This window comes from Pipra filicauda, unplaced genomic scaffold, assembly GCF_003945595.2.
Source record: "Pipra filicauda isolate LSUMZ 115617 unplaced genomic scaffold, ASM394559v2 scaffold492_size439525_pilon, whole genome shotgun sequence".
Lineage (NCBI taxonomy): Eukaryota > Metazoa > Chordata > Aves > Passeriformes > Pipridae > Pipra > Pipra filicauda.
This window is the reverse complement of record NW_024104634.1, coordinates 365,399-434,786: the sequence shown is the minus strand read 5'-3', so window position 1 is coordinate 434,786 and position 69,388 is coordinate 365,399. Positions and strand designations below refer to the sequence as shown.

At 43.7% G+C, this 69,388-nt stretch overlaps 5 protein-coding genes and 1 non-coding gene across 12 annotated transcripts in view; 1 reads left to right on the top strand and 5 right to left on the bottom strand.

Moving 5' to 3' along the window:
- Positions 1 to 5,714, bottom strand: part of POLR3F (RNA polymerase III subunit F) — a 10,050-nt gene extending 4,336 nt beyond the window's left edge. The window contains exons 1-5 of one of the 2 annotated variants that reach the window (XM_027723868.2): positions 5,625 to 5,714; positions 4,756 to 4,873; positions 2,588 to 2,655; positions 1,478 to 1,545; positions 583 to 695 (exon numbers count right to left, since the gene is read on the bottom strand). In XM_027723868.2, the coding sequence (XP_027579669.1) occupies positions 583 to 695; positions 1,478 to 1,545; positions 2,588 to 2,655; positions 4,756 to 4,873; positions 5,625 to 5,680 (423 nt within the window). In that variant the 5' untranslated portion in view covers positions 5,681 to 5,714. The remainder of the gene's footprint in view (positions 1 to 582; positions 696 to 1,477; positions 1,546 to 2,587; positions 2,656 to 4,755; positions 4,874 to 5,624) is intronic. The other variant, XM_027723871.2, reaches the window with a different exon arrangement.
- A 72-nt stretch (positions 5,715 to 5,786) lies between these two features.
- DZANK1 (double zinc ribbon and ankyrin repeat domains 1) lies at positions 5,787 to 29,083 on the top strand. Of its 3 annotated transcripts, none has more exons than XM_027723866.2 (18): positions 5,787 to 5,810; positions 6,483 to 6,607; positions 7,244 to 7,397; positions 8,413 to 8,530; positions 8,865 to 8,961; positions 9,685 to 9,797; positions 10,348 to 10,433; positions 11,125 to 11,242; positions 12,177 to 12,290; positions 16,471 to 16,699; positions 20,044 to 20,147; positions 22,140 to 22,214; positions 23,131 to 23,227; positions 24,410 to 24,498; positions 26,995 to 27,075; positions 27,635 to 27,762; positions 28,136 to 28,210; positions 28,459 to 29,083. In XM_027723866.2, exons 2-18 carry the CDS (start codon positions 6,499 to 6,501, stop codon positions 28,577 to 28,579), a joined length of 1,908 nt encoding a protein of 635 aa, XP_027579667.1. In that variant the 5' UTR covers positions 5,787 to 5,810; positions 6,483 to 6,498; the 3' UTR covers positions 28,580 to 29,083. The 3 variants fall into 3 exon arrangements, with proteins under 3 accessions (XP_027579667.1, XP_027579665.1, XP_039242499.1); XM_027723864.2 differs by lacking the exon at positions 5,787 to 5,810 and adding an exon at positions 5,953 to 6,082 and having other exon boundaries at positions 6,521 to 6,607; XM_039386565.1 differs by lacking the exon at positions 5,787 to 5,810 and adding an exon at positions 6,151 to 6,193 and having other exon boundaries at positions 6,521 to 6,607.
- Positions 28,422 to 30,691, bottom strand: LOC113989368 (baculoviral IAP repeat-containing protein 5-like). 2 transcript variants are annotated; one of them, XM_027723872.2, is made up of 4 exons: positions 30,538 to 30,691; positions 30,344 to 30,453; positions 30,045 to 30,162; positions 28,422 to 29,752 (listed from the first exon to the last, which is right to left on the bottom strand). In XM_027723872.2, exons 1-4 carry the CDS (start codon positions 30,658 to 30,660, stop codon positions 29,672 to 29,674), a joined length of 432 nt encoding a protein of 143 aa, XP_027579673.1. In that variant the 5' UTR covers positions 30,661 to 30,691; the 3' UTR covers positions 28,422 to 29,671. The 2 variants fall into 2 exon arrangements, with proteins under 2 accessions (XP_027579673.1, XP_039242500.1); XM_039386566.1 differs by having other exon boundaries at positions 30,344 to 30,691.
- Positions 30,692 to 41,036: 10,345 nt separating this feature from the next.
- Positions 41,037 to 58,928, bottom strand: KAT14 (lysine acetyltransferase 14). Of its 3 annotated transcripts, none has more exons than XM_027743183.2 (10): positions 58,428 to 58,928; positions 55,920 to 56,038; positions 53,747 to 53,868; positions 51,846 to 52,027; positions 50,874 to 51,290; positions 49,404 to 49,975; positions 48,727 to 48,863; positions 48,040 to 48,215; positions 44,509 to 44,699; positions 41,037 to 41,870 (listed from the first exon to the last, which is right to left on the bottom strand). In XM_027743183.2, exons 1-10 carry the CDS (start codon positions 58,681 to 58,683, stop codon positions 41,697 to 41,699), a joined length of 2,346 nt encoding a protein of 781 aa, XP_027598984.1. In that variant the 5' UTR covers positions 58,684 to 58,928; the 3' UTR covers positions 41,037 to 41,696. The 3 variants fall into 3 exon arrangements, with proteins under 3 accessions (XP_027598984.1, XP_027598983.1, XP_039242505.1); XM_027743182.2 differs by having other exon boundaries at positions 50,874 to 51,293; positions 58,428 to 58,927; XM_039386571.1 differs by lacking the exon at positions 44,509 to 44,699 and having other exon boundaries at positions 41,692 to 41,870; positions 50,874 to 51,293.
- On the bottom strand, positions 44,892 to 45,049 carry LOC113999609. Its single transcript, XR_003544910.1, has one exon. It is a non-coding gene; the product is annotated as a U1 spliceosomal RNA (small nuclear RNA).
- Positions 58,925 to 64,284, bottom strand: LOC113999607 (protein PET117 homolog, mitochondrial). The gene is made up of 2 exons (XM_027743185.2): positions 64,130 to 64,284; positions 58,925 to 59,088 (listed from the first exon to the last, which is right to left on the bottom strand). The coding sequence occupies exons 1-2, from the start codon at positions 64,223 to 64,225 to the stop codon at positions 58,939 to 58,941; spliced, it is 246 nt and encodes an 81-aa protein (XP_027598986.1). The 5' UTR covers positions 64,226 to 64,284; the 3' UTR covers positions 58,925 to 58,938.
- Positions 64,285 to 69,388: the final 5,104 nt, after the last annotated feature.

Sequence of the window (69,388 nt, the reverse complement as noted above, 5' to 3'; positions counted from 1 at the left end):
ACAAGAAGAGAATAAGGTGTAAAAGTCAGAACAAGAGAGGGCAGGATAAGCAGACAGCAGGACTGTGGATGCATACAGACAGCAGAGAAGCTGACCTGTGGACCCAAGCCCACTGGGATGCTGGGGGAAACCCAGCAGGCTCTGCCCTAGGTTTATGTCCTAAAGACCAGGTATGGGAGTGCAGGGAAAAACAGTGACAGAACTGCAGATTAGCAACAAGCAGTGCAAGGAGGTTTGTGAAGGGTAGCAGAACTGTAACAACAGTTGTGTGCAACAAAGAACTGAGAGAACTAAAACTCCAATTTGATTGTAATGGCATATAATTAATAGTGGGGAAGAGTGACAGAATTGTATATTAATAGTGATGTTTATTAATAGTATATTGGTTATTTAATAAACATTATAGCCTCTCATATCCGTTGCACCTCAAACCTGCACACTAAAGGCAGAGTCAAACACTGGTGCACAGTGAAAGAGCTGGAGGTAGGATGAGGTTTCTCTGCTCCCAGTCCTCTCTTAAAAGCATACAAAAGAATGCAGCAAGTGTTTGAAATTGTTTTTAAAAAGTCACAAAATACTCACTGCCACAGATTTAACTGCTTTAATTAGTTTCTTGCTTTCCAAATTTTTCAGTATCTTGTTGATCTCTGTTAAAGGCAAATTACTTTTGTATCTAATGTCCCTGCTCCAAATACCTGTTTAAAAACAGAGAAATGAACAGAAAATAAATAGACAGAACCATTTGTTTCTGTGCATACTCACAAACCAAAAGCCACAACACTGCTTAACTCACTTGCCTACCACAGGATGTATCCTTGATCCCTATCACTCCCAGCAGAAGGGAGGGAACTGACAGAGGGGATTTGGACAAAACAAACAAGTGAAAAAAGCAAGACATACATATCACAACCACCATACTGTCCTCTTGCCCTTTACCTCTCCTCCCAGAGCACTTACAAGCGGACTCCATTCACTGCCAACATGAATGCACCACAGAAACGCTCTTACTGACTAGTACTTCTTTGTAACTAACTAGTGTTTGCTTCAACAAAAATACAACAACTAGTTCTACCTTCTGACTCTCAACCACAGTGTGCAATGAACGCTAAGAAAGCCCTGTCATTAGCAGTGGTTTCTGCCAGCAGGACACCTGTTAAATCCTGGTTCTGCATTTTCTTTTAAGTAGGGAGTGTTCTGCAGATACTTTGGCTTGACAGTCCCACAGATAACTTGCAATTCTTATTCCAAGTCTTCTAAAAGAGCCCCTCCCAAAAGTCAACCAGGACAGGTTATTTTAACAGAGAAACATGTCACCTTCTCTTTCGTTTTTAAAAAAGCAGATATATGGAACATTAGCTACAGATCAGGTATGGGGACTCAAAGTTTTATATTTGTATTGTATGGGAAGAATTTACAAATTTGGATAGGAATGGTTCCATAAGCAAACAGTACCATTCACAATCATAATTTAAACTACCTTTGTTGCCTGCATCTTCTATAATTTGGTAAACCAGCTTCTCTTGATTGTCAGAGCCTTTCATTTTACTGTAAAAAAAGACATATCAAGATTTTTTAAAGGTCCAAAATTTGAAAGAAAATGGAGATTTTTTTAAAAACTACAAACAAGTACTATAAAACCCAAAAAACAATGCCCAAAAAAACCCTCTACACAGTAAGTCAGCCATTGGCAAATATAATACATGAACAGTAAACCTCTCTGGATCAAGTCAAGCTTGCCAGTGAGAAGCCACAGAAAAGAGAAAAGATAAAGAAAAATGAAAGAATATGGAAGAAAAAAAAGTGACTAAGCAGGAATCACTCGACTTGTCATAACAATGGGGAACTTGGTGTCACATACAAACACAACTTCAGAAAGTCAAACACAGCACGAAACAGAATTTAAGATAATCTGTCTCTAGGCAGAACATCTTCAGAAGGATAGTAGAATGCTCCTAACTCTAGAGCATGCCTTTTCACTGGTCCAAGAAAGCATAAACTCAGCAATCCTTTTCTAAAGCATTTGAAAGAAAGGATGATACACCTGCACTAAGGATAATTTTGAAGCATATTTCCTTTCAGAAGTATGTCTAGGCATCTTTTACTTAGGTTTACATAGCCATTGCAAGACATGGTTTGGAGGTACATTTTAATAAATCAAAGAGCATGAGTTCAAGTGGCCTCCTGGGACAGCTGTAAATATCAGTGCTGATCCTGTAACACGAGCAGTGAGGAAGTTCACAGAACCCCAGTTAGCAGAAGGTTTGGTCAGGCTTCAGCTGGGTTTCACCTGAGCATATACGTACATATGTCTGCAGAGATCACTTTGCTGTCATTTAGACCAGGAACTCTGCTAGGAAGTTAGAGCTATAGTCCCATGGCACCTTCTGCTCAGTAGAGAACACTACACCTAAAACAGATTTCAGGGTGAGCTCAGGGGAGTTAAATGCACCCTCCTGAAACAAGCAGTTATGTTCTGTGACATCCATGTGACAGAATCCACATTACACTGCTGACTGACTTCTCAGCTATGCTGCATGAGTTGCAGAATTGTGTTCCAAATATATTTATCCAGCAAACACAAGCTTACCTCGCATTTTGAGAATCTTTGATTCTATACAGGAGACCTGCATTGCTCCTGAGAAGGTCCAGTTGCCCCTAGGAGAGATGGGCACAACGCATTTACTTTTCTTCAAAGAGCTTGTTTCAGAAGGTGGCAAAGGATATTCTTAAATTCTAAAATAAAAAACTTATTTAATGTCAACTAAATAATAAAGAAAGAAAACTAACATTTCTAACTACTGGAAACAATAATAGCCCTGAGAATATTTTCTCCCTCCAAGTACAATAATACTCTTGAGGATCTTTTTTTTCCTTGACATGTATCCACTCATCATCAGCTATCAGAAATAACAAATAGTTCCTGACCCTTCCCACAACATTTATGCACTTCCTATTACTTCTCCTAACTTTCATATGGTAGGAGGGATATCAAGTTCTTGTGTACTTTACTCTCACTTTCCAACAAAACACTCATTTGCATGACAATCCAAAAATCACAGTGGAGTTCTACTGCATAAGCTTTGCTACTGGAACTTGGAATTGTTCAAAGTTCTACTTTTTACTAAGTGGACATCACTGGAAAGCTGCCAACTAGGATAGGCAGTGACTCTCAGAAGCAAGTTAAGGGCATCTCTCACACACAGAAAAATTCTTCTGCTCTGGACACTTGTGCCTAGGCCAGGAAAATCCTTATTTCCTATTTTGAAGAGGCAAGCAATTAGACAAGCCTAAGAGCGTAACCCTGTATAACAGCATTAATTAACATTTTCATTGCCAGCCGATCCTTTCCTACAGTTACAATCTTGTTTCTTAGAGATTTACATTACCTGGCTGACTGAAGCTTACACTTCAGTGCTCTGCTACAGATGAGGTACTTGAAGATTAAATCAAAGTACCAGATGCTTATTAAGGCTGAGCTCTCACTGCCATTTACCCCCACATCTGAAGTACTTTCTAGATCTTCCCACATACTCCCCACTTCTAAGCATCAATTTTAAACAAATTCCAAAGACTTAACTATCTTTGAAGCCTCATTATGAAATCTGGGCAGCCCTTTCAAAGTTATTGAACACACTTAGTAACATCTATAACAGAACTCATTTATAACAGAAAGACAAAAAAGAGAAAGATTACTTCCAGTGATACCTAGTATGGATCATAGGATCAAAGTTAAGAAGTTTCTTCAGCTAGTAAAAAAAACCAAACCCAAACAAAACAAAAAAAGCCAACCACCACACCTTGCTCAGTTTGGATACTTTCCACTATCCTTCTTTCTAAGAAGCAAGTTGCCCTCTTTTTCAAAGTGCTCTCTGGACTGCACCACTCCGACTGTTTTATTTCCTGACTCCACATGCTCAGGAAGCAGCTAGGTATGGAACCAAAAGGAACCTTGATCTTTTAAAGAGCCTGAACATTTAGCTGCTACTCAAGCTTACACCACACTGACCCAACAAGACTGAACAGCTACTCTCTATTCTTGAACACTTGGCCGGAGTAGCCGAGTGTGATCCTTGCTCCTATCTTAGGCTGACTCCTGATACAGTAAACAGAAATGCCCAGTGAGGCACGTGAAATTTACAGAAAATACAAAAAAATTCCTTGACATGTTTCACCTGCATGTTATCAGAGTAATCCACAACCTTGGGATTTTGTGAGGGGTTCAGAGAAGACATATAAGAGCATGGGCTAACATCCATCCTTTTCTCTCCAGCTAATTCATTCTCGATCATTAATGGGCCTTGTGGTTATCACCTGTGGCCATCTTTCCACCTGATGAATCCCTGCAACTATACTTGCACCCAACTGGTACTCTAGACCATTGTAACACATTTTGCTTTACAAAGTAACACATAGTGAAAAGATCAAAAAACTCTAAACACATCAAAAAACCCAAATGTCGTACTTCTCAGTGGTAGCTTCCTCACCCAGTGATCCACATCGATATACACCTCCATGTTAACTTTGTATTGCAGACTAGAAAGAGTCAGTTGAGGCACACCTTAATTAACTTTAGCAATCATTAGTGCTTATGGCTACCAAAAGTAAACTGTGGCAACTGTATATCATGGCAAATGCTGCTAAATCCAACGGGATCAATCTGCTAGCCCTGCCCAACATGCAGACTGTACGTACAGAGTATGTATGTACATGCTCTGGGTTGGCTGAGATAGAATGAGGAAGGTGAGATCCCCCTACCATGGAGAGCAGCCTGTTGATGGCCACAGCTCGCTGCTGGGCTTCCATGTGAGGCATGTCATTCTGGATCACCTGGTCTGTGATACCATGAGGGAATTGGTGGCATAGCTCAATAATCCTGCGGGAGGAGAAAAGCGAGTTTAAAGTCATGTTCTGTTGCACCTGAAACCAAATTCAAGTATTAGAGTCAGGATGGAAGAGAGTGACGAGAAAAACTCAGGGCAAAAGTATCCAGCGACTGTTTCTTGGTCATTTCTCTTGAGGGAACCCAGCATCTACTCCCTTGTGCTGACAAATACAAACCTGCCCCAGCTGCTGGACCAACTACCTCTGCTCTTGCTGACAACACTGAGTGTGGTGCTCTATTTTACTTTTGTGTTGTTTTCATTATTAACAACATGGATTTAAAGCTCCCTGTATGTTTTATTATACAAAAGGTTCCAATGGAAAGGAACTGGTGACTAGTCAGAGAAGGCAAATAGTGATGAAATACCTTTAAGAAAAAAAAAATCATGTAAAAAAACCACAATTCCCTTTTCCAAGACCAGAAAAAACACCAAGGCAGCCAAAGGTGACCTGACCTCGTCTCCCACTGCCACCTAAGCATCTCTCAGTACCTCAAACAACTGCAACCCTCTCCTTCAGCACCTATTTCCTGACCACACTCAGGCCTCGAACCACAGCCCCCAGGCCTTGAACAACACCCCTCAAGGCACCGGCACGCCCCACGCCTGTCTCCCCCACGCCAAAACAAGTCTCCCTGGCCCCTTGCGGGCCTTCACACACCCCTACTGCGTCTTGCCTCTCCTCTCGCCCGGCAGTCTCTCCATCTGCCACGAGAGAGCCCCCCAGGGCCGCCCGCCCCGCACCTGCTCTCGATATCCATGGGGTCGGGCACCTCCGGCTTTACCTTCACCTCCGCCATGGCGCGGCCGGCCTGGCGCGGCGAGATGACGTTTGAGACGGGCAACGGAGGGGGGCGCAACGACCAATGGGAGCCGGGAGAGACCGGCGCGCGGCGGCCGTGGAAACGGGACGGCGGCGGGGCCGGGCGGGTGAGCGGGGCCGGCACGGCGGGGAGGCAGCGGGGCTGGCACAGCAGGGATGGAGCGGGGCGGGGGACCAGGCTGGGCCGGAAGGGGACGGAAAGCGGGGCCTGGCCGCCCTGTGGCGCGAGCCGGGCGCGCTGGGGATGCCGCTGGGACCGTGCATCTCCCGCCAGGGATGCGGTCCCAGGAGGCTGAAACAGAGCACAGCGTGCCTTGGTCCAGGTGTGCCAAGAGCAGGCGGGGCCTTGAGGGAAAACCTATCAGCTCCCTCGAGTCAGGTAAAGATCTGATCCGCCCGTAGCTGGTGAGTGGATGTCAAGAGGATGGAGCCAGGCTCTTCTCGGTGGTGTACCACCTGAACATGAGGAAGAACAACTTTGCCCGTGCAGGTGATCGAGCACAGATTGCCCAGAGAGGCTGTGGAGTCTCCCTCACAGTACTCATCTCAAGTTTTGTTCACAGTTCTGCAACAGGAGAATGAGTTGGAAGTAGGATGTTGCCCCTTTTCAGTGTGAAAATCATGCAAATATTAATGACAAATAACAGTTTAAAGAATCCAATGTTCTCTCTTAAGAGAAAAAAACGAGGACAAGAGATCATGTTAAAAGACTGTATTTCTCAGTGCATTCTTCTGTTTAGGAAAATTATTATCTGCCTTTTTATTTTTCTATTTTAAAGATTGCTGTTGAGAAAAATGACAGCTGGCTCTGTCTCAGTTCCTCAGGTCATACCACTTCGAATCCCTCTTCCAGGGAAGGCTAAACATGAAATAGACACAAATACTCTCGTAGAAATAAAATCAGGTACGAATAAGAGTCTTTATTTCTGTGGTCGTTTGAATTGTTTAGCCTCTATACTTTTCTTCACGTTTGATTATGATTTTTATGAGTGTGCATTTCATTAAGGAACTTACAAAATTAACCAACAGCTTTTGATGAGCCAAATATACTTGCGTGTAATTTTATGCATTCAAGTAATATTACCAACATACAAGTTATGTGTGTTAGCAGTCTTAATTGCTTCCAAGGTCGAAGTTTTAACCTGTTACATTTTGCTTTGACTGCAAAAACAGTGCTTGAAAATATCATGTGCCAGGCTCACCCCCAATGTTTTCCTTACGTGTTTTAAAATGTCACCTTTCACCATGGCAGAAAATATCTTTTCTGTCATTGGAATGGATAAGCTGCTGTAATGTTTTCATACAAAACCATTGCCCAGCTACTTTGATATAAGAAATGTTGCTCATAATGAAATTGTGTCTATTGAGTAACCGATATTTCATGGCAGAAAGAGTTTTGGTCCCAAACATTCAGTCATTTATGGAACTGCTCTATTTTGTTTATGTGACAAAAATCAAGCACAGTAGTGAGTACTCTGGAGTGCAGAGCTTGTTTTTCCAAGGTTGAATACAGTTTGAATAACTACTTTCTCTGTTTCAGATACACCTGAAGTCTCTATTTATTACACTTTAGATGGAAGTAAACCAGAACTCATTAGGAAACCTGGCTATGGAGAGTGTAACACTTTTAAGTATAAGGGTCCTATCATATTACCAGTTGGGAAAATAGTGGTCAAGGCACTAGCAGTTACAAAGTAAGTAACTTATTTATTTTAGTCCTGTTTTGGCAAGGGACAGATATCTCAGTCATAGCTTGTAGCCATGTTGTTTAAGGCACTCCATGAGAAATGCCCCTTTCCACAGCCAGTTTGCAATTGAAATGATCTTTAGGAATTGCATTGACGTTGCATTCTCATAATACTATTTATCCACCAAATGTTTGTGTGGTTGAATTATCTCTCTGATGTTTATCTCCTGGGCTGTGGGTGTGGGCCAATGATCCATAGAGGCTGTGGGCGAGAAGCTAATACTTAGAGCTCATCCTTTTGAGTGTGGTCATCAGAAACACCAGAGGAACCAGTATGGTGTTTTCTGGGGTCATCCAGTGTTTCAATGGATTTATAGAAGCTGGTCTTTCCAGGAACTTGCTTAGTTTCTCCCAAAGGAGTACAGAATGCCAAACCTCACAGCTTAAGTACAATGTTGGGTAAGGTAAAAATACAATACATAGAAAGAAAACTGGATTTTGCTGCACAGCCACTGACTTTGTCCAAACTAACTTCATACTTAGAGACAGAGAGAGGACACATAAATTCTCTGTCTGGACTGTGTTGCATTATCTTTTATTTCCAACAGAGCAGAAACTCCCACTCCACTTGGAGATTTGTGCTTGCTGTTCCCTGTTGTTAGCACCTGCAGGTAGCCTTCATTTGTGTTTGCGCTGGAATATAACAACATTATATTCCCTGTGCAGGGACATGCAAAACCTAGGCCTATGTGTATTTTCTTTTTATCACTACCTAGATTAACACTTGTTTCCAGTATGTTTTTATCCTGAGTGGTTTGCACATTTACAGCAATTTCAATGATACTGTTGTAATTTAACATGTATTAGCGAATTGAAGATTTTTTTATTACCTAAATATTACCCAGGATTATACTTATCAACTGAAGTAGTAACTGGCAACCTTGGAAAAGATGTTCAACCAGATGAGCCATGTTGATCAGTGGCTCGTTGCTGCACATGGGTTTGTGAACATTGATTTTCAGGGACTGCAGGAAGAGTACAGTCGTAACAAAGGTGTTTCTGGTAGAGTACAAGCAACCAAACATCCTTTTTTCTGTTGAAGATGATGACAAGAATTTTCTAAAAGATATAGCCGCACGGGTAAGTTTTAGCAATTGTAACCCCTTATGTGAATATAAAATATTATATATATGTTACTTAGAGATTAAACTGTGTATACTATTAATATATTTATTTTCTCTGTCTGCCCATCTTTGCTGCTTTGGTCCTTTTTGTAATATTAAAATTTCAAGGGGACACTTTTTTTCCCCAGTGGTATTTTATGAACAATTCACATCAAATGTTTTAAAAATACATTTATAATAGGAGTTTTTCAAATGCTTGCATTGAAAATAAATAGCTTAAATTTGTAGCAAGAGAGGATTTGAGCAAAAGCAAAAATTTCGTCTGGAATTCAAATGGAATTACCTTTTAGAATAAGGAAGGTGGAATGTTTACTACAAAATCAAGGAAGAATGGACTGAATGTGGAAATCAAGCCCGCCTGGGGTGAAACACCCCAAGACTTTCAAGGTATAGTATTACTTCATAAAACTGAAATAGTCTTCTGTTTTAGCAGAAAATAGTGTAACCTTTTCCTCTTGTATCAGATAGGTAATTTTAAAACCATCTCAGAGGACAAAACATCCTCTGCTCAACACTGCAAATAGAGCAAAACTTACCTTCCATACATTTCACATTACTTCTTAAAAACTTATTAAAATGTCATTAATTTCTCAGCAACATAACAAGGCCCAAGTCTGTATTTCTCTTTGTGCCAGAAAATGCTGTTAAATTGGTGGGATTACAAATCCTTTACAGAGTTCTTTACTATGTTTGCTTGCAGTAAGATTCCAAAATAAATACACAAAGCACAAATTAGAGTTTAACCCAGATTTTCGCAGTAGATAAAGTCTGTTATTCCATGGCAATGGGACTGTTTAAGAGCAGGGAATTGTACTACTGTTTACTCATTAATTTACTTTTAGGAGCTGGAGTTTTTCTGAGCATGAAGGAAGGAATAAAACTGTAAATAAAGAAAAATACAAAAGTAGGCTTTTTCAGAGAGACATGATTTTTCTTCTAGTTCAGTTTCCTGTAATTCCGTGCAGCTTATTTGAACCCAAAATCTGGATGTCAGATACATTTTTTAATATGCTTAGCGAGAGTATGTAATATTCATGTTAAGATATATATTAGCTGCATGAAGTGAATGACAGTGGAATAACAGAATTGTAATTTTAATCTTGGAAACAGAAAGAAAGACTTCTCATAGATCCCTGCAAGGACCACAGCTCCTTGCCAGTCATTTGGGAACAACAGAGTACAGAGAAGAATCTGTCTCAGCACCACCAACAGAATCATTACAGGTAAGCAAAGGGGTGCTGAAGAAAACTGTGTAAGACTGTCATCAGGACAGAGGTCTAAAAAAATGAAGATAGGAAGATTTGTGATTTCTCAGATCTCTCAGCCTTTGTCTGTATTTTACAGTCCTGATTTAAATTTAATGGTAATGACATACTAGAATAGGAATGCCCAAAGCAGTTTACAGTTATCAGTATAGACAAAACCAGGCAAAGAAAATTAACATTCCTACTAATTCTTTTCTGCTATGTTACTGAATGTGCAATTAGCAAATACCTACTGCTGTATGTTGTCAAGTTAATATTTGAAACTCAATATTCAGTAGTACTGTCATGAAAGTAAATAGCAAGAGATTGATTTATTTTTATTGGAAGAAGCTCTGGGTCCTTAAGGCAGCTAATGGGGGAATCGAGTACAGTTGATGCTCCTTAAAGCAGTGAATTTCAGTGCACTGTTTCCTGTTGTTTCAAATAGCATCTTCAGCTGATTTTGCTACTTTTATATGCATTTTGCAAATATTTGCTTCTAAGGGCTAATGAAGAAACTTCATTTCAGTTTGCAAGTTCTTCTGCAGTGACAAACCAGAAAAGCTTAGCAAGCACACAAGTGTCAAGGATCCAGAGGGAAACAGATTTCCTTAAGTAAGTGACTTCTCCTTTTAACATATTTGTCCTTCGGAAAGTGTCTGAACCTTTTGCAAGCAAGTTGGTAATACTGTGGGCCTCTATAAATATTAGGAAAGCAAAGATAGACACTGGCTCATAACTGAATAATATAATCTAGGTAAGGCCTTCTCTTAAATGTCGTTTTATTTACATTTTACCATACACAGTTATCAACTGTCTTATCATCTCTTAAAAAAAATTTCTAAGACCTGTAAAGTCAGAGGATAAACTATCTTTTCAAATTATACTACAGCCTTACTGCTGCAGGTGAAAACTGCTCACTGGAGTAGTCTCACAGAATAGTAATGCTTATCAGTATTGGAAGGGTTCTGTGATCTACATCAGTGGTTCCCCATGCTGCAGCAGTGAGGCCTGATACAGACTGCATGTCAGGAGACCTGTTTACCTCACATGTTTACCTCCTCATGGTGAGGAAGAAAGTATGAAATTCCATAGCAGCCAGAGAGCTTTCTACTCTGCAAAACTGTTTAGAATTCAGAACTTCATATCATGAATGCTGGGGTATGGTCTGGTAGACCATCACAGCTTGGAAACCACAACTGAGAAATCAGTGGCCTAAGTCCTGTCACAACAAGTTCCAGATTATTAATTATTATGCAGCAGTGCAATACTAAAACAAGCTCAGCTAGTTTGGTCTTATTTTCAGATGTGCACACTGTTTTGCACCTCGCCTGTCTAATCCGTTGGCTCACTTCTGTCAGAAATGTGGATCTCCTATCCCACCTGTGCCGGCACATCGCTTCCCACTCCCTGAAGGAAGGCAGGTCAGCAAAATGTCATAACAATCAACACATCATCTTTGGAGTAAACAACATCCTCTGCAAGTTACACACTCAGTGTCGGCAAACCTGTTACTTAGTCGCACTTTCATTTGGAAGTTCTGTTCTAATTGTTTTGTTCTGCTCAATACCTTTAGCAGTAGAGCTGATGAAACTCTCAAATGATGAGCAAAATTAACCATAGATTTCTTCAAGTGCCATGTTTTTTAATAGGGAAAACAATGAAAAAGTAAATTGTGTTTTATTTGCCTGTGTCGAATATGTGTCTTATTCCAATGCTAACTAGTGCAGTTAGTTAGCTAATAACTAGTGCTTATGTCATAGCTTTAGAAGATCGATCTAATATTCCTGAAACCTTAAACAGTGGCATGTGTGGGCATATGTAACAGCACCAAGTTTTTGCAGTGGTGCCTGTAACTGTCTTCCGTTAGCCCCTCCCAGGAGATAATAACCTGATCTAACAAGTCAATGGTGTGTCTCCTTTCCTATATCATCAGAAAGATATCTTGTCTGGGGCAATGCTGTAGTTTTAAGTAATGACTGAGAAGATTCACTGCCTGTTTAGATTAGATTCATAATTCATCATCATCATCATCATGGCTAGGCTTCGCGAACGAAAATTTAGGAGATTCATAATTAGGAGGATTTCAATTACCTGTACATATTTTATAGTAGCATTTTAATTTTACTGAAAATTAACTTAGTACCTTTTCAGCATTGTCTTTCCAGATGTGTTCATATTTTCTCAATAGCCTTTGATCTTTAGGGATCAATATCAGCATCAGTTGTTGTCAGTTTCTTTGTTTCAAGTGACTTTGCTGCTGATGTAGACTCCAGATAGGAAAATACTGAAATCTCATTATAACTTCAATGATTTCATTGAGGTCCTTAACATGCTGTGTTGTGGCTTTTTCTTCAGATGGCACCATGTCTTGAATGCAGACATCCTGTGCCAATGAATACACCCACTTGCATTGTATGTGAGTCACCAATAGCTCCACAGCTGCAGCCCCAAAACAACACCTGCATAAAGGTAATTGAGAACAAATGTAACATAAAAGTGATTTAACTCCTGGCATGCATTTTTCTAAACAAATTACTTCATTACAAATATTTTGATCCAACTTGGCTTTGTATAATTATGAGAGCTTTAAGAGTTAGTAAGATTAAAAACACCTAGAATAGAACTAAGGATTAAAAGTGAACAACATAAGCTCAGGAATGCATGCTGAAGAGCACATGATGTAGCAGTGGAGTGTGGAGCGATGGCTCCCATGTTAGGTTAGCAGTTGGACTTGATGATCTTAAAAGTCTTCTCCCACCTAAATGATTCTATGATTGTGTGCCTCTATGGGTGGCATCGTAGTGGTGTCTGCTGTAGGCCCCCTCACCAGGAAAAAACAGTGGATGAGGCCTTCTGGAGACAGGTAGAAGTAGGTTCACATTTACAAGCCCTGGTCCTCATGGGAGATTTTAGGCACCTGATATCTACTGGACAAACAACAAAGCAGAGCATAAGCAATCCAGCACTTTCTGGAAAATATCAAAGATAACTCCCTGGCACAAGTGGTTGAGAAACCAGAGAAGAAGGGTGCTCTGCTGGACGTTATACTTACAAGGAAAGAAGGCCTTCTTGGAGATGTGAAGGTCGAAGACAGCCTTGGCTGTAGTGACCACAAAACAGGAGTTCGGGACCCTGAGAGGAAAGAGCAGAGACAAAAGCAAGATCACAGCCCTGGAATTCAGGAGAATGGACTTTGGCCTCTTCAGGAATCTGCTTGAAAAAGTCCCATGGGATAAGGCCTTGCAGAAAGAGGAGTCCAAGAAAACTAGTGATGATTTAAGGTGATTCAAGGATCACCTCCTCCAAGATCAAGAGGAGTCTGTCCTTATGAGCTGGAAGACAGGCAGAAGTGCCAGCAGCCTTGCAAGGATAAACAAGGAGTTCCTGTCAAAACTCAGATATATAAGAAGGAAATATACAGAAGGTGGAAGCAGGGACAGGTAACCTGGGAGGAATATGCAGAGCATTGTTAGGAAAGCCAAAGCCCCTAGGAACTGTGTTGCCAACAGGTCAAGGGAGGTGATCCTTCCCCACTACTCAGCTGTGGTGAGCCTGTATCTGGAGTACTGTGTCCAGTTCTGGGCTCCCCAGTACAAGAGAGACATGGACATAATGGAGAGAGTCCAGTGAAGGTCCACAGAGATGATTAAGGGACTGGAGCGTCTAAAGGAAAGACTGAGAAAGCAGAGACTGCTTAGCTTAGAGAAAAGAAGGCTCAGAGGCGATCTCATCAATGTATATAAATATCTGAAGGTAGGGTGCAAGAAGATCATAGAATCATAGAATCAGCTGGGTTGGAAGGGACCTCTGAGATCTTCAAGTCCAATGGTCCACTACCACCATGGTTACTAGACCATGGCACTAAGTGCCACATCCAGTCTCATCTTAAAAACCTCCAGGGATGGAGAATCCACCACTTCCCTGGCAGCCCATTCCAATGCCTGATTACCCTCTCTGTAAAGAATTTCTTCCTAATATCTAACCTAAACCTCCCCTGGCAGAGCTTAAGACCATGCTCTCTTGTCTTACTGATAGGTGCCTGGGGGAAGTGACCAACCCCCACCTGGCTACCACCTCCTTTCAGGTAGTTGTAGAGAATGATGAGGTCTCCTCTGAGCCTTCTCTTCTCCAGCTGAATAACCCCATCTTCCTCAACCTCTCCTCATAGGACTTGTGCTGTAGTCCCTTCACCAGCCTTGTTGCTCTTCTCTGGACCTGCTCCAGCACCTCAATATCCTTCCTGAACTGAGGGACCCAGAAGTGAACACAGTACTCGAGCTGTGGCCTCACCAGCACTGAGTACAGGGGAAGAATCACTTCCCTGGACCTGTTGGCCACAGTGTTCCTGATACAGGCCAGGATGCCATTGGCCTTCTTGGCCACCTGGGCACACTGCTGGCTCATGTTCAGCTTCCTGTCAATCCAAACTCCCAGATCCCTCTCTGCCTGGCTGCTGTCCAGCCACTCTGTGCCCAGCCTGTAGTGCTGCATGAGGTTGTTGTGGCCAAAGTGGAGGAAGATAAACCCAGGCTCTTTTCGGTAGTGCCCAGTAACAGGACCAGAGGTAATGGGCACAAACTGAAACACAGAAGTTCCATCTGAACATCAGGAAACACTTTTTTACTGTGATGGTGACTGAGCACCTGCACAGGTTGCCCAGAGAGGTTGTAGATTCTCCATCCTTAGAGATACTCGAAAGCCATCTGAACATGACCCTGGGCAAGCAGCTCTAGGTGGCCCTTCTAGAGGGCAGAGCAGAGGGATTGGACCAGGTGACCTCCAGAGGTCCCTTCCAACCTCAGCCATTCAGTGGGATTCTGTGATAATAGCAAGCAAACATTTTTGGAAGGAGAGTGTGATGCCCATTTCTGTGACTGGTGTGGAGCCAAGGCATGTGCACTTGATGTTTGTGTGTACAAATCTGATTTCACTTATCTGTGACCTGCAGCAATTTCAAGCTTCTCTTTGCAAAATTCTTGTCAGCTAGTAGACAGATTATTATTATCAAGATACTTGCTTAGAGCACATAGGATTATGTATGGAAAAATGAAAGTCTTAGTTGACATCAGTCAGTGACTTAAGGTTTTAGAACTTAACAAATTACCATGGGTCAAGAGCATCGCTCATTACATCAGCTGAGATGCAATAGCCCTGTACTCAGCCAAAGTAACTTATCCATCAAAGGTTAAAGTATAGGCTAACCTAATGCAAGTTTTCCCATAACTACACTGTGCTATAATCACCTATACAGGCAATTACAGATATGAGATGATGCATGCAATCATTTTGGCTGAAGACCTCATTAACTTGGGTAAAGACAAGTACTTAACTGCTTCTCAATAGAGCTTGTGTAAACAATTTCCCCTTCTATAGTGTTTCAATCTAAGAACACACTCAAGGAGAATTTATTTTCTGTTAGATGAGTGCACATAAAATTTGAAACACTATCCTATATCCAGTAACCATTGCTCCTGTACTGTACCAGGGAATGCGGGGGGTGGGAGTGGTGATAGAATTGAACTGGAAAGAATTGCAGTCAGTATTCAGTGTAAGAGCACCAGACTAGTAATTACAGGGCTTTGTCAAATAAAATAAGTAATTTTGAAAGTATATGTTAAAACTGAACGTACCATAATGCTAGATCTGTCTGAAAAAATGTTTGCCTTCATGGTATAGTGCTGAAATATCTGAAGATTTACTGTGTTGCAACTGCCTGTGTAGTAGCAATCTGGTATCCTGATTAATATTCCTAATCTAACAGCTTTAGGGAGTGGTACTTTACTTCCTTTTAATTCATTCCTCTGCTCTTATCATTCCTGAACCATGCATCATATGCTTCTCTAGTGACAAGTGTTGCATTGAACTTTCCAGCCTCGACCTCCTCCATCCTACTTTGCTTGTTTCAAGTGTGGTACAAGCAACCAGCCATATGCTCGCTTTTGCCTATCCTGTGGTGTTTACACAGAGCCCCCATCAAGGCGAGGCTCTCCGAAAGGCAGTCTTATGGATCCTGGGGACTCACTGGGATCTTCTGAAATAAGACACACAGTATTACAAAGCCAGGTTTCAAAACAACTGAAAGGATGGTCCATTGCGGGTATAGATTGGGACAGCTCCATTCATTTCCTTAAGACAATGTTGTGGTCTTTGAGCATGAGGGCAAAACCGAGGATACGTTTGTTCTGCTTTCTGCTGAAGAGCAGCGTTAGCCCAAGGCCTTAATCCAGCCTCATCCTAAATAGCAAGTGAGAAACAATCAGCTTTTCAAAACACTTAGCTCTTTAAGCTTATTCTATTAGTTTTGAATTATTTGTGGCATGCTGATACAAGATATTCCTTCATACAAATGTAACGGTGTTTTTAAAACTCTGTTTTAAGAAAGACCACAATATTTAGCAAGACCAGCTTTTGCCCTACAAAAGCATACAAGTCTTCTGGCAATTGTGAAGAATTTTGACTTTGCTTGAATATTTGTGATAAGTTGCATTGTTCTTACAGACTGGTAATTAAAATCAAGAATTGTTAGTGATTCTTCCTGCTAGCTTTTTCATTCCTTTACAATTTTGTGTACTGTTCTAGTTAAGTTATGCTTGTAAGCCATTTAATTATATCTAATTATATTACTTAGACTTTCCCTTCAACCCCCCAGGCTAAACAATTACAAGCTCAATTTGCCTGGCAACCTCATCCTGTTTCCATGACCAAATCAAGGCCAGAACTAACAGAAAGAGAAGATAAAGGAACCCAAACCATAGGACTTTTTTACCCGTCTAGCAAACAGTTGGAAAAGAAAGAGCTTGAGCTGATTTCACAAAAAGAAAAGCTGGAAAAGATGAGTGATCATAAGCCTCTCCTGACAGCCATTAGTCCTGGAAAAGGTTAGAAGTTCTGATTTTATGTTTTCTAAACAATGTATGACCTTGTTCTTTCTTGAAAATATTATAGTTTATGGAATGTGGCATCAGTACAACACTGATTTAGATCTTTACAAGTCTTTCTTCCCACCATTTACAGTGACTTGTAAATGCAACACCTTACAATTCAATCACTGATCTCCATCAATAGATAAAAGAGAACTGTCAGCTATATCAAAATTGTGGTTACTGACCCCTGTGCAGCCTTACTAATTTGGTAGTAGTTTGATTTCCTCAGATCCCACACAGGGGCAGACAACCTGCATTTGAATTGGAAACCACTGAACAGCCACCCCATCTCGCAGCACCCTCCTATGTGAATTTCAGTTAGACCTGTAATGGCACCTGCAGGGAGTATCAATTAACAAAACTGAGGGGATCATAGCTCTTGAAAATATGATGAAGCTTGTCTACATGAAGAACTTGTTTGGGGTGATGTTGTGGAGGAAATTTTAGAAGTTTTGGAAGCAAAGAAAACCTAACTAGATGAAGGGATTCTTAACAGGATTACAAAAAATAGGGTTGGTAGAAACCTTGAGAGCTCTTGTAGACCCCTTCTTCCAGGCCCTCAAGGGTATCAGTACATCTACATCACTCATTGAAGAGTCTGTCCACTCACAGACTGCTGTATCAGTACTGCAGACAACTTTGTTTCACAGTGAGTTTTGTGGTCAGTTTGTTGTTTGTGGAATGACTTGACTGCTGTCATTAAATGCTCATAATTTTTAGAGGTTTTAGTTTCACTATGCTGGGAAATCTTCAACTTAAGCTTTCTTGATCACAAACCCTTGAAGACAGTCCATCAGTATTAATTAGGCATCTAACAAATGGCCCAATTGCAAAGTTGTATTTAATCTCACAGGGCAGTCCAGCTGTGCAATCCATAGGACAAGTTAATTTAAAATCATTACAGCATCAAAGCATTGTTTGGAGGAGCAGTTACTTTTTCAGATCCTGTTTCTCATCTCTAGCTCTTCTACAATTAGACGTTTAACCTCTCAGGCTGCTATCGGAATTAATTAATTAATTGGAATGGGTAGAAAAGGTTGCTAATTAATGTTAGAAATTCCTCTTTTAAGTCTGTATCTGTATCCACATGCACTCTTACTTTTAAAATAATCACTAAGAAAATCTGTGTTCCTACTCCCTTGTTCTGAAATGTGGCATATTCTCTTAGACATCACTGTAGGAAATACAACACTTGACTCAGCATGTCAGGAAGCATAATTTCATCAGAGATAATAAAGGATTGGCCCATAATAGTGCCAAGAGAAGACTAACACTAACGTTTGTATAACTCTATCAGAAGTACAGCTCTTGACTTGTGAGTGAGAACTGCTGTCACTGGGAAAGGTTGGGAAGAAATTCTGCACTGCTTTTTGAATTCTGTTAATCCATTTAGCAGAGGTAACTTTGTTGAAGTTGCACTGTGTAATGTATTCTCCATTAGACCCGGCCAAGGACTGAGAAACACATTTCATTCCATAAATAAATAAACATCTCTTACAGTCAGTTCATGCTATTCCTTTCCTTGATGCTGAGCTGTGTACATGGCTTGAAACTATCTGTATCAACAAGACTGTACACTATCACCCAGGAAAATCTTGTTTATATATGCCAAATATGACCATTATTTCTTCAAATAAAATACTATCAGACATTTGATATTAAAGCTTTTAAATACAAGTGATTAAATAAGATGTGTGGGGGTTATTATTTCTTGACCATATAAGCCATTAACTAACCTTCTTTCCTTTTGTGAAGATTAAAAAAATTACAGAGCAGTTAAGAGAGGGGGAAACGACAGCAGTACCAAATCACTAATCCTCTGGTGTGTACTCTATTTCTTTTTTTGCTGTACTTTCAGTCTGTTATGAACAGGAGCCAAAACATTTACCAGGTAAACTTTACAAAGAAGTAAAGTTTAGAACATTAAATCAGTGTGATGTAGGTGTAATCAACTATTGGCAGCATGGATTCAAGTATTCCATCAGTGCTGCCAAAAACTCCTTTGACTTATAATAAAACCATGCAAGAATATGTTTCTAATCATCTGGATTTTTTGAAATAATATCTGGGGATCTAGTTATGAACCAATTTATTGCAAATATTACTGACTTCTCTGGATAGATTGCTCATCAAGTAGTAGTCTAGTTTAGATTTTTTAATTTTGTTTGTGAGACCATGGCAGGGAAAAATTTATGTTGTTCTGTGGATCCTTCTTTTTATATTCCTTTAAAGCTGCTTAACAAATAAGACTTGCTGTTTTAGTTTGACACACCAGTTCGATATTGAAAGTGTCTTCCAAGCACAGAAGTCTGTGTGCACTTGCCTTCTCTTGTAAAAGTCAGAGCAGCACTTTCTTTCTGGCTTGGTTTCTTTACACTGTTTGGGGCTTCACTTAACTTGAAGGAAAGGATAAGGTCAGAACAGCTTCACTGTGTAAGTTAAATGAGGTTACCAAGCCTACACAATTTATTTACAATGAAACAAATCATGCTGTGTACTTCACATAAGTATGCTAAAAACCGAAAATAAGCCAGATCCTGATAACAATCAGTTAAGAATAAGAACAAGTCCTTTTGTTTCTTTTCCGGATGAAAAGAGAATGTAGCTCCCAAAATGCTTGGACAGGAGGTGCAAAAAACTCTAAATGGCTTAAGTTGAGTTTTTAATCCAGGCGCATTCAGCCTCTCAAATTTCATGCCTTCTATCCACATAAAGGAATGCTGACTCTCTCCCAGAGATTCTGACAGGCAAAAGAGCAGGAATGCTTAAGCTTTTAATAAGCTCTCACATATATAATTGAAAGGAATTTATTTGGAAAATAACTTACACAGACCAGAATGCTGTATATGCTAAGTTTCTGTGTCTGCAGTTTTCAGATTTGGCTTATTGTCACCTGTCAGTTGTTCCAAATCAACTAAAAACCGGTTCAATAATACACAGTTGCTTAATTGTAATATTTTACTTTTTTCTTTTCTTATGATCTGGATTAGTGTGAGATTCTACCTTCACATTGGACTAGTTTTGACTCCCAAGGAACATCCAAGATATAATTTTGTTGTGAATAAAGGTGCCCTAAGGATGAATTATAAGCTATGAATAAGATAATGTTTCACCTGGGTTTTTTTAGGGTGTACCTTCCTTCTCGTTTTTTTGATTAGATGAACTTTCTACCAAAAAAATTCAAATTTTTTTTGTATCTCGGTGAAACTATGCTATCTTTTAAATCTTCCATCACTTAACTAGAAGAAATGTTAATCACATTTTAAGGATTTTTCTCCTGCTTAACTCTCTCTGATCAGGTTACTGGAGAAAACAGCTGGATCATATCTGTGCTCACCTTAGAAGCTATGCTCAGAACAACCTTGAATTCAGAGCACTGATTGGAGAACCTCGAATGGGAAAGGTAGGAAGGAGGTTGTGAGTAATATCTTCCTATGAAGGATCATGAAAAGATTATTGTAGCTGCTAGATAAACTCTGGAAAAATAAATGTCTCCCTTTTCTTTAGATGTTGACCTGTTTGTGTATGTAATTTGTCTTGTTTTGTTGTTCTATTTTTTGCTCAGTCTTTTATTGAAGATTTTTTTCTCCTTTCTTTCCTATTGTTAATTCTATTCTTCTTTTACCTAACAGCTGTAAGGAAAGTGAGAAAGCCCTTGCTCAGCTGTTTTATAGTACCCCACAGAAGGCAATCAAGAAAAAGAAGAGATCAATGGCATCTATATAGTTGCTCAGTTAAATAAGCCCTGCTAGAAATGTGATTTCAGTGATGTGCTCGCCTCTGCTCCAGGCTGATAGCAGCAGATAGCAGCTATTCTCTTTGGCTATACAGTCTACTTTTAGTGTGAACTATACCAGTTTTACAGGAACAGAATAGTGCTTTTCTTACTGGAGAGGTAGTCTTCAGGATGTCACCAAACTGCATTAAAATGATTAAAGGGGTGACAGCAAGAAGGTGCAAACTGGACCCACAGAGTCCTAGAAGATAGGGCTGGTATGAGTGAGACAACATTTGGTCTCTGACTTGAGGGAGGATCAACTGTCTAAACTGTTCCTGACTGATATTTCTCTTGAGGCTTTTCAAACTTACCAACAATGGAGATTTTGCAATTGGCCCACACAGTCCTTTTCTGCACTCAGCTATTGTTGCTATTCAGCTGCAGTACTGTATTGCTTTCTTTGGTAGCTGCATCCTCTCACATTGCCACGAGTGGTTGTGCCGGCAGCACACTGCTGGAAGCAAAGTCCTGTGAACAGGATCAGTGACTGCCCTAGGCAAAAAACAGCTCTGGAGGTAAAAAGGGGCAGCAGTGATAGCACAAAGTAAGCTGGCAGTGAGCAGCTGGAGGTGGGATGCAGGCAGAAGTGGGTTTGGGAACTCCTTGAACTGGCATAATTACTGAGAAGTGTCTGATCTCAATCTCCCCTGTTACAATTTAAGCTCAGTATTTCCTAGCCTGTCCTAACTGAAGTGACACACCAGTACATCCCCTCTCCCCCAATTTTAGCACATAGAAGCAACTACAGAAAGGCTCATGAATACTGGGGGTCAGAAAGGTAATTGTCATTTGTCAAGTAACACTTTGGGGAGGGATTAGACTCCAGTAGATACTCTGCACCTGAATCTATATCCACTGAGACCTACTGTCCACCAGTATGTTCAGAAGCTGTAGTACAACTATAACTAGAATATCTGCTTAATAGAATTGGAGTATAGGTCCACTGCAACTTGTTTCCTTTGCTAGAGGATTCAAAAGGATAGGCCTGAAAAATATAAAATTGCCTAGAGAAGGCTATTCCTGCTGCTTCTTGGCCTGTTGTCATTCTATTGTCCTGAAACCACTGCCCCCAAAAGTAACAGAAATGGTTCAAAGCAGATGTTAACTATCTGCAATATAAGTTTGTGAGCTTCATTCCACTTCTTTATAATCCTCCTTGAACTCATTTTTGTATGACTTTGATAGACTTGTTGCCAGTAGTACTGTCTGAATGAACTGATATACAAAGTTGCTCACATTTTAATACACACTGTGCTTCCACAAACTGGCGTTTCTAGAGCAGTAACCAATTCTCCTGGAGTTGGGAGTCCCAAAAATGACACAGCCTTCCATGCAGCTGCAAAATCTTGGTGGAGAATGACTAAACTATCATGAAATTTAGCCTCATTACACCTTTTGGATTCACTTGGCATTTCAGTTACTCTGAATTGCTCAAAAGACACCTACCCCTTTCTCAGTTACATGGGAAGTGTTGGTTACAGTATCACAAGCAGGCAAAGGCCATGTGTGATTTTGTGTATTGGCTGCATAAGAAACATCAGCATCAAGACTTATTCCTAAAACTCTTTCTGTGTATTTTTTTTGTAAGAGGTACTAATGGCTGCTCTTTCCTTCTAGATTAATTCTGCTACCATCTGTGAGGATGACTATGAAGTCACTATTACACTGAATTATGTTCTTGCTATTAACAAGGTCAGTTCAGGGGATGAGGCCTGTTGATAGGCAGCTGGCATAAAGCTGTCACTAGACAGCAAGCGTAATGCTGATACATTTTAAATTTGGGTCTAAACAAGAAATTCTTTTATTCAGAGCAAGTTAACTTATCACTTTAGAGAAAAAAATCTTTTTCTTTCTCTGTTGGAGCTGGATGAACAGGTATCTTTATCTGATTAAGCCAGACTTCATGGTTATGTTGCTATCATCTTGCATTTCGTTAGTTGCTATTAACATTCTTCTTTCAGCTGATGTTGTTTGATGATTCTAGCTTTTGATGGTGAGCTTTTGATCTTAGATCCTGCTTCTCTTCAGCCTGCAAACTGTGCTCTTAAGAAACAAGCTTAGTAATTTTCAGTAGTTTGGAGATAATGTTTGTCGGAGCTCCTGTTAACTGTATTCAGAATCTGGAATCCCTATCTCCAGAATTACCTTGTTCCAAAATCCACCCTCATTTCCAGCGTTTCAAAGATGAAAATCTACTGTTTCAAAAATCCGAAATTCAGATTAAATCTCTTTTGTAGAAACTTAGCAAGCTTACCTTGTGATGTGGGGCCTGAAAAGGTATATCACATCATTTCAAAAGTGAGGAGTTAATCAAATCTCTCAAGTGGTAGAAACACTTTCATTTGGATAAGAATCTTCATTTCTTTAAGTCAGGTTGTATCACCTTTTTTTTTCCTAAATCAAAACAAATTTTAGAAAAAATTGCTACATTATATTGCCTCAAAATTCAATGTTCAATTACATATGATAATGTCTTGTGGTAATTTGACACTGATATTAAAGCCTATGTATTTTCCTATATGCAAACAGCACTGTTTTGTGCCACAGCAAGCTTATAACAGCATTACATGATAATGTTATTAACTGCCTGCATTTGATGATTCTACAGGATATTCATACTAATAAACCAGTGAAGTTCAGCAGTCATTACCTGAATACTGTAACAGAAGTCAGAAATGGACAGGATAGGAATCAGACCAGTTTTGGTGAGATTTTTTTTCCCCTGTCTTTACAATAGACCATAAATATAGCAGTCAGGAATAAAGAAGTAAAGCTTGGAAGCTTAGACACTGAGGTGGGTAAACTACTATATTGGGATATTCTGTACCTGCTTAACTTGATCTTGAAGTTTCAAATTGTGTCCAAGTTGAGATTTAAGTAACATACAGACTCTCTCAAAAATTCTTAGGAATCCTTCATCCCTAGAGAGCAGCTGAGACCAGTTAACTGCAGCCATAGCTCATAGCAGTTTTTTTATTATAGCGATAAAGCTTTAGATGTTTCCCATATTCTTTTACAATAGGAGCCATAAATATCAATATGATCTCTGCTTGTGAGCTGTGCCATGGACTTCAGCTGGGGCATATTTGGCAAAGATAAGAAATGATGAAATATATTAATTCTAGACCTAGTTTTCACAGATGATGTTAACTTGCATCTCCCATTGGTGTCAGTAAGAGCTCAGCATTTTAGGCATCTCATATTGGATTTAGATTTTCATTAAATCAACTAGTTGTAAAGTCAGCATTAGAATTCAGAAATTGCTATAGAATCATTTGACATGCTTCAATTCCCATATAGGTTTCATCCACTTTGTGCTTCCAATCTGAGACTTGGCAAGAGGCGGCCATGGCGCTGGGAGCTGGTTTTTTGGAGTGTTAATAATGTGACTGTGATTCCAGGCACTTGGATCCTCACAAATGATCCTCACATGCTGCATAATTTCCTTCTCAACCCTCCTGCACATTGGATAGATTATGTTTCTTAAAAATAATGGCCATATATATCTACTGATGATCCTCTAGTCTTGTTCTTAAGTATTTGGAAATCAGACTGCTTTGAAAAATTATAAGGTTTTTGGACAAAACAATTCATGAATCTGAGTCAAAACTGTTGAATAGCTGCAGCTAGTTAGAAAAGAAACCACCACCCCAAACTCCACATTTCATTGAATCTTCATTTCAAAATAGCAAGTTTTTCAGACTGCCTGAGTATAAAACTTTTGTTAAAACCACTATGATCTGCAACAAATATTTCATCACTTTCTCATGTGGAAAACTGATAAATATTGCTTTAATTGTGGATAAATTATTTCCAGACCTCTCCCACAAATTCTAGTTAGGATACTGACTTTGCTTTGAATTAACACTTGTTTTCCTTTCTGGTAGGCAAAGATGATTGTAATCTTTTCCATTCAAGAGGCAAAATAAAGAGAACAAAGTCAAGAACACTTACAGGACAAGAAGATAAGCTCTCTGTAAGTATCTTCTGCAAATACAAGAAAAAGTATTTATAGAGCAGCACTAACATGAAGGAGGGCATTTAAGGGTTAAAATATGCCCCTTGACTGGGGCGGGGCATAAAAGTCCAGCTTAATATAAAACCTGAACATTGGTAACTGACATTTATTACAGAACTGAAAATAACTATGTTTTTTCCTACTAATAGCTTAATTAGATTGTTTCTCTCATTATTGAACCCGTTGTATTTTACCAATACCCATTGTACTTTAGGCCTTAGGTTGTCCCCCCAAGTTCCTCAAAATGATCATCTCACTCCATGAGGATCAACACGACCAAGTCAGATATGGCAATGCACTTTCTGAGCCCTTTCTAATAACTAATGGTGTGAAACAAGGCTGCGTTCTCGCACCAACCCTATTCACAGTCTTTTTCAGCATGATGCTCCAAAGGGCCATGGCAGACCTTGAGTATCAGGACGGTATCTACACTCAATACCGTACTGATGGAAGCCTTTTCAACCTAAGGTGACTGAAGGCCCACACTAAGACCTTAAACCATCTTGTCTGGGAGCTGCTCTATGCTGATGACGCCGCCCTTGTCGCCCACACAGAAGCAGCTCTGCAGCGTTTAACATCCTGCTTCGCAGACACTGTTGAGCTCTTTGGGCTGGAAGTCAGTTTAAAGAAGACAGAAGTTCTCTATCAACCGGCACCTCAGAACTCTTCCATCATCCCCATATCACCATTGGCGAATCAGTGCTCAAATCAGTCCAGCAGTTTAATTACCTAGGTAGCCTCATCTCCTCAGACGGTAAGATTTACGGAGAGATAGATAACAGGTTAGCAAAGGCATATAGTGCCTTTGGAAAGCTTCATAAAAGAATTTGGCAAAATAAACACTTGAAGAAAAGTACAAAGATCAGTGTTTACAGAGCCATAGTGCTGTCTACTCTCTTATATGGATCTGAATCATGGGTCATCTACCGCCACCACCTGCAACTCTTAGAACACTTCCATCAACGCTGTCTTCATACAATCCTAAACACCCACTGGTCAGATTATGTGACTAATACATCTGTTCTAGAACAAGCAGCAGTCACAAACATTGAGGTCATGTTGCTGAGAACACAGCTGCGTTGGGCAGGGCACGTCTCCAGGATGAAGGACCACCGCCTCCCTAAGATCATGCTTTATGGTGAACTTGCCTCTGGCTGCCGCATGAGAGGAGCCCAGAAGAGAAGATAAAAGGACTCCCTTTTATCTTGAGATGAAACAACATCTCAGCCTTGGCCATATTGATCAACATAACTGGTCTACTCTGGTCTCCAGTCGGGAGGTCTGGAGACACACTGTGTGTAACGCTACTGATGCCTTTGAGAAAGCACGCAGGAGGAGAAAAGACAACGCAGAAAGAATCGTGCCCTGCAGAATATACCACCTAAGGAGTCTTTCTGCTGTGCCTTTTGCAACCGGACGTGTTTGTCTCGTATTGGCCTTTTTAGCCACCAGCACGCTTGTAACAAATGTGGGTAGAGCCCTTCCCAAATCTTTGTTCGCGAAGTCTAGCCATGATGGTGATGATGTACTTTAGGCCAAAACACTGTTGGAGACTGATTCTGTTATAGGTTTTCTTCAGAACACTATGATACTTCTTCAGAAGCAGTATCAGATGAAGGCACTGTCAACCTCTCTTGATTTTACTATGTTTGACTCCACTGATGTACTGTGCTGGAACTACTGTTGGCACAGTATGTCTATGAACTAGGCGGGAGAAGATGATCTACCTAACAAGCTTTTAAGTCAACTCCATTTTCCCATTAAGCTGAGATGTCAGCATAATTGAGGCCTAGTTTAATTCCAGAAGCAAGGCTTCACTTCCACTAGAGACCAAACTTCCTGAAAGAATGGCCTACTAAACCGATTGTCAGTAATGACATGGAAAGTTTCAAAAGGGAAATGTACATTAATCTAAGCTTGGAACAGTTAGCTATCCCAACAGGTGGGAGAAGATACATAGCTCTGTGATATAAGTCCAGAGAGAAAAATGCTTGGAGAAGAACGAGGTGGAAGCCTGGGAAGAAATTAAAGGTTTTACATTTTATTGTTTGTTGTTTTAAGATTTAGTAAACTAACTTCTGTGAGAAAAAGCATACGCATTTTTTAAATAAAATACTTTCACAAATTCTGGAAGCTTCAAATTTTAATCCTAAATATAGCACTTTTACTGGGCTGAGCAGATCTTTATACAGCCCTGGAGAGCTGCATTGATGTAAACCTAATATTTTTCAGACACATTTGCTGAATCAAGACCTCAATAGTGAGGTATTAGCCTGGGTCACCAAACACTTGCTGATATTGAAAAAGACATTCCCAAAGAAGAGTCATGGATTAGCAATAATGAGGCTCAGATACATTGCATTCAAGCCACTGTGTGCATTTTTCACCTTTACTCAAAGGCAGGATATGGCCTAGTTTTCACTATGTGAAATGTTACTGTCTGTGTCTCCACAGCCAGAATCCAGACAACTACTGGATGAACTGGGTCCAAATGGAAAAGGAAGAATCACCTTTATAGAACAATTGCTCAGTGAAGTAAGTTATTGCTTGCTGAAGTTTCCCTTTTCAATTCTTTGACCATTTACTGACAGAATATTAGCCTGGTATGCAACTTTAGCTTTATGCCTAGGAGGCAACAGTCTCGTAATAGTCTTCAGATTAAAAGAGCATTTTCGAGAAGATGCGACCTATTTTACATTTATATATGTTCTCCCCAAATTTCTAGGGTGCATAAGGCATTCTTCTCTGTTTGTCAAGGCCAAGCAGAAAGTTTTATAGTTTAGGGTCAAGTCCTCTCTATAGGAAAAAAGCAAGCATAACCTCTAAGTTTTTGCTGTGTGGTAGGGTAAGGTGCACCCTGACTGTGGAATCTGATTTGACTGCTATTATATACATTACTCTGGCCTTGAGCTAGGAGATGACAAACATTTTCAGAAGAAACATGAAGAAGCAAAACAACACAATTTTAACATTTCTCTGTCTTGAGCATAAAGCCCACTTGCCAACTTGAATTGGCATAATATTAAAGCAACACGGAAGTTGAAGAATCTGTATGGGTTTTAACAGTTCACCTTCCCTCTGCTGTGCATTCTAGGGAGCTGACCCAAACTGCATCAGCGACGAGGATCAACCTGCTCTCACAGTTGCTGTCCTTAACAAGCACACAGAAGCAATCTCCCTCCTTGTGCAGAAAGGTGCCGACATAGACCAGCAGTCAGGACTGTGAGTGAGCACTGATTCTCTGCCTTGGGTATTTTGAAGTTTTACCAAAAAAAAGCACACATGCTCCAATTTTAGAACTAACCTCCCACCCCTCCTTTGACACAAATATGTAGTTGAGGAGCTCCTTTCAAGGACAGTATCCACAGTTCTTCTTTCAGCTGGCAGTTTTGAAGACTTCTCGTAACTGCTGTTACAAAAGCTGCTGTTCTATTCAGTTCCTTCCCCCATCCATTTATATGATAAACCTCACTAAAGCCTACCACACTTCTAATGTATTCTGTATCCTATTCATTTTCCTTAGTTTTATATGCTAAGACATGTACTGGGATAGTTTCCTTTGGTAATAAGTACATTGTTCTTTCCTCCTATGCAGGCACAACAACACAGCTCTCCATGAGGCAGTTCTGCTTGGACTGGAGGGACAGGAGAGCATCCGAGTCCTGTTACGGTATGTACTGTAGCTGGGCTTCTAGCTCAGCTGCAGGCTACCCACAGCCTGCCTGCACAGACCTAATTGGCACTACTGAAGGGCCAGAGCCTGTCCAAGGCTCAGTGGTCTTATCACTGTCCCTGCAGGAAGAGGCACACAAATTCTGAAGTTACTCCGCATCAACATTTACCTACAAGCCACTTCACAAAGTCCAGTAACTTGAAATGAATTTAAGTATTTGAAACCAATTTGTTCTTTATTTACAGCTGCAATGCAAACATACAAAAGAAGAACGCAGAAGGGCAATCAGCATATGATTTGGCTGTTACAACTGGAAATAATGAGGTTATTTCATTGTTCCAAGTAAGGTCGGACAGAGAAGATTGAACAAACTTATGAAACTCAGGAGCACTGGTGTTGTCAACGTGTTACTACAACAACCTTTTTCCCAAAATAGAGCTGGAGGTTCCTTGACTTTGGGAGCATGTAATCACGTGTTCAGTTCTGTCGCAAAATTCACAACCCCGTACGATCAGATTGGGCCCTGTAACAGTCAAATATTTTCTCCAAGATTCCCCCCATTCCTTTCCAGCAGGTCAGAGCAGTTTCTGACTGACTGCACTCTGTTTTGCAAATTTCTTTTCCTTTCCAAACTTGTGCAAGGAAGGGGACAAACCAAACCTTCCCAGGCACAAATAAATTTGAATGTCTTTGAAATGTCTTTAATGCCTAATGAATGCTGCTTAAAAAAGTTTGACACTTGGGCAACAGCACTGAGGCTGATGATCTTATTTTCCCTTTTGATGTTAAAACTGCATTCAGTGCAGCCCATTGCATTGAAGGTCAGATTCCTTTCCTCCAGAAAATCGAGTAAAACTACTTTGAATTATACCAAAGCTTAGTGTGCCTGGTATCCTTGTAAACTTCTACTTGTAGTTGGCTGCTGCCTCCTGTTGATCTATGTATAGATAAAAGTTGAAGGCAGAACAGCAATGTTATTAGCCACAATCCTAAATCCCTGAAGGATTTTTAAAAATCCTTCCCCTTTTCATGTCCCAAAATATCCTAAAGCATTGGTATATCCAGTACAAAAATGGAAATGCCTGTCAATTCTTGCCAGAAATATGTTTTAACACCAGAGCTACCAGGATCTCTACAATACAGCAATATCTCTAAACAGCTGGGTTTCAAAAAAAAAAAAAAAAAGAAAAAAGAGAACAAGTAAACCTACAAGCAGCAGTCCTTAGTAAAACCAACAGAAAGATTAGGAGAATCCGTGCAGAGAAAGATTATGTATGCAATATATCAAACCACAGGTACTTCCTAGACAGACTCAGGTGAGTGAAGCAGAATTCAGCCTGCTTCTCAAGACAGCCAGTCTGGAAGCAGCCTTGGGAAACACAGCCATTCAGTCACAGTGGCAGTGCCACAGTACATTTACAAGAAAGATGTCACTAGCAAGTGTGAAGCTGCAGCAGTCTAGGCCAGATTCTTTATTTTAGAACGTGTGCTCTTGGCTGCATCTTCAACCTCGGTCATCTTCTGAGAAATCTCTTTTTTCTGCAGAAAGTGAAAATAGTACATTACTGCCTACTACTAAGTAGAAGACTTAGTATCGTCGAGCTTCAAGGGGAAATCAGGCTACATCTCGCACAGAGCAGAGACTGAGGACCAGGAATGGGCACACCACCTCATCCAGCCCCAGTCTGGAAGCAACAAAGCACTTTGGCAACGCAGTGATAAGGAACAAGGAGTCCAGCAAAACAATCCCAAGACTAGAAACTAAGTAACTCTTCCAACATTACAGGAGATTAGAGATACATTACGGTCTCTGTGTACGCTGTGTACGTACAATTGCCTTTATCATTCGCATTTTGTCCAGCTTCAGGAACTCCTGTAGTGTCAGGTTAGCAGGCTCTTTCGGAAGGGAAAGAAAACCACAGCCCGCAGAGTGTTTTTTGTGTTCCTCCCTGAAAAGACGGGGGAGGGGGAAGAGAAAATGGAAGACAGTAGCTCCCAACAAGCCACACGCAGCTGTTCTCCCCTGCCGAGCACCTCGGTTGCCAGCAGCGCTTCCCGCTGCCGGAGCGGCGCCGCCGTCGGGAGCGGCGCCGATCGGGGAAGGGGCCAGGGGAACCACCCCGTACTCACAGGGGATCGTCGTCGGGCTCCCACCCCTCCAGCTCCTTGAGGCAGAAGAAGCACTGCGCCACGTCGGGGCTGTTCTCGCTGGGGCAGTGCACGAAACCCGCTGCCGCCATCTGCGGGCACAAGGAAGGCGGGAAGGTCCCGTCAGCGCCTGCCCGCCCCGCTCCCTCGGCCCCGCGCTCACGCTCCCGGCTCACCCGTTCGGGCGTGCAGGCGCAGCCCTCGGTGAAGGGCCAGTTGCGGAAGGTGGCGACTCGGGAGGAGACGAGGTACAGCCGCCATTCCTCGGGCAGCACCACCGGCCCCGCGCCGGCCGCCATGTCCCTGTTCAAACGGCGGCGGGCGCGGAGCAGGGCGGGAGCGGGGCGGTTCTGCCGCCCTCCAGCGCCAGCGGCAGCCTTGGAAATTCCGAAGAGTCCGAGAGCATGAGCCAGGAGGAAAAAGAATGTTTTGTTTTCTGTGGGGTTTTTAAAGCCCCCAGCACAAATCCAAGGGGAAGAAGGATAAGTTTGCCAGATCGATCTTTTTTTTTTTAATTACACTCCTAGGAAGGTGCCATGGGTTTTTGTGCTGACAGAGCTGGTAGAGAAGCACAGCTTCTTCAACAGGAAACTCTTGCCTCCTGTTGAGGCAAAGCCCGCTCAGGGATGCTCCCGCTCCTCCGCGACAGTGGCTGCTTGTTCCTGCCCCAGGCAGCCGCCTTTCCACTCCCGAGGGCAGCAGGAGCGGCTGAGCTCACTGTCCCTGCCTGGCTAACGCTGCCTGTCTGGAGAAGAAGGCAGGACGAAGCACTCTTGTCTCGCTGTTTTTGCAGGGACGACCTGGCTACTCATCCGTCACAGCAGCGGGAGCTCAGATTCCTGAGCTGTGTGATGCAGCAGGCAGTGTTTGCTCAGTGTCTCCTCCAGAAAGAACGCAAGGGCTAGAGGGAAGCAACTCTGCGGACCAGGTTGGCAGAGACAAGTGATAAAGATGGCTTAGCTCAACCACTCACGAAGAGCTTATCATCACAAGCAGGTGGGTCTGCAAAGCAGCACATCCTCACACTATAGGTGGCAATGAATGGACCAAGCAGACTTTTGTTTCAGCCCCCAGTCTGGATCTGAAGTCTGAAAAGAAGCATTTGACACTTGTGCAACGTCAGGACACTCAGGACTTCTCTTTCAAAGTAAACTGCAAAGTATTACTTCTACAAAATTAATGACTACTATGCAGAATGATCTGAGTATTTACCTAGCTCAGCTATAGCAGATGAATGGGCACAATAAGGTGACTACAGCAGGCTGCTTCCTGGTTGTGAAGTATCAAAGCTCAGACAAGGCCATGGAAGTGCATGGGCTTTTCTGCCCTTTTTGGAGCAGGTGAGGTTCCACCTTCATCCTCCAGGAAAATTTTGTTCTGTTAAACTGAGCTGTGTTTGGCAACTCTAATCGCTGCTACAGTCACTGCACAGGTCAGGGAAGCGCAGAGTAGTCGTATCATAAAGCAGGGTGGATGCTGGCTCTTTAATCACAGCTAAGGTAACAAATCACCCTGGTTTCCAAGGCACAAAGAGGGAATCGGAGGGCTAGGAGCCTCATCCCTTGCAGAGAAATCCATGGCCATTCAAGCACTGGCCTTTAAACTTCTCATTATTCAACATTACGGGGAGGAAACATTATCTTGAGAGGACCCTTGAAGTGATCCCTGTGCAGCCACAAAAGAGAGATTGAGCTGCAGCAGCTATTTTATAGCTACTTCAAAGGCTGCCAAGTGCTGGTGCTGACCTAGTGAAGACAAGTAGCGCTCCCTGGCAGCCTTGGTGCATTTCCCCAGGTTATCAGATTGCACACCTGACTTCACACAGTGCCTGTCAGGATGCTGGCCTCAGCCTCCTGTCGTTGGGACTCTTGCTGAAAGCAGGGGTGAATTCCTGCTCACCCAACAGTACCTCCGTGCTCACCCCTACAGCCAGTAGAATAAAAGCAAATGTCTCCTACAGCTTGAGTTGCCAAGAGAAAATAACATGCGAATACTGCAGTTTTCACCACTGGTTTTCAGATCTGATTTGCTGGGATCTCTTTGCAAGTCAGAAAGTTCTTGGGTCATGGCTGTTCACCTTTACCCTATCAGTGAAGTGATGCTTGAGTCAGCCACACTTGTACCCGCCAAAGCCATTAGGATCATCAGGGAAGGATCTCATAGTAAGCAATTCAAAGGCACACCTTTGAGGCAAAGCCTCTTCACAGGCAGCACGAATGAACAGGGTGTGCAGTTTATAAAAGCATAGAAGGTAATACTTTATCTCCCAGTCCTGAGAGTGTGGGATATAATAAGTATAGCTGTTAACTAACTAATTTTCCCAGAAATATGGGCAAATTATTAAGAAACAAGCAAAATAGCAATACCGATCTCCATTCCCTGTAAGCTTTACTGAGCTCATTCTTACCAGTCTTCCTGAAAAAGGAAAACAGCTGAGGTGCAAAGGCTCAAAGGCATTTAATCACTTAATTGCCTTTGAGGATCTGGGAGTAGATGAAACACCTGGATAAGACAAGCTGTCTGCAGCACAGCAGGTATCCCGGGTCTGTTATAACACCCTCTTCACTTGGCATTCTCCCTCTGAGGGACAAAGCCAGAGAGATATAGGCACAGAGCAAGCAGGTGCTCAAAATCTTCCTGGTCACCTTTGAGAACGCAATGCAGAACTGGTAATCTTCTTCAGACTATCCTGTATCTCCCAATTCTGGCTGGAAAGGGACAGTCTGCTAAGGCCTGCATGGGTGTGGCTTCTGTGCAGGTGTCCAGTGGGGAAATAAGGAGTTTCTTGCCTGGGTCAGCTGCCCACACACATCCTCTGTCGGCCATATTTGAGTTTGCTAGATTTCAATGAAATATGATGGAGAGACAGCTTAACAAACAGTACAACTACAGGTAGGCTTTTCCAAGGGAAGGGCTTTAATTCATTCATAAAGACAGGTATTTTTTTTCTTTCCAAGTACAGCTAACTTGTAACATAAGTAACATCAAAAATTTTCACAGTCATAAAGCAGGCAGAAATGTGCATGAATGTTAGGGCACACAACCCTTGGATGGCCCGTTTTTCCCTCCCACTACCACTGTTTTTGTGTTGGTGATGATGTACGTTGACTACACAAAAACATACTTTGTGTCCCTTTCTCTTCTGTTACCAAAATGAAGACTGTTAAGGCAACTTCTGCTGTGGCCAGGTAGCCAACAGGTACACACAGTGGATTAAGAACAAAGAAGTCACATTTGGTGTATAGTTCTTTGTGGGCTTGATGTTGTCCTAGTTAGGACAACTGAGACCAGTTCATCAGGGTATGGGTGTAACCCAAAACTGTGTATTCTATAGCCTTCCATGCCATTTCCCAGAAACTGTTATCAATGAACCATTTACACCATCTGCCCATAGAGCCTGACTCCTCAGGCTATAAACTAGGTGTTAAGAGGCCTGTGAGATAGGAGGATGCTCCTGTCCTCACACCCTTTGTGGAACTCCCCGCCCTGAGGGAAGTGCTGAGCATTCCTGCCTGAACTGCAGGATATATAATCTTGGAGTCTTGGAACATTTGGAACCACTCTGTGGGATCCAGAGAAGGACTGCGGCTCATCGCTCTCAAACAGACTTGGATCACCACCCTATACTGGACTCCAATCACCACTTTGACCAGACTGCAACAGCTCTCCCCCCAGCATCTCACTGCAATCACCACTTTTGACTAGACTGCAACAGCTCTCCCACCAGCAGGTTCTTCCCCTCTCCCTTTACTTTGGACTCAAGCGGGGCCCAAGGAACACCACGTTGTTCATGCCCCAGGGTACTGGGTTATACATTTGGGTTTTGTGGGTTAAGACCAATTGTTTGTTTGTATGATTGTACTTACTGTATTATTTTAGTAAATTGTTATTCTGACTTATAATCTCTCCTTTGAGTTGAGTTCATTTCCCCTGCTGGTTAACTCTTAAACCAGCACATTTTTTGGCGCCCAACGTGGGGCAGAGAGAGAGAAGTCAGAATCACAATTTCACTTTAAGCATTTGTCTATTTGGATATAGAAACTCCCTGATCACCATGTTGTTTGATGCATTCACATGGATGTTGTATTTGAGCCTGTTCATATTTCCACAGATGGGGCACTATTTGCCTGTTTTGATGCTCTCTTTAAGACCAGGGAGAGGGATCCAAATTGCTTTATTAGTATATTATGTTTATGTCATTCTAACATCAGAAGCAATGAGTTTCATTGTAAATGTGTATTCAGTCCTGTTTGCCTGTCCTGGTTTGGGTTGCTACCTCTGGGGCCTCATTAAAAATCGTACCCAGCCCTTTGGGGGAACAGGGGGGGATGGTTGTTTCCAGCCTCTCACCTCCTTCTTCCCCTTCAGACCTGCTACAACAGTTTTTGAAAATATTGAGTTCCCTTTTGATGTTAAGGACAGCATAATGTTATTGTTAGTGTTGCTCTGTCTGCTCTGTACTGTGTACACCATGTTTAGGGTCAGAACAGGGCCTTCTAGGGAGGTTGTTTGGACACCTGCCCTGGGAGCAGATAATGCTGAGTGGCACGGGAAGTGGGAGGACATCAGCCAGTATTTGGAGAAGTTTTCTCCTCCAATGATCTGGAAATTCACCCCTGAACAACTGCAGGATCCTGTTAGCATGATAAGACTGGTGAAGGAAAAATGCTCTGGCAGCTCCAGAGATGGCCAGCTCACAGCAACCTGCTGGGCCCTGGCCACTGCCTACCGGACACTACTTGACATGGTACAGCACTGTCAGGGGGAGGAGAGAAGGACCAAATCCGCAGGCACCACGTCCACCCAAACCACAGCTGAGTCAGAGGGAGAAAGAAATAAACCAACCGGCACCGTGTCCACACAAACCATCGAGGAGCCAGAAGAACAACCAAAACCAATAGCAGTCGCCCCTGTCCAGAAAAGGAAATCAAAGACTAAATCAGTCCGTATAGCAAATGATGACGGAGAGGCAGGACCTTCACATCCACTGGAGGAGACAGAGCCAGAAATAATCACTCGGTCCCTATCCCTGGGTGAGCTACGCGAGCTCCGGAGAGAGTTCACACGACAGGCGAACGAGTCCATTCTGACCTGGCTGCTCCGAATCTGGGATGCCGCAGCTAACGATACAATCCTAGATGGGAGTGAAGCCAGACAGCTGGGGTCCCTGTCTCGAGATGTAGTCATTGATCAGGGGATTGGAAGGAGGCAGGAAACTCTCAGCCTCTGGCGGCGACTGTTGTGCAGTGTGAGGGAGAGATACCTTTGCAAGGAGGACCTCCACGTACAGCAAGGACAGTGGAACACGATGGAACAAGGTATCCGGTGCTTAAGGGAGTTAGCTGTACTGGAGATAATCTTTTCAGACGATGAAAGATTCCCTAAAAGTCCAGATGGCGTACAGTGCACCTCCCAGATGTGGTTAAAGTTTGCACGACTCGGGCCAGAAATGTATTCCCGCTACTTAGCAACGCTGCAATGGAGGGAGGGAGAGGACAAGGTGGGAGCATTGGTTAGTAAACTCAGGATGTATGAAGACACTGTCACCGCCCCATTACGAGCCCACGTCTCATCTGTGGAAACCAAACTGGCTGAACACGTCCGAAGCCTGGAAGAGAAAATTGAAGAGGGACACCAGAAGCTAAGAGAGGAAATTAAGGAAGGGATCTTCCATATCTCACCAGGACAAACAAGAGTCTCTGCTATTAGGAGCCAGCGTCCCCCAGCTAAGGAGAGAAGGTACACTCCACGTGGCGATCTATGGTTTTACCTCCGTGAGCACGGAGAAGATATGAGGAAGTGGGATGGGAAACCCACCCCTTCCTTAGCAGCCCGGGTACGTGAACTGAAAAGAGGAACAAGTACCACAAGGAACTCTTCAAGGGTAAACGCTGCTCCAGTCTCTCGTGGGCAAGACTCCAGACGGTACAGGAATGATGATACGTCTGATCCTCTTGAAGGGACCTCCAGGTCATACCCACAAGAAGAGCACAATGAGTACCATGACCAGGACTAGGGGTGCCCTGCCTCTAGCCAGGTAGAGGAGAGGGACAATCGAGTCTATTGGACAGTGTGGATTCGGTGGCCTGGCACATCAGAGCCACAAAGGTATAAGGCCTTAGTGGACACCGGCGCACAATGTACTTTAATGCCATCAAGATACGTAGGGGCAGAATCCATCTCCATTTCTGGGGTGACAGGGGGATCCCAACAGCTGACTGTACTGGAAGCTGAAGTGAGCCTGACTGGGAAGGAATGGCACAGACACCCCATCGTGACTGGCCCAGAGGCCCCGTGCATCCTTGGCATAGATTACCTGAGGAGTGGGTATTTCAAAGACCCAAAAGGACTTCGTTGGGCTTTTGGCATAGCTGCTGTGGAGACGGAGGAAATTAGACAGTTGAACACCTTGCCTGGTCTCTCAGAGGACCCCTCTGCTGTGGGACTGCTGAAGGTTGAAGAACAATTGGTACCGATAGCCACAGCAACAGTGCACCGTCGGCAATACCGCACCGACCGAGACTCTGTGACCCCTATACATAAGATGATCCGTGAACTGGAGACCCAGGGGGTGGTCAGCAAGACTCGCTCACCCTTTAATAGCCCTATATGGCCAGTGCGTAAGTCCAGCGGAGAGTGGAGGCTGACGGTGGATTACCGTGGACTCAATGAAGTCACACCACCCCTGAGTGCTGCTGTGCCGGACATGCTGGAGCTCCAGTACGAGCTGGAGTCCAAGGAAGCCAAGTGGTATGCCACCATTGACATTGCCAATGCCTTTTTCTCCATTCCTTTGGCAGCTGAGTGCAGGCCACAATTTGCTTTCACTTGGAGAGGTGTGCAGTACACCTGGAATCGACTGCCTCAGGGGTGGAAACACAGTCCCAGCATTTGCCATGGACTGATCCAGACTGCACTGGAAAAGGGTGAGGCTCCAGAGCACCTACAGTACATTGACGACATCATTGTATGGGGGAACACGGCGGGCGAAGTCTTCGAGAAAGGAGAGAAGATAATCCAGATTCTCCTAAGAGCCGGTTTTGCCATTAAACGGAGTAAGGTCAAGGGACCTGCTCAGGAAATTCAGTTCCTAGGAGTGAAGTGGCAAGATGGACGCCGCCTAATTCCCATGGAGGTGATTAACAAAATAGCAGCCATGTCCCCACCAACCAGCAAGAAGGAAACACAGGCTTTCCTAGGCGCTGTGGGCTTTTGGAGGATGCATATCCCCGAGTATAGTCAGATTGTAAGCCCTCTCTACCTTGTGACACGGAAGAAAAATGATTTCCAGTGGGGCCCCGAACAACAACAAGCCTTTGAACAAATTAAACAGGAGATTGCCCATGCGGTAGCCCTTGGGCCAGTAAGGACAGGACAGGACGTGAAGAACGTGCTCTACACCGCAGCCGGGGAGAATGGCCCTTCTTGGAGCCTCTGGCAGAAAGTGCCTGGGGAGACCCGAGGACGACCGCTGGGATTCTGGAGTCGGGGATACAAAGGATCTGAAGCCAGTTATACACCAACTGAGAAAGAGATCCTGGCTGCCTATGAAGGAGTTCGAGCTGCCTCAGAAGTAATCGGCACCGAAGCGCAGCTCCTCCTGGCACCCCGACTACCAGTGCTGGGCTGGATGTTCAAGGGAAGAGTTCCTTCCACACATCACGCCACCGATGCCACGTGGAGTAAGTGGATCGCTCTGATCACGCAGCGAACCCGGATAGGGAACCCTAATCGCCCTGGGATTCTGGAAATTATCACCAATTGGCCCGAAGGTGAGAGTTTTGGACTATCCTCTGAAGAAGAGGAGGAGAAGGTGACACGGGCTGAGGAGGCCCCACCATATGACAAGCTACCAGCAGATGAAAGGCGATATGTGCTCTTCACGGATGGCTCCTGCCGCATTGTAGGGACAAACCGAAAATGGAAGGCAGCTGTATGGAGTCCCACACGGCGAGTTGCAGAAGCGACTGAAGGACAAGGTGGGTCAAGTCAGTTTGCAGAGCTTAAAGCCGTTCAGTTGGCTTTGGATATAGCTGAACGAGAGAAGTGGCCAAGACTCTATCTCTACACTGACTCATGGATGGTGGCCAATGCTCTGTGGGGATGGCTGGAGCGATGGAAAAAGGCCAACTGGCAGCGCCAAGGGAAACCCATCTGGGCGGCGGAGATGTGGCAGGACATCGCTGGCCGGGTAGAGAAGCTGAGTGTGAAGGTCCGTCACGTAGACGCTCATGTAGGCAAGAAACGGGCTAATGAGGAGCATCGTAACAACGAGCAGGCGGACCGAGCTGCCAGGATTAAAGTCTCTCAGGTAGATCTGGATTGGCAGCACAAAGGAGAATTATTTCTGGCTCGATGGGCCCATGACGCCTCTGGTCACCAGGGGAGAGATGCAACATACAGATGGGCTCGTGACCGAGGGGTGGACTTAACCAAGGACATTGTCTCACAGGTCATCCATGACTGCGAGACGTGTGCTGCCATCAAGCAGGCCAAGCGGGTGAAGCCTCTATGGTCTGGCGGACGGTGGTCAAAGTACAGGTATGGGGAAGCCTGGCAAGTTGACTACATCACGCTCCCCAAAACCCGCCAAGGCAAGCACTACGTACTGACCATGGTAGAAGGAAGTACTGGATGGTTGGAGACATACCCCGTGCCTCATGCCACTGCCTGGAATACCATCCTGGGCCTTGAAAAACAAGTCCTGTGGCGACATGGCACCTCAGAGAGAATTGAGTCTGATAATGGGACCCATTTCAAGAATGGCCTCGTAGACACCTGGGCCAAAGAGCACGGCATTGAGTGGGTGTATCATATCCCCTACCATGCACCAGCTGCTGGAAAAGTTGAGCGGTGCAACGGACTGCTGAAAACCACCCTGAAGGCACTGTGTGGAGAGACTCTCAAACACTGGGAACTGCATTTAGCAAAGGCCACCTGGTTGGTCAACACCCGAGGCTCCATCAATCGAGCTGGCCCTGCCCAATCAGAACTTTTGCATACTGTAGATGGAGATAAGGTCCCCGTGGTACATATGAGAGGAATGTTAGGGAAGACTGTTTGGATTAGTCCCACCTCAAGCAAAGGCAAACCCATCCGAGGGATTGTTTTTGCTCAGGGACCTGGTTCCACCTGGTGGGTAATGCAAAAAGATGGGGAGACACGTTGTGTACCACAAGGGAACCTAATTTTGAGTGAGAATGGTCTGTAATGTTTCATTGTATATATATATATATATAGATAGATGTATATAGTTTTAAAGGGATATAGTTTTTTAAAGGGGGTTAATTTGGGCATGACATGGATGGCATAGAATAAGGGGTGGATAATGTCCTAGTTAGGACAACTGAGACCAGTTCATCAGGGTATGGGTGTAACCCAAAACTGTGTATTCTATAGCCTTCCATGCCATTTCCCAGAAACTGTTATCAATGAACCATTTACACCATCTGCCCATAGAGCCTGACTCCTCAGGCTATAAACTAGGTGTTAAGAGGCCTGTGAGATAGGAGGATGCTCCTGTCCTCACACCCTTTGTGGAACTCCCCGCCCTGAGGGAAGTGCTGAGCATTCCTGCCTGAACTGCAGGATATATAATCTTGGAGTCTTGGAACATTTTTAACCACTCTGTGGGATCCAGAGAAGGACTGCGGCTCATCGCTCTCAAACAGACTTGGATCACCACCCTATACTGGACTCCAATCACCACTTTGACCAGACTGCAACAGCTCTCCCCCCAGCATCTCACTGCAATCACCACTTTTGACCAGACTGCAACAGCTCTCCCCCCAGCATCTCACTGCAATCACCACTTTTGACTAGACTGCAACAGCTCTCTCACCAGCAGGTTCTTCCCCTCTCCCTTTACTTTGGACTCAAGCGGGGCCCAAGGAACACCACGTTGTTCATGCCCCAGGGTACTGGGTTATACATTTGGGTTTTGTGGGTTAAGACCAATTGTTTGTTTGTATGATTGTACTTACTGTATTATTTTAGTAAATTGTTATTCTGACTTATAATGTCTCCTTTGAGTTGAGTTCATTTCCCCTGCTGGTTAACTCTTAAACCAGCACAGATGTGAAAGGAACATCACTGTGGATGTAGTTAAAATGCATAGACTGACCTTCCGTCAGTGCTGCTTTCTGTTCATCTGCAGTGAAAGTCAGGGAGAGAGAAGCCACTAAACTGCATAAAAGGAGAAGAGCCCACTACCAGAGAAACCATTTGGGGTTTGTATTTTCTTTCGTTCTTGGTTATTTCTATTTATTCTTTGCTCTCCTTTTTACTTATACTTAGAACCATGAAATGACAGCTTGGTGCTTCCAAGAACTGGATCTGGCCTACCTCTAACCTTCTCTTCCCTTCAAGCTGCAAGCAGATTGCTTCTACAAATCAGCCTGCATTTCAAACATCACCACACACTTTTCTGAGTTTCTTCTATCCAGAGTGCCTGTAGCAGGAGGAGGTGGATGCTGGAGCCTTCAAGGCCAGCTCTATGGTTAGAGGTGTGCCAACAACTGTGTCAGCACCAACAATGGCAGAGAGGTTGTAAGATTTCAAAGGGCTGATTTGGCAGGTATGGTATCCTATCTTGCCTAGATACAAACCCACATGACACCTTGTTCCTAAACACAAAATACTGTGCACTGCAAGAACTTCACACTTGAGCACAGGGTCAACAAGGCGAAAGGAAGGCAGCAGAGAAGGAGCAGAAGAAAGGTGTCTTCTCTGAGCCTTTTATTTGGAATCACATGAATTCACACACTCTGTACTATTCCTAAAACATGGTTCCAGTACTATTGTTCTGGCTCGTGTAGAGCTTTCCTAAAGTTACTGCCCAGCTACATGCACCAATATCTCATTTCTCTTCACAGACTCAAACATGGTTCCTAGCAAAGCAATCAAATTACAGAAACATTGATTTAAGTTTAGAGGTTCATTTTCATTCAATAAACAAAAAATGAAATTGAAACCTGTCAAAAAAATGCTGCAGGTTTTTAAGATTTGAAATTCATGGGGCTCCTCTGAAGTGACAAATATTTTTTTGCTTGTTTGTCAATGAGGCTCATCAAAGTAACAGTGCCAGGAAAATTCCCTGTAAACAATTTCAGTCTTCCAGTGGTTTCAGCATATCCCAGCTGGCATTTTCAGGCCTCTGCCCTTGGAGCACAGGAATCAATCCTCTTGGATTGCAGTTTCAGCACACAACATAGCACTGTTGAAATCCACTGGTGTGTTACAGCTCTCATGTGACAGCCAACATCCTGCACTGAAAGCTGTGGTAGTTTTTTTGACAGATTGGGCTTTTCAGAGATCCCCAGACAGCTCTGACAGATTAGCGCCGCAGCCTGAGAAAGAATGCATGCTTACACTCCTTGCTGTCCAAGGGGTAATATTTATCATAAAAATCCAAAATGTATTCCTCAGTCTTAAATCCAAACTTCTGGTAGAGCAGCATAGCAGGGTTGCTTGCAGAGACGTGAAGAGTTACATCTTTGCCCATGCAGGTCTGCCAAAGGGAAGGGGGAAAGAAAAAAAGAAGATATCACAGTGAGAGAATGAGACAGCCTCTGGGGGAATGCAGAGGTGAGGAGATTCATCAGTTCAGGTATTCAAGTTACTGAGGAAATGTGAGAAAAGCTGGAGGCCCCGACACAGAAGTCATCACACATAGTAAGAGCAAAGGCAAAGGGAACGCTGCTATTCCTTCAAGCCTTTGTTTCTGGGAGACATGGACTCTCTGCCAATGAAAGCAGGTTTGGGATTATAATTTGTCATCTTTCCATTGTCAATTACTAAAGTAATTGTTAATTAAAAATAATCTCAGTGTACAGCACTGATTTCAGATACTTAACAAAACATGCCAGAGGATCAGGCACCTTACTGCACTCCTCCCCATCAGCAAACAGAGCTGAGCTCTCTGTGACCACTGGAGCAGCCCCAGGGCATCTCTGGGCTGTCACACTAGAATTCCTATCTATTCCACCCAGCTCCTCTCCCACCCTTCAGGGCACAGCACTCCACCTACTGAGAAGGCAGGAATCCAGTTCAGACAGCAAACAGCATGGCTGAAGTTACCTTAAAGATACCAAATTATTTTAACTAGCAACACCGATAAAGACGCTGAAGTAATTTTTTTTCTGCTTTCATCAAGTGTTTTAATAGCATTCTATGTATATGGAATGTATTGTAACTGTAAGTGGGAACAGTAAAATCCTTTAGAAAATTTCCAAGGCAGAACATTCAAAGGTAAAGCTCTCACAGGGGATTTAAGGAGGGAAGGAAAAGAAGAAATAATTCAGAGCAGGTTTTTGGGGAAAAGAAAGTTTGAATGAGATCATTAAGAAAATGCAGTTTGCTCCTCTGGGCCAGATGCATTAGAGGGTAACTTCTGAGAGCAAACCAGTCACTACTATTTGCATCAAAACACTTCCTGTTAAGTTATGCTTTTCTCAAGAATTCCCCCCCAACCTCAGCCCATTGATCCAAAAGTAAGGGAACTACTCTTAATCTGAACAGCATATGAAAGTGTCTCTAGCTATAGAGAGTAAACCCCAAGCCCAAGCAGGGTGCGAAGCAGCACCTACAATCTAGTGTTTGAGGAACAGAAGGTCACAACCACCATTTAAGCTCCTACATGGCTAAATGCCTTCTACCACTGACAAAAAGTCAGCAATGGAAAAATAAATCTAATGTGAGCCAAACATAATGCTGATCTCATTGCTAGTGAGCCTAATCAGCCTCAAATCTGCTTGGCTTTCCTGAACTTGGTAATTTTATGCTAGTCTACCTGCAAGCAGGATTAGGTTAATTTGATGTGATACATCCTACAAAAAAGGTGTAAGGATTTTCTACAGCTGACTTGCCAATGCATCCCAACTCTGCTGGAGAGAGAGTCTTCCAGAGTCCACCTGCTGGATCCCTGCAAACCTCAGCACATTGCTCGCATGTGTTCTCACTGGGTGTTGACATCTCACATCAACAGACTACAGCTGAGGGCAATTTACTTCAACACACAGAGATGCTTGAGAAATGCAAGGAGTGAATTTAAAGTATATTGGTTAGTGGCCTGTGTCAACACATAGATAAAAGAGGTGGACACTGCAGAGAGCTGTAAAGGTAGAAGAGTTACCCTTGGATGGTCCAGAGGAGCTACTCTCAGTGAAAACTGCTTTTCCAAAGAACAGATCACTGTTCTTAAGGCTCTGCCAGCACTCCCTACCTTTCTTCAGCCAAATAAATAAGAGAAAAAACATTTTCAATTATGAGTTTTGTTAGTGCAGCTCGACTAAAACAAGTTAAGAAGTGTTTCCTTTTGGCAGCTCTGCCATGAGAGTTCAGGGAGTGGTAAAAGTGTGGGTCCTGAAGAGGCACAGTTACGCTATGAAAAGGACATATATCTGCATTCTTACTCAAAATTAAGCTGGCTTTCCTACAGTTTAATTCAAGAAAGTAAATGGAATTAAGGCCACTTGAATAACAGTACTGATTCAGAGATTTAATGATGTTTAACTACGTTAATACCACCCATTTAATTAGCTCAGATTAATTATCCCAAGTGTTCCTGTGGAAGAAGGCCCAGTACAAGCTAGTTTGAACAAAGTGAATGAGGTTGCACGCACTCTTTATTTTCAACTCAGCTGTATTTGAACCAGTGTATTAAAAGTCAAAGTGAATTATTAGATCAGTAATTGATTTAATGCAACAGCCCTGGTCATGGAATAAACCTCCAAGTGTAGCCAAGAAAGCTACAAGAGATTCTAATTGAACCTGTCCACTATTATCTCATTTTCTCCTTTAAACTCCACATTTACAGTATTACTTTTACATGAACTATTGACCAGTGAAGAACACAAAGTTAATCCCAAACCATTCAAAGTGTACAGCATCTTGCTAATTCTGAGGACCTGACCAGTATGGTTGTTCTTCTAAATACATTTTAGCTTCTGCTTTGGAAGTTATTTCCCCCCATAAATATTCACACTGGCTGCTGACAATCTGTGTGGGAGTGTAAGTAGAGAAAGGGAAAGGTGAAAGAGCCAGAAGGGAAGAACACTACACTACTTACTCGCTAATATTGGCATGTGTGCACACAAGGAAGAAGAGAGAGCTAGTTCTTTGGCAGAGTCATGGGACCGTTTGATTACCTGGATAAGATGGTAAATCATGAAGGTTGCAATCCCAGCTCTTCTCCACTCAGGGTGAACTAACAGAAAAGAGATGTAAGCTTCATTGTACTTCACATCTGGCACCATAAAGCCGAAGGCAATGATAACTTTCTTGTAAAGGACAACAACACTGAAGTCTGGATACTGCAAGCATTCTGACAAATCTATTCCTACGGAGAAAGGGAGAAACAGCAGCTGAAAACATTGCAAACCACTTGTATGGAAATTCCAGGGTTTAAGGATTCTCAGAAACACTCACTTGATCCCTTCCTTTTTTACCTTTATTTCAAAGCTCTGATATAAAGAGATCACAGAATCATAGAATGGTTGGCATTGGAAGGGACCTCTGGAGATCATCTGGTCCAAAGCTCCTGCTAGAACAGTCCTCCACTACTAAAAATTATGCAGTCAAATTTCCTGCATTTTGGGAAATCACAGGGGTTGGGACACCTAGAGTGCAGGGGATAAAGCTTGCCTTGGGAAAACCAGCTGCCTGGTGTCTCCCCTGCTAGGTATGTAAGGTAAAAGGAGATGATTCAACAAAATAGAGACAAAATACGACCTGATTACTAGCAGTGAATCTTGCATGGAGAAAGTAACAAAGCTAATTTCCTTTCAAATGACTTAAGGATGAAACTAAAACTTAAAATTCGCTCTCTTTGGAGGCAGCACACATGAAACTGGGCTTCAACTCTGGTAGCATTACCTGACTGTGGTTCCTATCTCTTTTCTCCACCTTGCCTTGAGCTCCTACTGCTTCCTCTTGTACATACTCAGCTGCTTGTGGAGCTGCACTGTGATACCTGACCACAGCTTTCAAGGTTATCAAGACATCTGCTTTTAGCATGCAAATTCTCTAAGCTGGGGCATGAAGCAGCTTCTCAGGCAGTGGTGCTTCTGTGACTCAGAGGCTGGACACAAACACCCGAGGCTGGTGACTTCTGAGTGGAGTTTGTTACCTTGCCTAATCACACTGCTGCTGCAGTCCTAGAGCATCTACACAGCATGTTAGTGTCAAACACTGCAGTTCAAGACACTGAAGATGGACTGCTTGGTAATTTGAGTGGACAGACCCTAAACACGATGCAAGACATAGTGGAGATGTACCAAAAATAGTTTCAGCCTCAGGTTGGCAACTGCAAATATACTTGGAATGTGGGGTAACAAAATAGCAGAGTATGTTTTCCAGTAATCACTCTTGATGAGATGCAAGGCTTCAGAAGGTACAAGGCTTCACCAGGCACAAATAAGTGGGTGAATTATTGTCTTGCTTGATAGTAAGCTGGGTGGAGCAAGACGTGGGAGGAATTGATTGGCAATAGGGAGCTGTGTTAATTATCTCAAGGCTGCAATTGCCTGTGGAGTGCCTTACAGCGTGTCTGTACAGGAACGCTTTCTTGCCTTGAGCACTGGCGTCTATGAAATGGTGCTGTCTCCTCAGCACACAGTTATTCCTGTAGGAAAATGCTTAGCTCACGATGGTTTACCACTTGTCTGCTCGCGAGATGTTTCCCATTAGGGCATGAAGGCACAAGATACTGGGAGAGACAACATGGGGGAATCTTGCTTCGCAACAGCTCGTTTGTGGTTACTACCTGCAAACTTGTTTCTGCCTTGTGAGAAGCAAAAAGAGCTCTGACTTGAATGATTTGGAGGTGTAGAACTAAGGTCTGGGCTCATCCCACATGGTGAAATGCCTAGATTTTATGAATTCGGTGAATGAGAGCATCACTATTAGGCAACTTAGCACACCTGTCATTCACTGATGATCCCCAGAGCCCACATGCTCCAGAGGCCTAAACTTAAGCAGAATTATAGGTGTTTCTCTAAACAACAGTGCTAGTTTAATGAGGTTCACCCAGCTGCATATCCCCACCTGCCCCCCAGGTTGTACCAGCCCATTGGAAAGCTAAATCCTTTGCAACCACAAAGACACTGGGCTTTAGCTCCTGAAGCATCAACTCCTCACTTACCTCTCCTGCTAAAACAGAACCAGGGTGCAATGATCATATCCCAGCCTCAGAAATTTTTCACCATAGAAGAGATTTTGATTCCTGTTTGGAGACTGATGGGAGTGTCAGCTTTCTGATTTAATGATGAACAGTTCACAGTCACCCACACTCCTTATGTTAAATAAAACAGGGTGAGTCCTGAAGAACTTAATGAAGGTGCAACGCAACTTGGCCAGAACTTCGAATGCATTATCAGGAGAGGAGAGACTATGACAAAGAGGTTCAGCCTCTGTTGGGATTGCAAGTGTTTCTCATGAGCTCTGAAAGAGCTTGTGAAAAGAAAGGTGTCCAAGGCCCTGAATTGTACAATTTGGACAATGAGTAGCACAGAAAGCTCTGATCCTGACTGCAGTATATGAGCACTGCTGAACTACAAACCCTGCTGAATCACTATCTGCAAATCAAAACATAAAGCGAACAGTTACTTGGAATAAAGGTGTGACTGTTTGTACTGGGCCTTTCCAAATTAGTCTGCTGCACTGTCAAAAGCTGATCCATGCAGATGAACATCCCTATTATTATTTCAGAAGAACTAAAGACTGCAGCCTCATGACAGCCCCCATAAAGGGCAGCCACTGTCCCAAGAGAGCCTACAGTTCAAGAAATGACACAAAAATTCAAACCCAGTACATACTGAGGCTTGAAGAAATAAAGGACATCACAGTGGAGCCTGCAGTTGTAAATGCAATTCACAGAAGCACAGAATACCCTGAGTTGGAAGGGACCCACAAGGATCATCGAGTCCAACTCCTGTCCCTGCTCAGGATAACCCCAAGAGTCACACCATGTGCCTGAGAGTATTGTCCAAATTCTTCTTGAACTCTGTCAGGCTTGGTGCTGTGACCACTTCCCTGGGGAGCCTGTTCAGCACTCAACCACCCTCTGGGTGAAGAACCTTTTCCTAATATCCAACATAAATCTCCCCTGACTCAGCTTCGTGCCATTCCCTTGGGTCCTATCACTGGTCACCAGAGAGAAGAGATCAGTGACTGCCCCTCCGGCTTCCCCTTGTGAGAAAGCTGCAGACCATGATGAGGTCTCTCCTCAGTCTCCTCCAGGCTGAACAAACCAAGTGACCTCAGCTGCTCCTCATATGACTTCCCAACTTTCACTCCAACATATCCAGCTAATGGCTGCTAGGAAGAAACTTTCTCACAAAGCTAATGAACAGTAGAACTGTTTACTTCAGCCCGATTCTGAAAAATGTTTCACTGGGTGCTTAAATTTAGTTAACTTCCAAACTATTACACTACTTCTATTGGCACCTATTTCTGTAAGTGTTGTGCTAATTGGGGCCTAATTTCCCAGTTCTACATGATTTCAAGACACAAAGACACCAAACCCATGTCTCCATCTCAAATGCATTCCTGTGACATCAGATAACAGTTTTCTAAGAACTGAGCCAGACACCAACAGAAGAAAAATTTGGCCCAAGAATGTTTTTTTTCTGAATAAAACCACTTCCTTCTTAGAAAACCAAGCACTGAAGGAATCTTACCAGGCCAGAAGAATTCATGGCACATGGAGTTTATAGTGGGGATGTGATTAGGGCGAACATAGCAGTAATCAATGGGTGCTTCTGGCTCAGCCTTCCAGTTGAGATCATTCCTGTGTGGATATGCCTGGATTTCTGCCAGCAGCCTGAGTTTTGGGGGCTTTGTCTCATAATCACGCCTGTCAGGAACATGAAAAGCAAACACAAAAAGCGAGTGAGCAACAGTAACTGCCACTGCAGCTGAATGGGTACTGACCATGAAATATTTTCTGACATGCTCAATTTCAAAAAAAAGAGCAGTCTTCCACTCATGTGGGAAAACAACACCCAGCTCAGGAAAAACACCCACCCTTGGGTCAGAGGCCAGGACACTTCCCAGATCCACAGTATGCCCAGCCAGCCTGTCCTTACAGCAGGAGCAAGGAAATTATGGTTCTGACCCAAGAGCACATGCAACTTGGATTGAATGACTACAGCAATTCTCTCTCTGCCCCGCTCTCTCTTGTAGATTACCCTTCCCAATGCAATCAGTTTAACTACTCAGCTAAGTAAAACTATCCTTTTGGGGTTACCATAGGGTTACTGGGCTGCTCTTTGAGGAGGGGCAAGGAGCACTGCCCAGGAAAGATGTCCTCTCCGTGGGCTGTCGGTACACAAGCCAAGAGCAAACTCAACTCTGATCATCTGTACCTGATGTAAGGTTTCAGGACACGGGATGTATAAGGGCTAACAACACTGTGGTCTGTCAGCAGGTCTTCTGAGCCTACGAGTCGATACAGAAACTTTGTTGTCTGCTGTCGATATCCCTTCATGGTGGGTAGCATAGTCTATACATACAGAAAAATGCAGAACATTTCAGGAAGATTAGTCAATGATTTAACACAGGGGAATTATATCAATGGATGCAGAATAAGGGCCTTTCAATGTGACAGGATGGACTGGACCATGATGGTCCCAACTCTGTGGACTCTGCTGTGCACTCTTAGATTTAGTGCCCAAACCTATGAGCTGCCCTCATCACTCAGAAAAGCGCTGCAAGTTATCTCCCTCCTACGTACTTTGTAGAACATTCACCTGTTTAGGTACTTCCAGACCTCCATCATCAGCATTTGAGCAGGGCTGGAGTACAAATACATCAACATTTGTGGTGCTGACACTGATAGACTGTTGTGCTGTACAAGCATGTCTCAAGAAGAAAGGGGCTTAAGATAGCATCGGTGAGGACACAGCCCCAAGTCAAAATAAGTCTTGTTCATATAATCCTTTTTATTTTGGGAATCAGATAACCTCGATGTGACACTGCTGTCTGTAGCAAAAGCTTTAGAATAACCAGTGCCAAAAGCTCACTTAGATTTGGAAACACCCACCTGGTATCTATCCAAGATCCTGAAGTCCTGGCTAGTAGTTCTGTATGTTGCTTGCCCTGCTAGGGACCTGGAAACACCTCCTTCTTTGGCTCCATAAATCCCATCAACCAAGAGCAGTGCAGCATTCACAACTTGGTCCAAGTCAAAGAGTGGCAGTCCTCTTTCCCTCTTGGCCTGCCTGACTAACAGCTTGCGCCTCAGCCTCCGGGCCTCTGGGGTCATGCTCACAGCATTGGGACAGGCTTCAAGTCTCTTCAGCAGCAGCTTTTCCTCATAGATACTAACAGAGGTATGCTTGGGAGCTCTGGGTTTAGCATCCTTCTCCAGCTGTGGCTTTCTTTTGTCTCGACCCCTTACCTTCAACAATGTGTTTGACTCTTCAGGATCTTCACTGTCACCTTCCACCCGTTCTGTTTTTTCTTCTTCACTCTCCACCTCTTGCTTGATCTGTTCAGCTGTCTTCACTTTTTTTCTGCTTGCTATCAGAGTGCCAGCACTGGCTGTCCCACTGGGAGGGGGCACATACTCTATTCCTGGATCTATGACTCCATCTCCTTCCATTTCCTCATCATCTGTTGAGCAGATCAAAATAATCCAGGGAGAAAAAAAAATTTAAACATCAAAGCTCCATTTCAAAAAAGGTTGTCACAGGACTCTTCTGCTAAGGAAAAACAATGTGGTTTTACCCAACACACTTTGTTTTCTATATACTTCTGGATCTCCTGATTTTGGACAGGAGACACTGTGTAAAGAGTCCAATTTCAGGACACAGAATCAATCCTGTTCCTAAAGTGTCTTGTAGTTCAGCATCTGAAAACAAAGCCCTGTCCTGAGCTGCAAGCTCATGCTCTTGGACAAACGTTAAGTTGCTGAAAATTCCTGAAGACTGGAGATCAAATGGTCAAGCTGGAGAGCTGCATCTTCAGCTAGCATATCCTGGAGAAGTTCTGTTTCTCTACAGAACCTCACTATTTTTCCTGCCATCCAGAAGTGCTTTGGTCTGGCTCCTTAAGGAACTAACAGCATTCAGCCTGCATCGCCGCTTTGCAATCAGACCCAAATTCAGCATCTTTTAATCAAGATGCTCAAACTTATAAATCTACTGGGACATTGGCACGAGAATAAAATTTCTCCCATTAAAAACATTTGAGAGAAAACTAGAGTTGCTATCTAACAGTGTAATCTGTGTTGCAGTGAAATGCTTATCCTGAGTGGTGCAGCAGTTGCCATGTGAAATCTACCCACTATTTATTCAGGATCCCTCAGAAAACAATAATGGGGGTTTCTTCTGGCCTTAGAAGCTGGTAATACAACGATGGAAAACTAGTCAATTCTCACACTCAATTAAGACAAACAATATTACCAGTTACTTTCCATCTTATCTTGAAAAGATCCTGCAGTTCATTGGGAGTATCTTCCAAGAAAACTACATGTGGTTCATTACTAAACAAAAAACATGGTGCCTCTTACCGTGAAACAGAGCCTGTGGTGGCATGACATCTGGGATGAGATCTGCTTCCGAGAGAAGGCTGGGAGTAGCTGAATGTGAGGCTGGAGTGCCAGGAGCAGAAAAGTCCAGTGATGGGGAAGGAGAAGGGCTTGTCAGAGGTGTGCGATCTGATGAGCTCAAGGAGGAGAAGTCAATCACCTCTCCTTTCTCAAGGACGATATCAGGACGGCGGCAGCGACTGGTGAATTTAACAGGAGTGGAGGAAGTACTCCGGTCCAAGAAGCCGGCTGCCTCCTTCTGGGCTCTCCGAATATCCTTGGCTTCCTGAGTCCGAGATCTCTTCTCCTTCAGCTCCATGGCTGATTCAACTGGATTGCGGCTTACCCGCTTTCGGAGTCCTTCCACAGTAATGATGGGATCCAGGGGTGGCTTTGAAGCTGCTAAAAAAGTAGTTTGCTTATTCTAACAGACACTGAGCTCCTGCAGTCACCGGATACATACTACACATCCAGAAAAACACACTGACTACAAACCTTAAAAGATGTATTTTCAATACGTACAAGAAATTTGCTCTGGGATACGAAGCATTAAGCCAACACACAACTAAATCCTCATTAAAGCCCCAATCTTGTTCCTCTACACAAAGGAGAACTTGCATCTAGTGACAAAAGTCAAAAGACATTCCCCGCAGTAAAGAGAAGTAGAGAAATTCAGCTAAATTCAGGGGATTTCAGCTAAAAGAGAACAACACAAAACACTGCACAAACTTCAAAATCCTTTAAATCAGTTAGCACAATGCAAAAAGGTAATAAAATATAACAGGCTTCTCACACTACAGTATATACACTATAGTTCTCTTGAGTCAACCCTTACATCAGAACAAAACTAAGAATCTGTCCCTGCACACAAACACATGGTTTTAACTGGACTTTTCTCATGGCTTCCAGCTCTAGACCAGCTAGGAACCTACACACCATCAGGGACAGAGTTACCTTTTGCCTTTAGGGCAGATGCAGACAGCTTCTCTCCTTCAGGTTTCATTGTTGGGGGTTTGTTGTGAACCAGTTTCCACCATCCCGGTTCTCCAAATTCCTGTGCCCCTGAGCGGAAAAACAAGGGGCTCCCCACAGAGAGACAGCCAGCAACTGTGCTCCACCATGTTGAGGTCTTTTTCCTATGGTGGGAGAAAGGAAAACAAGTGTTAAGTCCTCGCTCGCCAGCTGTGCTTTCATCCTGGAGCCTCCTCCAAGACAGAAAGGGTAGAGCGCTTCTGCCACTGGCACTGATGCACATACACTGAACTACTCTAAAGCACATTTTTGGCCACTTGGAGGCAGGGAGCTGCATTTAAGCCTTTCACTCTGCTGGGCAGTGCACTCTACTGGGTATATGAGTACTTTTTGTTCCTTTAAGAGCTGGTTAACCAGTTAACCAGGGATAACTAGGATGTCACTTGGGGAAGAAGTGAGAAGAATTATTAAAGAATTGCCCCTGTAGCCAATAACTGAAGTACTCTCCTGGACACTGGAGAATCTGGTTCATGGTGCACAGCCTAAACTCATAGTTGCACAGGATCTCAGGATTCCTTCTTGCCTTTGCACACCTCCACTGGCAAAAACTTCCATACTCAGGCAAGGATTGGCTGAGCAGGTATTTGCTGCTGTCCAAGTGTTGCACTTGCACACCTTGGGGTACTCAACCTCATAGGTGGGAGATTAAACTCAGGTGCCCCAGAGCAAAGTCTAGAGTGTTACAGTAAATTTGGATAAGCTGTACTTTAATATGCCAAGGAAGAGAAGCATTGCGTGCCTTGAACTGCTACACATCCGATGCAGCTGTCTATGTTCCACCAGTGGCTTGTCCAGGCAAGCGGGGAAACTGTGTCTGAGGCCAGTTATCACTCGTTTGAATTTTAATCAGAGCAAGGAGTGCCCAGTTCCCAGGGCAAGTCTCAAAAGGGAACAGCAAACCCTGGGAGGCAGTGGCTCCCTTAATGAGGGACAATGGGCCATCAGCCTGTCAGGGTCCCTGTGATTACCAGAGAGGACAAATGCTCATATTTCTGAGAACAAAGCAAGGAGGCACAGACAAGCAATGAAAGCAAAGCCAAAGAGTAAATTTGGTTAGGGAGAAAGGCCAGATCTTTACAACAGAGAAATCCCTGCTTAAGAAAAGAAGCTATGAAGTCAATCAAATCTACAACTTGGAAGGCTTGCTCAGTTCCTTTCCTGGCTTCATAGCACATGCATTAACAGTGACACTTAGGTTTGACAGCTTCAGCATGCTCAGAAAAAAATGTGCCGTTCACCCATACAGCCAAGACTGTCCTTTACAAGAGGGGTTCCTACTCTGACAGCTTCTTTACACACAGTCAAAAACGTTTCGTTGGTTTGTAACACCTTCTATGTAAAAGCCAAGATCCAAAAGTATTAAGATCCAAAACAATCTAAAAGGTGAAGCTCAGTTCTTCTTGAAGAATTTGGTCCTTGCAAGCCTTATAGCCAAGTAATGTGGTACTTTGCTGGACCACAGTTTTGTCCTTGAAGCCTTGTAATACCAGGACTAGCCCATCCATTGTGACTATTTAGAAAAACTCAAAGGCTTTGCAGGTTCACATGCTACCTAAAGGAAGATAAGAAATAATTCAAAATACATGCATTTGTATTGTTTTTGTGTGACATTCTTGGGGCTGGTTTTCCCCAGTAAGAAATGTTTATTTTTTCTCAAGAGTACCCCTCATGCCTATATTCAGATTCTCAATATTAAATGCTCCAACTTTCTCACTAGTGAAGCTCAACAGAGATGTTGCCAAATTAACCAGGTTCTTGTCCATTTGTATAACAAACTCCTTTGGCTCGCCTACCAGACCTTCAGGCAAACATCACGTCTTTACCTGTTCCCTAATAGGAAAGTCCAGTGTTTCTCAATAAAAGCACAAATATCTTCTTTCCATCTGAAGTACCCCTGACGGCCCGTTCCTTCCAGAGACAAATTGTACATTGCCAACATGACGACCTGGAACAGAAGGTGTTGAATACAAGTGAATCTTTTCAGCTTTCTCTGCTGAACTATCCCCCACAGCTGCCACACACGCAGATCTGTGCTCCCTCATAAATATCTTATTTTTGCAACATCTCATAGGCAACTTCTGCAATCCATCTTCTTCTTGGTTTCATGCTGCCCGTTCCTGTCTTTCTCTTGTTAGACGCACATTTGCCTAGAGATTTCTCCATCCCAGAGGAATAACAAGCTGCCTCGTTATGCAGGTTTATGCTGAGACACAAAAATTTTGCAGCTGTTGTATAAATAAATTACAGTACAACTGTGGTCTGAAAGTAGTGTAGGGAAACAGTCTTTCAAAAAAAAAAAGAGGTCACAAGTAATCCTACTATCTAATCAATCAGAGATATAATGATCTAATCCATCAGACAGTGGTCTTTCTAGACACTTATTTTCCAAACTGAACAGACTGTAAATGCTCTGTAAAATTAAAGATCTCCTAATTGTTCCAGGTATGCAAGAATCAGGTTTGTCTACAGGTGATCTTCATTAAATAGAAACTGTTTACGCACACTTCACAACCAAATTCATTCTGACCTGTTACATACCTAAACTAAAGGGCAGGTGTGAAAACTATTGCACCTCTTTTAAGTAAATCTCAGGTGACCAACTGTTAATTACATTTACTTAATTCATTTGAATACAACTAAAATCAGCTGGGCTGGGATCATCTTTCAACAACCACAAAGTTTGGTACTACTTCCAACAAGGACTTATACTTCACCCTCAGAGGAGTCTGAAATGTGTTTTTTTAGGCAGATTGGTCTCTTCACAGTGGACCTTAGCTTTCTGGGATGCACTGCTGAACACATCAAAATGAGGAAATATGGACAGCTTTCATGTCCCCTGCCTCACAATCCCTCTTAGTTTGGTAACTGTTTAGGATTTTGTGGTTCTTTAAATCATGTGGGACAGTCTCAGAACTTCAAAAACAATTCTCTTTTCAACTGGCTAAAGATAAGGATCTGTTGAGGCCACATACTCTGAAAAAAAATACAGAAATCACTGTCCCCATTTTTTTCCTGTTTCAGATGAGTTAATTTGACCCCTTCCCTCAATTCAGCTTATCAAGAAGAAGCAGCAGGTCTGGCTGCTGGAAGCCTAGGGAGGTAGTCATTAGTCAGCTTTCTTCCTCACCCATTTTGATTTTGTCTGCCCCTTCCCCATGCCACTCTGAAGAGACTTGAGCATAATGCTAGAAGCCTTTCCTGTCCAAATTAGAAGTTTGCTGAACCTCTGCTGGTCTGCCAGCCACAGACCGCTACACCAATCTTTTCCCCTGCACTGGCCACCACGAGAAAGCAGTGTAGGAGTTATAACTGATGTTTTAAATTATCTTTTATGGGACAACACACTGCTACTGTCCTAAAGGATGCAAACAGATGTCTTGCACATACTGCCCGATGTGGAAACACTGCTGAGCAACAGCTACTGCCTGATCAAATGCATTTTCAGCAGAGGCAGCCAGCACTGCCTGCCTGTCCCTTGAGTGCCCTGCACATGATGTGCATCAGTCTAGTACCTGGTCATTGCTGTATAATGCAGATTATTTTGATTGCTCAGGTATGCAAGTCACTGTAATAGTGAATTACACCAAGGACTCTTGTTAGTGCATAAGCAGCCAGGCTGGAGCTTTGTATTCAGGGAGCTGGCAAACTTTTTGTTTCTATGTTGCCACTTCAGTCATTTTACATTTTCTTATATACAAAAAACCTGCTCATGCCTGGCAGCTAAAATCTGCCTGAAGCCATGAATTCATGAGCAACATAAGGAGAAAAAAAAAAAAAAAGAAAAAGTAAGGAGAGCTGTTTGTATTATTATCTTTCAATTTACCTTCCAAATGCTCAAGTTCTCATATGCAGGCAATCCTTAGCTAATTAATTTCTGAAGTTCATGCATATGCTTCTTTCTTACTGATACTGATCCTCCTTTTCTGTGTAGTACATACACAACAAACAATTTTAGAAGTCCTACGGTTGTTCTGCTGGCACAAACATTTTACTTACCTGTTGCCACGTTAATCTCAGACGTTCAAATTGCTCCTTCCCATCTTCTGAGCAATCAGAGCAAGTAAATCTGAAAAAGTTGTCTCCTTTCAGGTAGCTGAGCTGTTCTCTCAGTTGACCTAAAATGAAAAAGCAAAAATCAATTTCTTTGTCCTTTTATAAAAAAAATGTGCTGCAAGGGAAATTTGGATTTCCTCCAATATCAGGCAGAAAAGTACTTTTTTTCCCTTCTCCCCAGAGTTCAAAGACCCAGGCAGATCCGAGGAAGCAATGGACCTTGCTGTCATGGAAGGCATAGATTCATTTCACTGTTGCAGCAGCCAGTAGTGACCAACTGAAAAGCACAGGTATCAAAAAAGGGTATTCTACATAACATCTGAATGTAGGTACAAAGCCAAGGATTTCCTTGATTCTGCAGCATTTCTCATTCCTCCTTGCTTCCCCTAGATAACCTATAGACTTCAATACATAACTGTTTTCCCACCCTACTCAGAAAAAAAAAAACAAACTGATCTGTTAAAAAAGGTTATCAGTATATATATTTGTTCTCTTCCATGTCATCTTTCCACTCACTGCTATGTGCTTTTACAGCTCTCTGTTCCCTGATACTGAAGTCAGATTGCCAGTCCCTGTTTCCAGCAGCCTCCAGGATGCACTGCAGTGGACACGGAGTGAAGCTTTAACGTGTTTATTTCTCCTATCAGGAGAAATTGAGACTGAGAGCCAAAAGAACAGCCCAGCACTATCAAGAAACACTTTTTCTTTGTGCAGTTGATGTATCAGATCCCAAATCAGCAAAGTACTTCAGCATACACTTTGCTCCTTAAAGCTAACCCTGCATAAAAGTTTGTCTGAACAAAAGCAATAGAGCCACCTGTAAAACCCCACACATTCAAAATGACAGGCTCTAACTCTATGTTTCTTCAGAAGAGAAAAAAGAATAGATTTAACACATGAATCAAGGTTTCCAAACTCACCCAGAGTTAATTTACAAAAGTATAAAAATTGAAAAATGACATCACAGGACAGGGAAACAATTAAAGACTACAGTGTTTCTGGAAACTTGCATACAAAAGGTATTTCACTGCAAGTATGTCATCTCTTTACTGTATAACACCACCAGATCAAGCATTTTTAATGTATGGATGCTGTACTTCCATAGTGAATTGCAGAATTTAACTACCCACACTTCGTAGATTAACAGAATTTCTAAATGGCAATTTAATGTAAAGAAGTGATTATTTGTGTGAGCATATTGGCAATTTCACAAGTGACAAGTGAACTCCATATAACTGAGCCATTAGGGAGAGTACAGTTTTTCCCTTTTACATTTATGTTGCACATTTGTATCTAGTTACTGTTGCTTTGCAATTGGCTTTTTTTGCTCTTTGGATTTGTTCCAGAGCAACTGGAGAGAGGAACATCTTTGTAAAATAAAACAGTGTTAAATCAAGCACTCCAGTGTAATTCATGCTACCTTTAACTCTGCTCCTTTTATTATTACATTTAAAGTTAATATTTCCCTTTACTGCACAGTAACTTAATAGTACAGTGCTGGTTCCATTACGTTAACATCTCAATACTAACATGCCTTGAGAGATTTCTAAGCTGTAACTTTTGGCAAATTCTAAGAAGGCAAAAAGGGCAGCTCTGACATATCTGGAAGGCAGTTGCCACCTGAAGAGTTTACTATTTCTCTTCACAAACAAACAAAAACCCAAAAAAACCCCAAATCAAACCAAACAAAAAACCTCACACCAAAACCAAAAAAACAATCAGTGCTTAGCAATATCTGGCTTTTGGATCTAATAATAGATCAGATAACCCAGAATTTAATAAGTAAAGTCATCTGTTATGCTGCTAACAGCATATATCTTAAGTCAAGCGCCAGAGCAGAGGGATTGAGTTCTGCAGCTTGCTCCAAACACCTTCCAGAGCTGGCTGCTGCAGGCTGGACATGTTTCTGTGAAAACCAACTCAAATTCACATTAATGGGAAAACCATTAAGGTTAAGATTTAGGCATTTACTCCACAGATGTGACAAATCAACAGGAAAAAATAAAAAAACAACACCATCACAAAGTCCTTTTCTTCCACAGAGCTTTACAGCAAGGGTCATTATTTTTATCTGATAGAGCAGAGAGGCCAATTTGCTTGGCTAAAGTTCCCTAAACAGCTGCAAAACTTGGGAGGATGTTCGTGTTTTTGAAGTCATACCCTTGTTCTCTGCTAATTAAAGAAGACAGTCCCACTTCCTTACAGAGAATGCCAGCTTTGGACATACACAGAGCTCATGGATCAAAGTATCTAACACACACCACTGCCATTGGGCTGCAGGGCTCCATGCAATGCCAAGCCCTTCTCCAACACATGACAGGATACAGCTAAACAAGGGCTGCCCCGTAAAACAGGTATGCAGGACAGCACAAACAGCTTGCAAACAACCACCACAGGAATGCAAGTGAGGCACAACACAACTGGCAGGCACAACACAACGGGCAGGCTTACTTGCTGGGATCCACTTCTGGCACTTCTCGCAGTAATAGGACATCTCCTCCATCCAGGATGCTTCACCTTCATCACTGTTTAGAGAGTCCCCACTCTGGTCATGTGATAAATCCACTGAAGCCTGGTCCTCAGACTCGACAATCAGGAGAGTCTCCCCTTCTACCTCACCCTCCTCCAGGCCCTCTGAGGTGGAGGTCCTGGTGGCTTCATCATCGTGGCGACTGAGCAGCCCACTCATGTGAACACTATTAGCCATCCTAGATCGTGTTTGCAATAATGAGCTATTCCTCCTCACATTGACCAGTCACACTGGATGTGCCAACCAAGTCTCCAGAGTATGACAGAGGAAATGTTTTTTGTCCACCCTATAGTTTTAGGGAGTAGATTATAACCTGTACAAAATAAACAGTCTTTCACAGATTATCTCTGTTAGTTAAAAAATTTGCAAGTAGTTAGATATGAATGATCTCCAAACGTTTTTAATCAAGCCTCTAAGGACCCAGGCCTGTGCCTAGGACTTCTGGGAACCTTTTTGCATTAGCGCCTTGTCTCTTTCTTCAATAAGCTGCTTTGTCAAAGCAATCTGCTCTTCTAACAGGCGAATATTCTCCTTTTTCTGATTTTGACGCTCAAGATCTCTGAGAACTCCACTTCGCAGCCTCTGAAAACACAAGATTCAGGATTTATCACAGCTCTGTGATGCTGAATGTGATTAACCCCCACCCAGGCTCGAATCCCTCCTGCAGGGCTGTTCACCACGCTGCCTTTGCCACAGCCACTTAATGTGGTTTGAATCTTCAGGAGCTGATATCAATAAGCCAACAGCACTACACCAAAAAATGCTTTATTTGCACTCGCTTCAGATGGGTGGTTTTACTAAATGGTAAAGTTATTGAGCAAGTAAATGCTATGCACCTGTAATTCCCATGCCATGCAGGATGGACGTCATCTATAACACCTTGTTATCTCTGCCCTAAATCTTTACCAAATTGGAATAATATCCTCAAAACTTCTCTTCTTGGAGAGAATTTTGTGACAAATTGGAAATTATTTTGAGAAAAACTGCCATGTGTCTTCACCTGCCTCATTCTGCTCATGTCTTAATCTTAAAAAATACCCACAGCCTCCTTGTGCCAAGTTCTTGAAAAAGCAAGGCACTTCATCAAAAAATATCCCCTTTACCTAAAATTTTCATTATAAATCATATAAATACATAACATATATATATAAATAAATATAAATACATAACATGTGCAACACACACCAGCAGCTTGTAAGCCCCCCAAAGGGTGTAAAAAGCCCTAAGAAAATCCCAGCTGCTCTTTGTTTCCTGCATATGCTTCTCTCTCTCTCTGCTACCTGGACATTTTTATTCACATCAATACTTTGATAATTAGGTGAAATGTTTGACCTTTGTATCTCACCGGGGGAATGTTAAATAAGTGAAACCAAAACTGGTGAGATGGATTGGAGTGTGGTAAAGGACAGGAGGGACTAGCTGGGAACTGGCTGCACTACTCCAGATATGCACCTCTGGGGACAGGTGAGGCAGCAGAGCAATGTGATGAGATCAGACATAGGATGGGTGGCACTATGAAAGGAAACAAGGAACCCGTGAAGTGTTTAATCGGTTGTGCAGAAGACATAAAGCTGAGATACAGTTCCCCAGCAACTTCAGCTGAGCACAGGAACTGCTGCTGCCATCCTTCCAGCCCCATGCTCCCAACACTGCTGTCCCACCCCAGGGCCAGACATCAGAAAATAATGCTCTGCCCAGTCTACTTTGGTGGTTTGGCTTAAACTCCTCGGGCAGGCAATGTGGTTTCACATATTCAGACACTTAATAGATTTCAAAGCAATAGCTATAAACTTGTCAGAAAATAAGATACACAGGGATAGAAATATTATAAATCAGTAAAAACATGAAATGATTGTTGAGAGCCAGCCCTGGCTCACATCTAAATCATGCTGTGTGATCACAGTCATGCTTAGCACAATTAAAGATTCAATCTTTAGCTGAAGCTTAAAGCATTATCTACCTGCCTAATTTACCAATTCATGTGCAGCTTGGACTCAGGAATGAGAAAGTTTCCACAGGTATCAAGGTTAGCCACTGGACACTAGAGATACGAATAAATTATTTAGCCTAATGGCAAAAAAAGATTAATAATTTATTCAATCCATTTGAATGATGCCAAAATGCACCTGCAAATAATTTATTTGAAAGCTGACCCTGAAGTTACTTTAGATGTCTGTGATTATTATTTGACATATTCTCACAGAGTTTTATTCCTCATCTAGCATGCCAATAACTGCACATTTCAAAGGGAATTATTTTTCCTGTTAAGATCAAAATAGAAAGGCTTTGTTTAAGAAGTAATTTTACCTTGTTAAGAAAATGCACAGACGCATACGTCAGCCAATAACCAAAACTCCAGAAATTAATCTAATAAAACTAGTTCCTTCCCATCAGCTTCTATCAGCTACACTCAGGTTATAAATCAGTAATTGCTGAAGACAAAGTTCATCAACTTATTATCACATTACTATTAGTTAATAACAATAAAGAAGTGGGGAGATACAATGTAATTGAACAATTACACCAAGAATGTAATCTTTTTGCCTTCACAAAACACAGCTATTCTGCAATCTTTGAGATGGTGAATGCATTTACTTTGAAAATGCACAGTTTGCAAAAGACATCTGTATAATTTGAGTATCACAAGTGACAAAGAGCTGTGAAAAAGTTAATCTTCTCACCTTCCTCTATTCTTGGAAGTTAGCACTGCTTGCCTTCTGCATCAGCTTGCACATGCAAGCTCAAATCACTTTGGGCCTGGCACAGCAATTTATAAAAGTCAAAAGTTTATTAATCTGCATAAAGATAAATCTGAAATAATCCCCACACCAGGACTGTAAAATATCCACATTATTTATTTGTTTTATATTATCTAAATAACTGGATCTCTAAAACATGGAGCTCTTATTGTCTGACTTGACCACAAAGAATTATAAAAAGAAAATCTGAGATTTCATTTATAAAAGATAAGCTTTGAGTCTTGGTGCTTCTGAATAGCAATTTAAAATTAAGTTAAACTGATGGCTGTGGAAAAAAAAAAGAATTGAGTATTCTGGATTCACTTCTGCAGCAGCAGCATAATAAGGGATGTTAATATCCTGCAAACATATACAGTTTACCACCATATTCAGCTTTTCGAGACATCACTTCAAATTTTAGATAAATGGTTTGTGAACCCATCCTCATTTGTACAGGCCAGGCACTTCTGAAGTCATGAGTTCTCTACATAGAGTTCAGGGTTGTGAAGTCTATGGGCTTGCCCATGCCTGGGTGTATGGAAGAATGGCAAAGAATAGACACTGGATCTGTCGTCCAAAACCTCCAAAATGTTTTGTCACTGACCAACTCGATCTTTTGGCCCCTCCATCTCTAGGACACTCAGCAAACCTGCCTATCTGCCAGCAGCCTGGAAGCAATGACACTGATACCCTGCACAGAAATGGCTGCTTCCAGATCTGGAAAAATAAGTTAAACCAGACCTATGGGGAGAAAGCTGCCCACCTGTCTGGGAAGCAGAGGATCTCTCCAGGTAGAAGCTTGCAGCAGCCACCACAATTGTAACAACCACAGCAATTCAGTCTGTTGCCCGAGGTGTTACTTACTGCATGACACATAGATCCTGGCCTGACGGTGGTATTACCTGTAGATTGTTATGTTATCTCTACAGAATAGGAACATTTTGTAAACCTTCATTTATTTTCACAGTCTCTCTATGAGATGAAGGAGAGATATTAGCCAAGGATTAAGGTCAAAACATCCATTAAGTTTGGGTTTCTCACTGAAATACACAAAGGTTATGTTCATCAGAGCATGTGTTGTCCTGCAGCACTGCTCAAAGTACAGCTCTGATTAATTTCAGCTGTAGTTTAGTTTATGAGTATTTAGCACATATTCCTGTCAGATCCTCAGTGGCTCAAGGCAGGTACACTGAATTAGAGAGCAACAACCTACAAAAATGGGACCTTTAGTGATCTACCCAACATATATGTCAGCTCTGGCAAATGTAAAGCCATTACTGGTTGCCACTCCAAGAGACCAGCCTTCCTCTCCTTGGTACTGCCTGTGTCATTCAGTGTGTTGTCCAACTCCTGCACAAATAAAATTGCCTCTTTCCTTACCCAGACCAGTCTCATCCTCTAAGATCCACCGTTCTCAAGCACTGACAGAGACCTCTTGAGGGGAAAAAATATAACGCTGTAATTACAGACTGCATTGTAAAGCCCACACAACAGCCAGCTGAGCTTGGCTATGGACTAGGAACTTCAAGTCCGGTGTTCTGTAACTTCTGTTTCAGTGTCATTTAACATGGGCTGGTTTTGTGTGCATTTTCTAGATTTTTTGGTAAATAAGGGAGGGAAAATCATATAGGTGCCCTCATTCCAGTACTTTCTTGGCTCATCAGCAGGGTCCAAACCAGCACACTCACTGCCCAAACATCTGTCGCATGCAATACATTCATTACACAATTGTACAACTTTTAGTCCTGGGCAGGACTTCTCTGTACTGGGACTCACCATCATCAGACCTGACGCTTTTGGCTGTGGGCTCTCACACACAGGGTGCCTGTCAGGAATTACCTGATCTTTGTAAATGTAGCACCGAAAACTTCCCTGTTTAATTACCACGTGGTGTTTCTGACAGCTTGCACTCTGCCTGTCCTGTCAGAACAAGAAGGGAGCCAGGCCAGGCTGCATGGCACAGAACAGCCCTTTATCAGGATGCATTTGAGGAGTTGAGGAAAAGCAGAGCACATGCACTGCCAGAGGAACAAGCACCAGAGGGACAGCACGCCAGACAGGGAAGCGTCCTAGAAACACTGCCAGGGTGGTGGCCTTGGGCCTAGAGGGTGCAGGATTACATCCTTCCTGCATGCTGGCTGCTGGAGAGGGAGGGAAGTGCCTCCACCGAGCCTGTCATACCTCACACTGGGGCTCCTTGCTATTAGCCCCTGAAGGGAAATGCACAGGATGAGATTAGGGAGCTGGTGCAGCTAAAAGAGCATGCAAAGGGCAGATGCCAAGGCAGGAAAACATGGAGAAGAGGTAGTTCGTGGAAAGAGAAACACAGGGGGCAGCGCAGGGGAGGTAGCACTGGTGGGGCACTGCAGTGCAGGTGCAGCTCTGGCCCCTGGGCGCCAGGCTGGGCACACCGAGTGCCTGCAGCCCCGTGTGGGGCACTGAAGGTGGCACGACGCTGGGGCATTGGCTCCCCACCGGGCGCAAGAGGCCTGGGCTGCCCTCGAGTGAGGCAGGGCACTACAGGGATGGATGGATGCATAGATGGATGGATGGACAGATAAAGAGATAGATTGATAGATGGAGGGATGGATGGATGGATGGATGGATGGATGAAGGGAGGGAGGGAGGGAGGGAGGGAGGGAGGGATGGATGGAGGGATGGATGGAGGGATGGAGGCAGGCTGCAGCAGGGACACGTGGAGCTGAGGCTGTGGGCCCACGGCGGGCACCGAGCAGGGTAGGGCGGAATGGGGCGGGGGCGGCGCTTGGCCGTCGGGGGACAGGTCAGGCCCGGGCGAGGGGGCGGGGCGAGGGGGCGGGGCCGCCGTGGGGGCGGGCAGGGCCCTGCTCGCCCCCTCCCCCTCGCGCCCTGCGACGCGCACTCACCTCCAGCTCCCGGCGCTGCTGGACGTGCACGGCCACCACGATGGCGGCGGAGAGCAGCGCGGAGGTGGCCAGCGCCAGCCAGGAGCTCCGCGACATCGCCGCGGGGCGGGCGGCGCGGGGGCAGCGCCGGGCGGGCAGGGGTGCGGGATAGGCGAGGAGGCACGCCCCGCCCCCGGCCGAGCGCCGAGCTCCTCGAGCCAGGCCCGAGCAACTGAGCGCCGATGCGGGGCGGGGCTGAGCACAGAGAGGGGGATTCGGGAGCGGCCGCTGCCGGCTGTCGGCACGGCACGGGGAGCGGAGCCGGGGCTCTTCGGGGCCGCGGGAGGCTTGTCGCCCTGCCGAGGCTGGGCACTTGCACTTCTGGCTAAAAACTCTGACCTGGGGTGCTAAAGACGGGCCTTTGTTTCATCAACGCCCCTACTGGGGAGACGGTGCCCGACTGTGCTCGGCCGTGCCCGGCTGTGCCCGTGCCTCCCGGTGCCTTGCCGGAGGGGCTGTTGGCTGGAGCTTCCTGCCGGCGTTCACTTGCATTTCCAGTGCGGTCGCAGCTCTAAAACAAAAGAAAGGAGGTTTCTTCTGAATACAAGAAAGATTTTTGGTTTTACTGTGTGAAGTAAAACAGTTCTGCACGCACTTTGCTCAGAAAACCCGAATTGCATAAGACAAGCATCTGGAGAAAGACGCTCTTCAGTTGTTTGGTTTCTTCTCATTGTTCAGTGTGTGGCTCTAAAGCCCCATGTTTGGCACTTTTTCATGCTCCGAAGACAGAATTATTCCTCTCCCTGGGGGCTTTTCCCTGGCACCTCCTCACTGGAGTGTGTGAGGGCTTCACAGACAGAGAAAAAGTTATATTTCCAGTGCTCCTGTGTGAGAACAACAGATGGCTGTCATGAATGATACTGATCCACCATGTTCAGAGGTGATCCAGGCCTCAACTAGAAGACTTCAGCCTTTCAGGGCACTTTTGCCCCATAACACTTAAAAGCAAACTTCTCCCTGGCTTCTGTGGAGCAGACAGATGCTCAGCCGTACATCGGAGAACCTGTCAGCACTCACTATCTGCTGCCTTGCCACTCAAATGAGCATAGCAGAGGTGCACAAGAGTGACTTAGGAATGTATCAAACAAAAGGATGCCTGGTGGGGAGGGGGGATATACCACGAGGTCTCTAAAACCCTGATAGAAGTCAGGGAACAACCATTCACTGTTTCCCACAGCCAGTGGGTAACAAGCTTAAACCAAGCAGAAAAACGGTTGCACCATGTGGGACTAAGTTGTGGAATTCATTGCCCTTGTACTCCAGAAATTGAACCTACCTATAAATTCAGAAAGGAACTGTACAAATTCCTGGAGCACCCTTGATGTCTGGATGCTGTTTTTGTCTCACAAGCTCCTTAAACCACAAATGAACGAGAATGTGGGAGGTTTGTTGTGAAAGATGTAGGCTTATTCCTGACTCCTTCCTGTGCTTTTTTTCTCCAAGCATCTGCCACAGCTCACTGCCAGGCAGTATGGTGGGGCACAAGGAATCTCAACCTCAGCAGGTGCCTGAGCTTTTCCATGGTAGGTCAGGTGTTCCTGCTCTTCTCCCTTCCTCCCAATGGCTGGGCCTTGTTGAAGGGCTTGCCTTCCCTGCCATGGCCCTGCTCTTCTGTTTTGGGGGGTTACCCCCTTTCCATGCTTAAGGTGAGCTCGTTCAGGGAGGGAACCTTTTCCAAACCCAGCCATGGACCAGATGGTCTGGTTCAAAACCCTGCAGTAGCAACAGTGTGGAAAAGCCCATTTTCCTTTTTCTGAGACACTTTTCCAGCTGGGTTGGGTAAGCCCACCAGAGGCACACTGCAGAGGCATAAAAGTGGGGGTGGTGGAGGAGAGAGGGCAGGAGTGCCCAGTGGTGACACCAACTGTTTTAGGTGGTGGTTGGGAGAAGGACAAGAGAGAAGATATCAGAGTTACCCCAATGAACACAAGCTTGGTGACCCTTGACCTGTTGCAGAGATGTCTCGTGGGGCTGATGGGGTGTGTGTGAGTGGCAAAGCCTAAAGGAGACTCTGAAAAGCTGAAGGCCATTTTTCCCCCGGGCAAAGAGCTCAGATCTATATAGTGGTCTTGGATAACATATCTTCAGTCCATCCTTAGGGGGTATTTTTTCCTGGATTTCAAAGAAGATTAAGCTTGTGCAGCCTTTGTGCCTCATCCACCCCCTCCCTTGCCTCTGTGCTCTTACACAGGCATTTGCCACCCTCCTTGATAAGGCTGCATTGCAGGCCCCATCTCATTAAGACTTCCATGTTTATTTCTCCATTCCAACCATTTTGATGATGTGGAGGAGTTCAGGCTAAGCTTTGTGTAATGGATGGTTATGCTGAGCAGTGTAATATCCCATGAAGGGAAGGGGTGGCAGTGTCAGCTCAACCCTATTAGCCACCAGAGAATCCAGAAAACAGTTTGCTCAGTTGTGGCTTGCCTTAGCGACAAAAAAAAAAAAAAAAAAAAAAAAAAGGAAAAAGCCTAAGGAAAAGCCTGCAAGATATTGCAGAGGAGGAGGACAATGTTTGAACAGACCCTATTTTCAGGTTCATGTCCTGAACCACAGCCCCCTCCTGCTCCATTTCTCCCATGGAATATGAGGAACCACTCTCACTTATCAAACTGCAAACAAAAATAATCCTAATGGTATGTTTTCACAAAGCTTCCCTCTTCGCAGAGGCAGCTCTCCCTCCCTCCTGGGTGGGCATGTACATGAAGGCATGTGTGCTCACACAGTAGACTTTGCATGCACCTGGAGCACTCCACCAGGACACAGTGGCTCAGCTACCCTAGTGGCAAAGAAGACAAAAAAACTAAACCCAAATTCAACCTAAACCAAGTTTTCATTTTCTCTGTGAAGCCATGTGTGGCTGACGAGTGCAGGTATGCATGCAGGTGCCTGCACAACAGTCTGCAAGGTCTCCAGATAGATACAGAGCTCAGCACTCAGGATAATCTACCAAAGAGAGGAGCACACTGTGCCTGCTCTTATTAGCATTGATTTTCTCCCTATGGCAGCGCTAATAATAGCAGCAAAAATATAGAATTGCTATGATGTAGAGACACTTTTATCTCACTGTGATGTCTTTTTCACTTTGAGAAAAAGAATTATTCCTGTCCCCCCACAACAGTGACAGACCTGGTTATGACAGTGTAGGCATCTGTTGTCCAGGTGCAGCTGCTCTGGCCCTGCAGTAAATGTTTCTATTGGATTTGCTTGGGGGGGTCATGTTGTTGGTATTGAAAAATGCATTATGCAGAGGAAAAAACTGTAATGTAGTAATTTTTGTGTCCCTCCTCTGTAATTCAGAGGCATGGTCACTGGGGACTTCTCTGTGCACAGAAACTAAAAAAAATAGTTTAAATTAATGAAATGTATGTATTAAAAATGCCTTATTGTGACCAGGTTAGCCTCCTCTCTAGGCAGGTGGAGGTATGGCTGGCTTGGGCAAGTTTTATTTTCTGTTGGGCATGAATGAAGTGAAAGCCATCCAAACTCATCCCCTCAGCACTTGTATGGAAGCCTCACCAGCCTCTGATGTGTTCTTACCAGCAATCTGGATGAATTTTGTTGCTTCTCCCATGCAGACAAGCCCCAGGGCTCTGATAGTTCTTCCCAGGGAGCTGGAAGGAAGCAAGTTTGATTGTCCTGAGGTTTAATGATGGAGGATTGCACGATTATGAGCAAGATTACGAGGAAGGAAGCATTAAAACTTTACTTCCATTTGCAGAGCAGCCTGAAAAACAGTTACTTTTGATTTTAAATTCCCCATGCACTTCCTCCTTCCAGTGGTGAGGGCAGAAACCTGGGGCAGCCACTCATGGAGTCTTACTGATTTTTATAGTCAGTTATGTTAGTTACATGTTAGCCAGCCAGCCCTGGGGACACCAGTGGGTTGTCTCCAGGTAAATAAACTAAGGTGTGGGCTCGGCTGCCACTGCCGCCACCTCATATTGCCCTGGCTGCAGGGTGGCGAGGCCCTCATGGCCCCAGATGCCCCGCACCACCAGGATAGGGGAAGGGGGGAGAGCAGTTTGGATGGTGGCTCCCTGCCACATCTCTCCCTGCTTTCCCCATAGCACAGCTTGTCTGCGCCCTTCATTTTGGGACACTGCGGAGGGTACCCAACTCAGGGAATGCACCCCGGCTCCCTCCTGTGTGTGCTTCCCCTGAGAGAGGAGGGGCAGTTGAAATGCAGGTGGAGGCCAAAGTCTGTCTGCTCAGCAGCAGAGAGAGGATGTAAACCCAGCACTTTATAATTATATTGGTGGCAATTGCACAGACCCTTGCCCATGGATGGCAGGAGGCAGGTGTTTTAGCAGTGCCATTGGGAATTGAGGGCAGAGATGCTTACAGGCATGGGGTTGGGTTTTTTTTTCCTGGAAATCATCGTAAAAGGCACTGGGAGATAAAAACCCTTATAGAACCCCAAAGCATTGGCAGAGTAATTCTGCAGTCACCCTCAGCTTGCATGGCAAAGGTAACCCCGCCTCAGCAGTAGGGCCACTATTAGGCAGGGAGGTATGGGAGTCTCTGGCCCCAAAGCAAGGTGAGCCCTGTGGGGTGCTGCACCCCCCAGCTCATACCCTCCCAGGGCTCCCCCAGGAGAAAGAGGGCTTCTTGGGCTGCAGTGGTGCTGCTGTGCAGGGAGCAGGGAGAGGAGGGCTAAAGTAAGGCTTTGGCCTCATCTAGGTGGGCGTGGAGGGGGCAAGAGACATCCACAGGTGCTGCAGCCAGCACTGTGTCCCTCCAGCTGTCAAACCACAGCTGTAGGGAAAGGACCCCAGCTGGAAGCAGCACCACTGAGCTCCCTGAGTGATTTCATAGGCAGTGGGTGTATATCCTGGTGCTTAACTCATCCTGGGCTTGTTGGAGCAGATGCTCTGCTGTAGCATAGGCAGGACAGGCAAGGACTCTCCAGCAGCAGCACTGGATCCTTGCAAGGAGCCAGCCCTCCACGTGGCACCAAGACAAGGAGCAGGAAAGGTCCATCTCTAACACAGCAGTATTAAAGACTCTTCCAACAGGGGTTGGGACATCCTGTCCTGTCCCCTGGCCCTGCCTAGAGCAGTTTTGTGCTCAGGCTGGCATCAGCACTGCCAGTAGCCAAGGCTGTCCTGGTGGTTCTCCTTGATGGAGGGGAGCTGAGGGGAGCCCAGAGGAACCTCATCTTCTCTCTCTACTGTTGCCATAACCCCCAGGGAGTTGCACTGCTTGGCCAGGGGTGGC

Bases quoted from the DNA above. Each gene is read 5' to 3' on its own strand.
- LOC113999607 (XM_027743185.2), bottom strand. From the start codon at position 64,225: ATGTCGCGGAGCTCCTGGCTGGCGCTGGCCACCTCCGCGCTGCTCTCC. The intron at 59,089-64,129 runs GTGAGTGCGCGT...TTGTGTTTTCAG, and splicing joins AGCAGCGCCGGGAGCTGGAG to AGGCTGCGAAGTGGAGTTCT.
- LOC113989368 (XM_039386566.1), bottom strand. From the start codon at position 30,660: ATGGCGGCCGGCGCGGGGCCGGTGGTGCTGCCCGAGGAATGGCGGCTG. The intron at 30,163-30,343 runs GTGAGTACGGGG...CCGTCTTTTCAG, and splicing joins GAGCCCGACGACGATCCCCT to GGAGGAACACAAAAAACACT. The intron at 29,753-30,044 runs GTACGTACACAG...CACTTTCTGCAG, and splicing joins TGCGAATGATAAAGGCAATT to AAAAAAGAGATTTCTCAGAA.
- KAT14 (XM_027743182.2), bottom strand. From the start codon at position 58,683: ATGGCTAATAGTGTTCACATGAGTGGGCTGCTCAGTCGCCACGATGAT. The intron at 51,294-51,845 runs GTAACTCTGTCC...CTACTTTTTTAG, and splicing joins ATCTGCCCTAAAGGCAAAAG to CAGCTTCAAAGCCACCCCTG. The intron at 48,864-49,403 runs GTGGGTGTTTCC...CTGTATGTATAG, and splicing joins GGATCTTGGATAGATACCAG to ACTATGCTACCCACCATGAA.
- DZANK1 (XM_027723864.2), top strand. From the start codon at position 5,980: ATGCGGTCCCAGGAGGCTGAAACAGAGCACAGCGTGCCTTGGTCCAGG. The intron at 6,608-7,243 runs GTACGAATAAGA...TCTCTGTTTCAG, and splicing joins TCTCGTAGAAATAAAATCAG to ATACACCTGAAGTCTCTATT. The intron at 28,211-28,458 runs GTATGTACTGTA...CTTTATTTACAG, and splicing joins AGCATCCGAGTCCTGTTACG to CTGCAATGCAAACATACAAA.